Genomic DNA, 72089 nt, shown 5'->3' with positions numbered 1-72089 from the left:
TGAGTGGAGCTGAAAATATTGACACCAAGAGATATCTATTGCTACAGGCTGAATGATTATGATACTGATGTGGAAGCTTCAAAGCATCAAATGAATGTGAATGACATTGCCTCCTATGAGGGTATATGATTACTTATAACATTACACAACCATGGATGTGCAGGAGAAAGTATTGCAGCATGAGAAATCTTCAATAAGACTGACGACTGAAATAAATACTACCACTACAAATAGAAAACTGCTTGCCTTTAAGAGGGCCATAAAATATTTCAGTTTCAATATGTATTCTGCCAATCAGTCACAATCTGAAATCTCCTGGCGACTTAAAACTGTATGAATACTTTCATTAATACAAAAAAATGTATTTAAATTAAAAAGTGTAGCTTTTCAATTATGTTTTTAATACAATATTAGAAACCTTCCAAGAACTGTGCTAGTTTGAAATACGATGAAATCAACTATGACTTTTGGTACTGGTTCATTTGCTACGGCTCAGGATCTGTAGTGTTATGAACTCATTTGTCAAGTCATACCTGTTAAACAATGACTGCACACTAAAATTCAATGGAGATATTCATAACTATGCAACAAGGCAGCAATCTGACCTACACATGATTCAGTCCAGAACTACCTGCTACCAAAAAAGTGTTTTAAATGTTGGGATACAAATGTATAATAATTTACCCACTGAAATCAAAGCAACAAAGAACCCAAGAGCCTTCTCACATAAGTTAAAAAAATATCTCTTGGACCATTGTTTTTATGCAGTTGATCATTTTTTTGAAAGGGGTTAAAAATGTAAACAATATGAGAAATGTTCAACTAGGTCTGAAAATTATATACTGTGCATGTCTATAAAATATACTGGATTACTATATACTGTGCATGTCTATGAAATACACTAGACTACTTTACTATTACATTTGTATTGGCTGTTTGTATTTTACCATACAACATTTGTATTTACTGTTTTGTTAAAGATAGCTAACTTCCTCATTGCAAAATAATGTAAAATCAATTTATTAAATATTACTTGTAAAGATGTTCCCTTGACGTGTCCAGTATCATATGTACAACCTTACAGTTCTATGATTTGTATTAACTGCTTTGTTTAAGATAGATAATTTCCTTGCTACAAAATAATGTAAACATCAATTTGTAAAAATTTGTATTAACTGTTTTGTTTAAGATAGACAATTTCCTTGCTACAAAATAATGTAAAAATCAATTTGTAAAAATTACTTGTAAATAGCTCTCTTGACCTATCCAATATCATATGTACAGCTGTACAATACTATGATTGCCTGGATCAATAAAAATACAATACAATACAATACAACTTGTACCATTATCATATCCAGGGACTGATAGAGGATAAAAATGTCAGAATATGAAAGAAGGAACAGTCATCAAATGGAGCATATGTAATTTGGTGATAACATTCTTACCACACCCAAATAAGTCTGAAAATAAATTAGTGGATGCATCAAGTTAAAAGTAGTACACAGATGCTACTAGAATTTGAGAAATCAATGAGCAGAACCAATAACAGTAGTAAAAATTTTTCTACAACAACAGTCCAGGTTAAAACCTAGGCCTGCTGTTGCTTGTCATGACAACAAATGGCATGAAATTATTACTAGTTTGGCTTTAACAGCATTGGAGATTAACACCAGTTGGCAACAGAGGCACTGTGAGGTACAGTGTTCATCATTTCAGAATGGCATTAGAAAAAAGCAGTCATCTACAATGTTATGTTGTGGTTTGATGTACTAAATTACTCAAGTACATCATGATATGGATAGCAAACTTCAAAGCTTCCACTTTCAGACACTAGGGCACTTTGTGTAGCATTACTGACCACAGAAGGTGAGCGTTTACACTCACAACTTACCAGAAAACAGCACCGAGAAGAGGTGCAGTGTGCTAACTTTATGCAAACATCCACAGTCTAATAAGAAAACTAAGAACACAATTTTCATTCATTCATCATATATTCACAGAATTTGCTACTATAACAATGACGGCAAGAGTGTAGTGTTCACCACAATAAGCTAATAATTACTTGATACTTGACATCTTTCACTTGCCACCATGGTGTTGCCACATCAGCTGCTGGCTACTGCTCAGTTATAGGTAATGCACAAACACATCAAGTCACTTCACAAATGCTGTTAATATGTAACACAGAGCAATGTTGGAAGAGGCCACCACTAGTTATGTTGGAAATGTGAGATTATTTGTCAACAGCTGGGGACCAAAGACTGTGGCAGGAGGTGCATTATGAGGCCCTGAATTTAAATTTGTGTCATAAGCTAACCACAATCTCATGATGTGTAATGTATCCAAGAAAGTGGTAGTAGCCAGCAATCTCTAGCAGAACTAAAATGATTATTACTTTGTTCATATCTATTGAAGCTAACCTGTATGAGCAAACTCACAACAGAAAAAGTTCATTTTGAGTGAAAAAGCGAATTGTAATTTCTCGCTATCCCTGGTTAGCCGAAATTATCCTATCACTGGCTACATGAGCTTCCATGTTACCAGACAATGAGCAACCCTAGGCACTTGGCTGCAGATTATAGGTGACAGACAGAGATTGCAGATGAAAAAAGAATGGTACGTAGAAAAGAGAGAGCAAATAAAAAAAGTCAATATGATGATGACAATTACTGGCAAGGAATTAGAAATAAAAAACGTTTAAACAAGTTAACTGGATAAAAATGATAATCATACTGTTTAGATTAGAATTAGATGTAAAAAATATCTCCATATTTAATGAGATTCATCCAGCAGATTATTACACTAACCAATACACTATAATGCAAGACTGAGTGATGGTGTTATAGTTTTCACTGTCATCACCCAGTCACAATGATAAATTGCTTCCCTCAAAAACTTGGTTTCACACAATGTTGTGAGGATCATATGTAAAGTAAGCTGAGCTCTGTGACTGTGAGAACTGCATATCTGATGTACAAATGTGTGTTGACTGGAAGTATCCAGACATGTTTACTTATTTCTGTTTATAAAAAGTGTGTATTTCATTAGCATCATTACGTGTGTGTGTGTGTGTGTGTGTGTGTGTGTTATTTTTAGTGCAGTTATCATGAATGATGAAATATATAATAAAAGTGCCAGACCAATTATTCAGGATAGAAAGACATCAGAAAGACTGCCAGACAAGGAACTGGTAGTGAAGTTGACCAACTGTTGTGGTAGTTTGGCAACAGTGAATGGTCTGGGTGTGACATGGAGTGCTTTGGTTAGAGGAAACCAGCCCCAACATGTTAAGTGCCTACTATCAAGTACTTTTAATCAGACTATAGTTCGTGGAAGCACATTCAGTAGTTAGTCACAGGTGTACTGGGACCTGTAATCTAACTGAGACAGCAACTACAGATGTTACCAATTACAGCCTGTACTGACATTGTCGCACAACTAGTAGTACAATGACATACAGTAACCATCACGGTGCTAATATTGCTCTGCAAGAAAACAGAAAACATTGGCACCACAGTCACAAACTGACCTGGTGTAGATGACTGCTTTGACTGTTATTGGTAATAATGGGTCTACCAGGAACAACTGCATGTGTGGCTGTAACATCACTGCCAACTATTCATTTTGCTTGCATGTTCTGGTAGGTAGATACAGCGTCTAAGTACAAGGAAACCAATATGCTTGCCTGAGTGAACTAAGAAACTAGTCATCCAGGTTGTGGAAGCACCTATTTCAGACAAGGTCACAATGTGTTCCTCCAAAATGATGCGACGTCACTGAACCACCACAACCACCACCACCCCTCAAAAAGTTCAGACTCTGCCAACAGAAAGTGTAGCTATTCTTTGGATTTTGCTGCCATTTGATTTATATTATGAATACTTGTTTCTGTTCTGTATTATTACTTTACCATTATAGAAGTGTATCGCCAAAGTGAAGTTAAATTTGGAAGCTAATGTCATCAACTGTGCACAACCCACAATTACCTAAAATTAAACCTGAAACTATTTATTGTTGTACCTAGAAATTAAGGAGACTCATGGGCTAGAATACCCCTCAAACATGGGTATTAAAAAGAAGTGTAGAATTATTTGTAAATTATTGATGGACAATAAAAATATACATATTAATTCTTTAAATCCAGGTAAATATAAATTGAATATGCTTAAAACATGGTTCCTGTTTTTAGCAACTGAACTGATCAACTTCTGAAAAGCAGATTTAGGGCTATGTTAGCTAAGCAAATATGGGGCAGCAAGGCAATAAAGCTTTTAAAATTACAGGCTACATTCCATAGACTATTCTCTCTCTAAATCATCTACAGCAGGCATTGTATGGGTAAATTATGATTCATTTCTTGAGAAACATGCAGTAGGATAGTTGACTCGAGAAGCACAGTGTGGCAAATTAAATGGTGAATTTTTGGAGTAGAAGCAATTCATCTAGTAATGGCACATGTATATGTTATTTTATGTTTGTATGATTGCAGATGAAACACAGTTTCTGAAATTATCATGTAAGGACCAGTATTAAGAAACGGAAATAGTATTTCACTACATTATCTGCTCCTGTTGTGGCTCCAGAAACACCAGTAAATTGGTAGGTATACAGTGAACTTTATTTTGGTCTTTTGATGAGAAAGATCTTTTTGGCATCTGGAGGGGTTGAGGGAGGGGGAGGGAGGGAGGAGGGGAAGGTATTGACAGGAAATGGAAAATTTTAGAATCTTCAATTATTGTCAATTTTTTTAAGTGTTGGTGACAATGTTGTCATAATTTACCTTGCACTCAGTACATGGCACTTTAATTTTATGCACCTCATGAGAACATAGTACTTGAAATATTTTACTTATTTAATGAATTTTAATAGGTCAGTACATATAGTATTTCTCCATTTTTGTCATTATACTGTTTAATGTGGGACATATATACATAATGTTTATCACTAAACACTATAAATGAACAGTATACAATACTGACAGTACCACAGCATGGAAAGTTATACTGCTCATGAGCACATGCAAACAGAATCCAGGGAAAAACAAATCTTTACAATGTAAGGAATAAATTAGGAATTTTACAAAGATTGTTTTCATTTTATGTTTGAATTTCTCCATAGACAGATAATACAAGGAATATGTACAAAATAGAGACTGGGGCTGCACGTGTTATAGCATTCATGTTTCAGGCACATATTACAAGCACTCCAGACACTCTTATTTGGGAATTAAGTTTTATTAATACCTTCATCTCTAATGATCTTGATGTCAAAGGAACATTAAATGCCACCACACAACTTTCATGAATAAACTCCAATGTTAAAGTGTATTGCACCACTGGCAGTAGTCAGATACTTCACCTACTATATTACACATGCAGGTGAAAGGCAGCTGTCCATGTATGAAGAAAATTCAGGGGAACAAGAAGGAATTAGACAAGTTCATGGCATGGTGGAAATTTTCTGAGGGAACCAACAAGTAATCAGATACCAGTATGTTGCTACATGTTGATGTATTTTGTGTGTGCAAGTGATTTAGTCATCATGATTATATATTAAGAGATTCAATAAGTGATAGGCCTATATTTGAGGCTCCTTGTGATGCTAGCTGCTTTGTCTCTGGCTATAATGTAAACATTTAGTTCACTAGTTATGGTATTTGTTGCACCATAAATCAGTTTGTAGCAATACCAGGCCTTCGTTAAGTACGGCTATTTATCATTTTCACCACAGTAACACCTGTGATAAGTAACACAGTACATGTCACTGTGCGAGTATAGTTACATGGTACATGCGACCTTACTATCGTAATGCAGATTCCAAATTGCCGCTTAATGTTTAATTGCTCCCTCACACCCAAACTAAATATGGTCACTTAACGCCAATACACTGAATGCTCTTTGAATGTGGGTACCACCTTATAGTCCACATCTCACTGTAAGGGAGGTAATGAGCAAAAGAGTATACTAGGTGCTTAAAAATAAATCTACTGTTATCACTACAAGGTATGTTGATCCAGTGTCTTTATCAAATCAGTTTTGTTCCTCTTTTCCATTTTATTCATGATACTGACAGTATTGTTTTACCCACATTTTCGAAACTGTTTTAAAATATCTTTGATTTCTCCTAATATCAAACGTCTACATATACTGCAGCAGTATTTACTACAATACATTAATTGCACTTCAAAAGCAATGAGAAGGCTACACAGAAATCAATACTAACATCAGATCTAAATACTTTCTCATGCCCCAGTGCCTAATGTACACATATCAAGGAACTTACACGTCAAGGGAAAATGTAAAATTAGGAGAAGAGGGATACAGAGAAGGAATTACAAGTGTGCTGAAGAAAGAGAGAGAAGTAAAATATATTCTGAAAGAACACAGTAAAATATGTTGGGAAAAGGCCTTTCATAATGTATAGACTCCTGTTGTCTGTTATCATTATTAAGTTGTTCTTTAATTTCTGACTATGGCTGTTCTTCATTCCATCTGCTAAGGTTCAATAATATACCTTGATACCCAAAATTTTGTATTGGTACCATACTGCTTTTCACTCTACTTTTGGTTTTGTGCCTGTTACTTGATATTAACATCAAAATTTGCAAACTACTTATAAATCTGCGCACTTCTTTGTTCATATTGCGAAAATTATGTAAAAGAAATAACCCCAACTGAAGGACCTCTACAGGAACTGTTACGAAATTTGATTGGCAGCCATGATGTTTTCATTCTTTCACAGATGGAGACTCAATTAAACTTCTTTCGAAAGTTAAAAACAGCGATAATATGTTGAGCACATTACGTCGTTTCTCATATAGGCAAGACTTATATGATATAATGATACCAGTTGTTTAACATATTACAGAATTATGTACCTAGTACCAGTACCATAGTCCTTTAAAAAAAATCAAAAAATTTGATTTTGGCATTTACAGTTTCCTGTATCAGTAAACACTACTATTGTTCCTAATGAAGTTATACCGATGCGAAACAAAAAGCTGTGTAAACTGTACAGATTACCAATCCCATGAATTATGGTTCTAAGTATAGGTGTAATAACAAAATGTCGCTTAAAAATTTATAACGAACACACATACCGATAGCTTTGAGACTGAGCAGGAACATATTTCACTTCAAGTAACTGACTTAGATCAAATAATTTCTAAGTTATTAATTTACACCTTTCATTGTTGATTACATATCTCAGTGAACAATATTTCGTAATTTCTTGTTGATTTCATTCTGTATCAGTTCTTTAGCGGAGAGAATCCTGAAATTATTCTTCGAAGGTATTTCTAGCAGGCTTTGTATGATTCAGTATTACTACTACTTAAGTAAAAAAAGGGCATCCTTTAATCTCGTACTAATAGAAAAATACTTACGAGTTACTCAGATACAGTAAATCATAGTAATCAATTATAGTGATAAAAATTCCTTATAAAGGTACTAATGATTACCTTTCTCATGGGAATACAAGTCTGATTAGATGCCCATTATTTTCAGACTTCAGTAACAATGGCAACAGCATGCAGAAATCGCGCCAAAATGATCCTTTTCCAAAGAACTTGATGTTTTAACGTCGTGTTCAACTCGTTGGTAGTGGCAGTTTTTTTGTGTCACTGTGGTAACACAACAGTCTCCTTGGGCTGTGCCAGTGGCAAAGATTGACTTTACTTACAGTCAATCGGGGTAACTTCGTACCTTTTCCTTCAATTTTTTGAAAATACTGGACAAACAGTGAATTACACATCGTAACAGACAATATGAAATTTTACGTTTATATTTACTGAGCACCTGCAAAAGTGAAAACGTATAGGTCTACTGACTGTATCCTATTACAGTAAAACTTCAATTCTAACGGTGTTAAAAAGTAGCACTGTCATTCAGGATAACTTTATATCTGTCTTAAAAAACAAAGAATTTTTGTTTTTAAACTTCTGAGACAATTTAGATGGTAACAGAAGGAAGTCAACTGGCCTGAAGTTAGCTTTTCCCGCATCGTGCATTGTAACCAGCAGGCGCAAAACGGCTCAGGGCCAAGTATTGAAACTTATCGAATCTCAAGCGTAAATTACACAGCGCTTTAAATCGAGAGAATTACTTAATAGAAGACACACAGTCGTTGCCACAAAGCGAACAAACGTAGGTGAGAAGGAAAAACTATTTTCAAATGAAACTTACGAAACTCAAAAGATGCTAGACGTCCAGATACGGGTTACGCAGATATTACATTCGGAAAGCTGTAACTACAAAATTAAAACGCTACAAACCAAATCCGGTGTCCATAGAACACCCCTTTTTCAGTGTTGTGTGAAAAAAGGTACTATATTAAAGAGCCAGTTAGGATGTACCAGTAACAAAATATTGCAGAAAATAAGAGATGCGCTCCGTCGGCCTCTAAATTCGGAAGTAAATAACTCAATAAACATTCATCCTCGTAGTATCCCACTTGCAGCACCCAGAGAACATTCCTTCTTTAGTTCAGTAACAAAACATGAAGTCATATTAATGGTCCGGTTAGGAGAACTGGGTAGATGAATATGACAGAAAACTGGGTAGCTGAATATGGCCAAAAGTGCGTGCTTTTCGTCGCCGGCTGCTATGCTAACTTTGGAGGTCAGCAACTCAATAAGTGTTCGCTGAGGCAATATCCCACTTGCAGCATCCAGAGAACACTCGTTCTCCAGTTCTATAACAAAATAAGAACTCATGTTAATGGTCCAGTTACAAGATATTGGCAACTGAGTAGTGGAGATAATACACACTTGTCACCCTGTGTGATAACTTTTGAGATCAATAACACAATAAATATACGCCTTGTCAATATGCAATTAGTAACGTCCAGAGAGCTCCTGTTCTGTTCAATATCGAAATATGAATGCAAATTAACTGTCCAAGTATGAGGTACTTGCAACTAAATATGACAGAAAATACGAGATGTGATCTCTCTGCCTCTAATTTGTACGTGCTCGAAAGGTTGATCCTCATAGAGTGAGGCAGTGGGTATATATGGTATATATATTACTGTGGAATGATGAATTTAAACGAAACGGGGAAAGATGCCCTCAGCAGAACTAATGAATTAGTATTTAGCATTTAAATCTGCAATGACTTGAATAAACATTTCACTTGCTCAATAGATAATGCAAAAACGTTTTTAGCTTTGTGCAATGGATGATGACAGAAAAGCATATACAGGGTGAACATTAATATAACCAAGAAACTGCAGGAGAAGCAGGACAAAGAGACAGTCACCCGACTTTGCATTGGTGCCAAATTTATTCAAGATGGAGGATCCAAGATGGCGGCGATAGATGTGGCAATGTCACAATGACCTCATGGTGGGAAGTTCAAATTTTGGTGGGGAAATAGGTCAATTTGGCCACTTCCACTAACCTACCCCCTGCCCTTCCTACCCACACCCACTCCCAAAGAAAATGGTAGGAAGTTCAAATATTGGTGGGAAAAATGGTCACTTGAGCTACCTACACTAACCTAAGAAAATGTTGGGAAAAAAGGTCACTTGGGCTACCTCCACTAACCTAAGTCATCCTACCACCACATCTTCCTTGGAATTGGATGGAAGAGGACTCAGCCTTTGCTGGGCTTCTGGATAGGATAGATGTAAGTCTTTATTTTGCATGCAGTCTTTATTTTAAAAATGTGAGTTGTCATAGGTTATCTGACATGTTCTACATCCTGGAGGACCTCCTCACTATGGATCAATTGGAATGAAAGTAAATCTAATATAATGTAACAGGCAGTTGCTCCATCCAGCGTGTTCACCAGGAGGTCCAGAGTCCAAGTCACTAAGTACACAGTACTGCCACCAGAAGATGCTGTCGTTCTATGGTGGTCTGGGAATAATGGCGGGAAAAGGACTTAGCCTGTGTCCAGCTGCTGGAGAGAGGAAGGGATGTACTTCATTATTTTCAGTGGGAAGTTGGAACAATTTATGTAGGGATAGATTTCAGGGTAGTTAATTACGCTGATAGAAAACACTCGCCCTGACGTGTTTGGGGTCACAGTAAATAGCCTACAGACCTGCAAACTACTCGTAACTCACCGAGGTAATGTATTACATTGATGTACCGACACGAAAAGAACTCATAAATTGTCAAAATAATGCATGTATAATGCTCTGCAAACACGCTTACTAATTGTAAACTGTTGAAATAATGCATTGCACAGACTGCAGACCTGCAAACTACACGTAATTTAGCGAAAAATGCGGGACACTGATGTACAGACATGAAAACAACACGTAAATTGTCAAAAGAAAAGCATGTAAAATGCTCTGCAGACACGCTCACTAATAATAAACTGTAGAAATAATGCATTGCACAGCCTAGAGACCTTTTCCCAAAATAATGCAGTACACTGATGTACAGATGCGTTCACTACACGTAAAACTGTCAAAAAGTAATGCATGTATAGCACTTACTAAGCATAAACAGCCGAAAATAATGCAGTGCACAAGCAATCATTGCACGTAAAAAAGCTTTCGAGCTATCGTTATTGAAATTAGACCGCAAAATTTCAATGAACTGTTCCCTACAGCGTTCCCAATCTGGCCACACCGGGGTGGAGCGCTCATGTTGGTCCAATCCGTTGCACACGCAACACCCCTCTGGCAGCATGTACGTGTTTACATAGGCTCCTTTGCTGCCGTGAGATGTTTCCCTAGGAACTCATCTGTGCAAGGGCAGCTAAAAGGGTGTCAGTATTATGCTGACTTCTCATGTCTATGTAAATAACAGCCAAGTCACCCTCTGGACGCGCTACAGAAGTCTTTTACAATGCTTCCCATAATAACACAGGTGCATCCTTCCTAGCCATTCTAATGGGACAGCCCGTCCCACATGCGAGACACCTCTGGCCGCGCATATGTTTACCTAGCCGCTGTGGCAGGCTCACCTTTGCAGGCGCAGATAAAAGGTTGTCAGTGTTATACTGGCACCAAATGTCTATGGAAATAAGAGCCAAGTCTCCCTCTCCGAAATTGTGAAGTGTTGCAGAAATAGTTAAGAGTCACTTTTATTGTTGCAGGAGCTTTCGTGATGTCTCAGCTTGTCTGCATGGAAATTCTTGTCCTAACAGGACTTGTTCACAAAAATACCCCAGAATAACACCGAATGCATTCTTCCTAATGGTCCTAACAAGGCATCCTGTCCATCACACTTTACCCTTCCAGGAAATCGCGACAGCTTGTTTTAAACAAACATCTCTGTAACGATAAACATTCACACCACTATTTAGAGGCTCCTATGATTCAGCACAAAGGATATCGTCTGAAAGAATGGAGCGTTTTGATTAGCTCCTACTGCATTTACTTTCCAAATTACTCATGCTGCCAGTATGGATGCACTGTCCACCTTTGTTTCTACAGACGAAACTTTCAGTGGCAAAACTGGTTTGTACAGTTTGCCATATTGCACTAACAGAACTCTGTAAAAAGGGTCTATGGATCGTCAAGTACGGAAAGACACTTCCTCAATTACACTGCTCTGCCGCTGACGACGGCACCTTGAGTATTTCAGCATGAAACCGATCTCCAACCTGGCTATATATCACCACATACCGTTTCGATGTAGTAAACACACCAGACTCTGGGATTACAAGAACATATGTATAGTCAAATGGTTTACCAGAATATCATACAATTTTCGAGATACTTCTCGAAATCAAGCACATCGCAATATTGCTTGTACAGTATAATTCCGAAGGTATAGACTGCGAATTATTTCTCTAGAAACCTGAAACTTTAGCGAGGTGCCAGCCGGAGTGGCCAAGCGCTTCTAGATACTACAGTCTGGAAGCACCCGACCGCTGCAGTCGCAGGTTCGAATCCTGCCTCGGGCATTGATGTGTGTGATGTACTTAGGTTAGTTAGGTTTAAGTAGTTCTAAGTTCTAGGGGACTGATGACCTCATAAGTTAAGTCCCATAGTGCTCAGAGCCATTTGAACCATTAAGCGAGGTGGCACGTGACGTAAACCACTGAGTAACTAGAAACTTATATCGTCTACGAAGATCTTTGTGTGAAAACTTGAAAAAATTATAAGAAAATGTTCTTTTTACTTGCGAATAGCGACGTCGGTGATATATCAGATTCCAAATCATCCTTATAATTTCCAAAGTCAACTAAGGTGTTTCTCATGTCTAGAAAACCATCTATCATTCACCTGCTAGATACATACAACATGCACCACAATCGATGTTTTCTCAACCAAATAAAGATGGGAAATGTGCAGTAGCCATCAGCCAGACAATACACATGGGAGGGAATAATGCTTCAGTGCAAACACATGTCCATACTGAAACTCCTCAAATTTCCATGGGGAACACACGTGATCACAGATGCTGTCCAACTCATACTGAGTATTAGTTCGCTATTCAGCCACCTAGAGGATGACATGGTTAGGTCAGCTACATTCTTGTACCCCAAAAGGACAGATCCTGCTGTTAGCTGGAAACGTGAATTATTCCACACCACAGGCAATCGCTGCCAAGCGCCATGCACCCCAGACAGAATCATCCTAGGAAACCTGACACATATATATTTGATCACTACACTTACAATTATATATTACAATTGCGGTCTCAATTGGATGACCTTCGACGGTGAGTGAAGTATCTGAAATACCCCCGCTGACGGCTGTGGCTCTGGAAATAGAAATATCTGTACCATTCTTATGACTTGACATACTTTTCGAAGTAAAAAAAAAAAATCTTCCATTCCCTTTGCTGTCGCAGTAATCTACGTCAAATCCATACCTCCATTATGACTGGACGTAGTAATTTTGTATTCACATGTCAACACACACACACACACACACAAACATACACACACACACACACACACACACACACACACACACACACATCATGAGGTTGTGGTTAGCTTAGGACACGAGTTTAAATTTAGGATTTAATAATGCATCTCCTGCCGCAGTTCAGTCATTGATCACTTAAAATCAGCTGTTGACAGGTAATCTCACATTTTCAATATACCTAGTGGTGGCCACTTCCAACATTACTCTGTGTTACATACTAACAGCATTTGTGAAATGACTTGCTGTGTTTGTGTGTTACCTATAACTGAGAGGCAGCCAGCAGTTTATTTGGCAACACCATAGTGCCAAGTGAAAGATGGAAATGTCATGTGGCTAGGGCCTCCCGTCAGGTAGACTGGTCGCATGGTGCAAGTCTTTCTAGTTGACACCATTTTGGTGACTTGCGTGTCGATGGGGATGAAATGATGATGTTACGAACAACACAACACCCAGTTCCTGAGTGGAGAAAATCTCCAACTCAGAAGGGAATTGAACCCTGGCCGATAGGCATGACAGTCTGTCGTGGTGACCACTCAGCTACCAGAGACGGACAAATGGAATATGTCAAGTATCAAGTAATTTTAAATGGACTATACATGTCTAACTGTTAGCTTATCCTGCTGAACACTGCACCCTTGCCTTCATTGTTATAGTAGCAAATACAGTGAATATGTGATGAATGAATGAAGACTGTAAAGTTAGTTTTCTTATTTGACTATGGATGTTTGAACAAAGTTAGCACACTGCAAATCTTCATGGTGCTGTTTTCTGGTAGTTGTGAGTGTGAATGCTCATCTTCTGTGCTGTAGTAGGTCTACACAAAGTCCCTTAGGGTCTGAAAATGTAAGTTCTGAAGTTTGCTGTCCATATCGTGATGTGCTTGAGTAATTTAGTATGTCAAAACACAACATAACATTGTAGATGACTGCTTTTTGCTAATTTTATTCCGAAATGGTTACCACTGTACCTCACAGTGCCTCTGTTACCGACTGGTGTTAATTTACAATGCTGTAAAAGCAAAGTTAGTATTAATTTCATGTCGTTTGTTATCATGACATGTAACAGAAGGCCTGGGTTTCAACCTGGACTCTCGTTGTAAAAACACCTTTACTACTGTTATTGGTCGTTCTCATTAATTTCTCATGTTCTTGTAGCTTTCGTGACACATGCACAGACACAGACATACAGAAAACTCAGGAAGTGCACTGTAGAGTATGTGGGTGTAGGTGACTGGATGCAATCGAGCACAGTGCCATACACGCCGATCGACCAGAAAAATAGTGCATTTACACTAGGTGTTGGCAGCTGTACAACATTTACAAGCAATTTTAGAACACGGAACGAGATGTGATATCACGATCGCATGGATAGAAGTGACATAAAATCGGTAAACTTGCAAAAATGACGGAAAACGCGTATAAATTGAGGGAAAAGACACCGAAATGAAGGTAAATTTGGGAAGTACTTGCTTGTCTACAGGTTGGTGCAAAAGAATTCTTGTACTTGGGAACGAGTATGCAACAGCAAGAGGAAAACGATAAAATGGTTCAAATGGCTCTGAGCACTATGGGATTCAACTTCTGAGGTCATTAGTCCCGTAGAACTTAGAACTAGTTAAACCTAACTAACCTAAGGACATCACACACATCCATGCCGGAGGCAGGATTCTAACCTGCGACCGTAGCGGGCTCGCGGTTCCAGACTGCAGCACCTAGAACTGCACGGCCACTTCGGCCGGCAAGGAAAACGATAAAATGTAGACATGGAAGCATCAGGAAACAGGGAAAGGGTAATTTTTTCCATTGAGGCAGCATTCTACTGTATGTCTATTGTAATAATAATACACATGAGTTGACTGCTGTCTTTCATACTTTCCTGGAAGAACAGAGAACAATCAGACTCTAAATTTACTTGCATCTGCGTTAAAGGATGACAGAGATTGGATGGAATGATTGGTTGAGACACAGTACTAACAAGGTATGATTTAATGGTAGACTGATGATGCATTCTAGAGACAAAGGGAAATGTTGCTGCAGATCATTTGAGTATTGGGGCAAGGCAATTGTGGCCCCACTTTACATTGTTGCCAGATGAATCCAAGATAGCGGCGACAACGTCATCCAAGATGGTGGGGTGTAGACTTGGCAACAGTGCATGAGTTCATCCAAGATGGTGGCTGTGACATCATCCAATATTGTTGATTTTTGAGGGAAGTTTGAATTTTTGTGGGAAGAAGGTCAATTGGGCTACCTCCACTAACCTAACCCCCCTCCCCACCCCCAGAAAATGGCAGGAAGTACAAATTCCAACAGGATAATGCATTACACCTCTACTAATCTAAGAAAAATCGCAGGAAGATAGGATCACTTGGCCTATCTCCACTAACATAAGTCACTCAACCGCCACCTCTTCCTAGGAACTGGGGTCAAGTTTGAATTTTAGATAGGTCAATTTGCGAATCTCTACTAACCTCATTCACCCAACCGCCATGTCCTCCTAAGGATTCATGGAAAAAGGACTCGACCAGTACTTGACATAAGTCTTTATTTTGCATGCAACTGTCTTTATTTAAACAATTTCATGCAGCACAGCCATCCAGTCTGTTCACTAAGAGATCTGGACTCCAACTGACTTAGTACACAGTGCTAACACCAGAGAGTGCTCTCATTTGTGATGTAATCCAAGATGGAGGGAAACAATGTGTTCGCCACGAGGCCCGGACTCAAACTGACCTAGTACACAAGCGCCACCATCAAAAGGCGCTGTCGTCCAAGATGGAGGCCATGATGTAAGGTGATAACAAAAGTACCATTAGACCTGTGACGTTACAGACACACTGATAGGGTTCCCACCCTAAATCCAAGATGGCGGCGGTGGCAAATTTAAAAAGTGCCATGACACACTTCCAGGGGAAAATTCAAACTTTGTCAGATTTTTGCAAGTGCCACGCCGAACTGGACTTGGAAGGAAATAGTTAAAGTCTCCACAAAGATCCTCAACCGACTGCCAGGGAAGTTCAAATTCCAACAGGATAATGCATCACACCTCTACTAATCTAAGAAAATCGAGGGAAAATATGTCACTTGCTCGACACTCACTAACCTAAGTCATCCAACTGCCACCTTTTTCTAGGAACTGGCCCCGTGTTTGAATTTTGGTGGTAAAAAAAGGTTAATTCGAGCATCTCTACTAAGCTAAGAAAATGGCGTGAAAGGAAGGACACTTGCGCTCCCTCCACTAACCTAAGTCATCCGACCGCAACCTCATCCTAGGAACTGGCGCCAACTTTGAAGTTTGGCGGGTTGATAGGTCAATTGGGCTACCTCTGCTACCTTAAAAAAGAAAGGACACTTGGACTACCTCCACTAACCTAAGTCACCAGACCACCACCTCCTCCTAGGTATTTGTGGGAGAAGAACTCAGCCTGCACTGGGCTGGTGCAGAGAGGAAGGTGTGTACTTTATTTATTTTGGAACAATTTAGTTAGGGATGGAGTATATTAATTACACTAATACAAAAGCTCTGACATGCTTGGAGTCACGTCACACAGCCTACAGACATGTGAACTACTAAAAGACTCTGCAAACATGCTTGCTAATTCTCAACTTTCGAAATCATGCGTTAGTCTTTATTTAAACAACTTGAGGCACGACCGCCATCCGGTGTGCTCGCCACAAGGTCCAGAGCCCAATCGGCCTAGTACACAGCACCACCACCACCAGAGTGCACTCTCATCCCTCTCATCTGTTCGATCACTTTCTCTCTATTGCCATTCCAACGGGACACCTCTGATGCACGGATACCGACACTACAGATCATGCTGTTCCACTGCTTTTGACTTGTGTATGACGCCCATAATGACATATCGTGCTGTTTCACTGCACACGATGTGTGTGTGTGTATGTGTGTGTGTGACTCAGACAAGTGCTGTTAGTCAATATTATGTGGTAATCAATAGCACAGCAATACTTGGATGAGATGGAAGAGACACTGCCGGTGTACTGTAATAACAAGCATCAGAGTGGAATTCTCACAGGAACCACAGTACACGCCAGTTAGTGTTCGAATGTGGATCCGTCATGCGTTATATCCAGAGTGATGTTGAGATTTAGATCCACGATATGCCATGTGCAGGATACGGTTTGAAGGTGGATCCGCCATGCTTAATATACGGATTGGTGTTGGGATGCAGGTTCACAATATGCAGCACATGGGGTAGGGTTTGAAGGTGTGTCCACCACGTGCAATGTACAAAGCAGTGTTGGGATGCAGATCCACAATATACCACATCTGAGTTAGCATTCAAGTGTGGATCTGCTGTGGACTATATATCTGGACCTATGTTCAGAGCTGGATCCACCACACGTCACATCTGCAATAGGGTTCGCGGGTGGACCACCACATGCTACGTTCGCACATGTATTCTATGTTCGAAATTTGGTCCACCAACAGTGGGGACTGGGTCCTGGGAGCCGTCTGCAGGCATGCAAATACACAGACATACAGAAAACAGAGCAAACGCTCTCCAAATGTGGAGATGACTGGATACAGTAGAGTACAGTGCGATATTACGCTTCCTGATCAGTGCATTTGGGCTTGGTGTTGGTGGCTGTACTACATTTACAAGCAATTTTAGAACACAGAATGAGAGGTTATGTCATGATTGCATGGATAGATCTGACATAAAATCGATATAATTGCGAAAAATGACGAGGGAATAGGTATAAATTGATCAAACAGTAAATATTATGCAGTAACCAACAGTGCGTCATTACATGGATGGGATGGAAGAGATACCGCCAGTGTACTGTAATAATGTGCATCAAAGTGGAATTATCCCAGGACCCACAGTACACACAAGTTAGCGTTCGAATGCGGATCCATCGTGCGTTATGTCTGGAGTGATGTTGGGATGCGGATCCATGATATGTTGTGCACATGATAGGGTTTTAAGGTGGATTCGCCATATGCAATGTACGAAACGGTGTTGGGATGCAGATCCACAATCTACCACATCTGAGTTAGCATTCAAGTGTAGATCTGCCATGAATTATATATCCGGGCCTATGTTCGGAGGTGGATCCACCACATGTCACATCTGTGATAGGGTTTGCAGGTGGACCAACCATGCGTTACTTTTGGACATGCATTCTATGTTCGAAATTAGGTCCACCAGCAGAGGGGACTGGGTTCTGGGAGCCATCTGCAGGCATGCATATACACAGACATACAGAAAACAGAGCAAACGCTCTCCAAAAGTGGAGATGACTGGATACAGTAGAGTACAGAGCGATATTATGTCTATTGATGTACGAGCGATACATGTGAGTTGACTACTGTGTTTGATGCTTTTCAGGAGGACTTAGAACCATTTACCTCTAAACTACCTGCATCTGCGTTGAGGGACAACAGAGAGTGGACGATGTGATCGATTGAGATGGAGCTGTAACGAGGTACGATTTAATGCTTGACTGATGTATTCTAGAGAATGAGAAGATGCTGCAGGTCAATTTTTCCACTGTTCTGATTGGATGCATCAGTCGTGTGACATAGTTTGCGTTCTACTTGTATATAGCCAAGTATTCTGTATGTGGTTTAAAGCACTGTCTAGTTGCGATTATCATCAGAGGTCATCAGAGGACTTGCATCTCATGTGTGATGAAACTTGGCACATTCCTATAAACGAGCTTTGATTTATGCGATGTACTCCATTCCCCATGTCGCATCTTGGATGTAAAATTGGGCTTCAGCGTCATAACTAAGTTAGCGATAGGTGCTTGTGAGGCGGTGCAATCTCCATGTACACATTTGCCTGACAGATGTGCTGTTTACAGAGCTAATGACGGAATTACTTGTAATTTTCACATGTCGGAATCTGCTGCTTTGCGTTTATCTATTTCCTTGTAGGAAGTATCCCCTGCTACTAACAATCATTCTATATATATCTGATGCAGGCACCGTATAATTTCTGGACCATGGTCGGATGTGAACATTGGACACTATATGTCTCCGGAAAGCTATATTGTGCTCATATCACACAGAGTAAATGTTTTACGGAAGTAGTTTTTTCGTTTTCTGTTCGATAACATAGTTTATCGTGGAGAAACCGGGAAGAAGGATGTATGTCATGCGCTTGAAATATATTTCTTACATTGGAATATTAATAGCGGTATATTCCATACAACTGATAGGTTGGAAAAGCAGACGATCTAACATTATAGCCCGTTATAAGTGCAGAACGTTGTAGCCTCAGGAGTGAATGTGTTTTTGTTCTCTCTTGCCGATAACTTCCAGGTACCGATCCTAGACTCTAGAATAATACTTTAGAGTTGATAGCTTCGTTCATCTACGTAGAAATACGTCGAACTCCAGCCTTCTGGATCTCCGTCACGCATAAAAAATCAGTCGTTTATTGTTCTTCTTAACCGTCTACTATTACATCACAGCACTTTGAAATCTGTTACTATACATCGATAAGGAGTTCTAAGCTCCTCGACATTGGCGCATCTCGACAAATCTCATGCACTTGGATGGGTGAGGACTCGGAAAGCTCCATTCATTCACGAGACGTGGAGTGTAGCGGTCTTCTTTGGGAAGGTTGCAGATTAATTCGGTAACGGTGCAGCATGGCGGGTTGGTCAATGACATTGTGAGAAGGGTCTCTCACTCTCTAATTTTACCCTAAGACAGCAAGAATGCTCTGTGTCTCCCATACGCATAGAGACAGATCGTAAATAAATCACTATGCTCGAGGTGTTAGAAGTATGTGGAGCACTGTCTGGTATACTTTGATGATTTATGTGTTCGACAATTAACACTGAATGGGCATACTGCACAGTCATCTATCCATGTTGGCAATGATACTCGCAAAGTGGACAACGGGTGGTTTAACTATGATACTGAAATTGGAGAAACATGTTGCCACATCATTGGCCGATGTTGAAGTTACCGTAAAACTCCTAAAATTGTTTGCGCTATCAAATGTGATGCTTATTATTACAGTACACTGGCGGTGTCTTTTCCATCCCATCCATGTATTGGTGCGCTGTTGGTTACCACATAATTATAAGTCGTCTGTCATTTGTTTATTTCTTTCAAATAGTGTTTATACGTTACTGACTGTACAGTTAGCCTGCCGCCTTCTGTCAGCAGTGCACAAGTAGCAGCATTACGGCATTTACTAGGCAGTCTTGTATTTTAGTAACCGTTTAAATTTTGTGTCGAATTGTTTGTGCTCTCTGTAGATTAGTTCAGACGTTCTTTGTACAACAGTATTTAGCATTGATAGGGACTGCGATTGCTGTGTTCGGGTGTGCGCTGAGTTGGCATCCCTTCGCTCCCAGCTTCAGGCAGTGTTGGCTTCAGTCTCACAGTTTGAGACTGTTCCCAATGGGCATCACTGTGGGGGTCCGGACAGGGGTTTGTCGGGGACGGCCAGCTCGTCGCACGCATCCCACGATCGGACTACGGCTGTGGCTGCCCGGGATACTGCTCACATTGAGGCTGACCCCCCTCACCTGTGGTAGAGTGGGAGGTCGTCTCGAGGTGTGGCAGGGGGCGAAACACATTCTGGAGGACTGAACGGAAGGCGTCTCCAGTTTGTATGACGAACCAGTTTCTGGCTCTGTGTCCGGCTGATACTGATCTTCGGCCGGACATGGCTGTTTGTCCCGTTCCAGAAGTTGCCCCTCAGTCTGCAAGATCCGGGAGGTCGCAGAGGGTAGGCTTACTGGTAGTTGGGAGCTCCAACATCAGGCGCATAATGGGGCCCCTTACGGATATAGCTGCAAGGGAGGGGAAGAAAACCAATGTGCACTCCCTGTGGATACCGGGGGGAATCATTCCAGATGTGGAAAGGGTCCTTCCGGATGCTATGAAGAGAACAGGGTGCACCCATCTGCAAATGGTCGCTCATGTCGGCACCCATGATGTGTGTCGCTATGGATCAGAGGAAATCGTCTCTGGCTTCCGGCGGCTATCTGATTTGGTGCAGACTGCCAGTCTCGCTAGCAGGATGAAAGCAGAGCTCACCATCTGCAGCATCGTCGACAGGACTGACTGCGGACCTTTGGTACAGAGCCGAGTGGAGGGTCTGAATCAGAGGCTGAGACGGTTCTACGACCGTGTGGGCTGCAGATTCCTCGATTTGCGCCATAGGGTGGTGGGGTTTCGGGTTCCGCTGGATAGGTCAGGAGTCCACTACACACAGCAGGCGGCTACACGGGTAGCAGGGGTTGTGTGGCGTGGACTGGGCGGTTTTTTAGGTTAGATGGCCTCGGGCAAGTACAGAAAGGGCAACAGCCTCAAAGAGTGCGGAGCAAAGTCAGGACATGCGGGGACCAAGCAGCAATCGGTATTGTAATTGTAAACTGTAGAAGCTGCGTTGGTAAAGTACCGGAAATTCAAGCGCTGATAGAAAGCACCGAGGCTGAAATCGTTATAGGTACTGAAAGCTGGCTGAAGACAGAGATAAATTCTGCCGAAATTTTTACAAAGGCACAGACGGTGTTTAGAAAGGACAGACTGCATGCAACCGGTGGTGGCGTGTTTGTCGCTGTTAGTAGTAGTTTATCCTGTAGTGAAATAGAAGTGGATAGTTCCTGTGAATTATTATGGGTGAAGGTTATACTCAACAACCGAGCTAGGTTAATAATTGGCTCCTTTTACCGACCTCCCGACTCAGCAGTATTAGTGGCAGAACAACTGAGAGAAAATCTGGAATACATTTCACATAAATTTTCTCACCATGTTATAGTCGTAGGTGGAGATTTCAATTTACCAGATATAGACTGGGACACTCAGATGTTTGGGACGGGTGGTAGGGACAGAGCATCGAGTGACATTATACTGAGTGCACTATCTGAAAATTACCTCGAGCAATTAAACAGAGAACCGACTCGTGGATATAACATCTTGGACCTACGGATAACAAACAGACCCGAACTTTTCGGCCGGCTGGAGTGGCCGAGCGGTTCTAGGCGCTTCAGTCTGGAACCGCGCGACCGCTACGGTCGCAGGTTCGAATCCTGCCTCGGGCATGGATGTGTGTGATGTCCTTAGGTTAGGTAGGTTTGAGTAGTTCTAAGTTCTAGGGGACTGATGACCTCAGATGTTGAGTCCCATAGTGCTCAGAGCCATTTGAACCATTTTGAACCCGAACTTTTCGACTCTGTAAGGGCAGAACAGGGAATCAGTGATCATAAGGCCGTTGCAGCATCCTTGAATATGGAAGAAAATAGGAATATAAAAAAGGGAGTAAGGTTTATCTATTTAGCAAGGGTAATAGGAGGCAGATTTCAGACAGAGCGACACGAAAATTTCTGTTTCGACACTGACAATGTTGAGTGTTTATGGAAAAAGTATAAGGCAATCGTAAAATGCGTTTTAGACAGGTACGTGCCGAGTAAAACTGTGAGGGACGGGAAAAACCCACCACGGTTCAACATCAAAGTTAGGAAGCAAAGAGAGCTTCACCGCAAATTTAAAAGCAGCCGAAACCCCTCAGACAAACAGAAGCTAAACGATATCAAAGTTAGCGTATGCGTGAAGCGTTCAGTGAATTCGAAAGTAAAATTCCATATACCGACTTGACAGAAAATCCTAGGAAGTTCTGGTCTTATGTTAAAGCAGTAAGTGGATCGAAACAGCATATCAAGACACTCTGGGATGATAATGGCATTGCAACAGAGGATGACACGCGTAAAGCTGAAATACTAAACACCTTTTTCCATAGCTGTTTCACAGAGGAAGACCGCACTGCAGTTCCTTCTCTAAATCCTCTATTCCAAGGAATAGAAAAGCAACTGAAATCACTCAACAGAGGAAAGTCCACTGGACCTGACGGGATACAAATTCGATTCTACACAGAGTACGTGAAAGAACTTGCCCCCCTTCTAACAGCCGTGTACCGCAAGTCTCTAGAGGAACGGAAGGTTCCAAATGATTGGTAAAGAGCACAGGTAGTCCCAGTCTTCAAGAAGGGTAGTCGAGCAGATGCGCAAAACTGTAGGCCTATATCTCTGACATCGATCTGTTGTAGAATTTTAGAACATGTTTTTTGCTCGCGTATCATGTCATTTCTGGAAACCCAGAATCTATTCTGTAGGAATCAACATGGATTCCGGAAACAGTGACCGTGTGAGACCCAACTCGCTTTATTTGTTCATGAGACCCAGAAAATATTAGATACAGGCTCCCAGGTAGATGCCATTTTCCTTGAATTCCGGAAGGCGTTCGATACACTTCCGCACTGTCGCCTGATAAACAAAGTAAGAGCCTACGGAATATCAGACCAGCTGTGCGCCTGGATTGAAGAGTTTTTAGCAAACAGAACACAGCATGTTGTTCTCAATGGAAAGACGTTTACAGACGTTAAAGTAACCTCTGGCGTGCTACAGGGGAGTGTTATGGGACCATTGCTTTTCACAAATATACATAAATGACCTAGTAGATAGTGTCGAAGTTCCATGCGGCTTTTCACGGATGATGCTGTACTGTACAGAGAAGTTGCAGCATTAGAAAATTGCAGCGAAATGCAGGAAGACAACCAGTCCACGCCGAAAGTTTAAAAACTGTACACTGCCCACAGTCAGAATTATTTGTCCCAAATTTTCGAGCGGAGTCGATTGCTGTGACTAAAATCTTGCAGGTGTGCTTTTTTCTCCTTATAATATGAAGTCAAATAGGCAATGTTCAATTTAAATTAATTTGGGGAAGCAGAAACAATATCCCCCTCCCTTATAAACATTGAAGTGGGAAGGGTGGACGAATGCCCCATCCATTCCCAACCGCTTGATACGGCGTTGCAGCCAGGTAAATGTGCTCGTTCACTAGCGGACCATACCAGCTGCAGACATTGAATCCGTTAACGACTCGTGGCACCAATGACAAAAGATACAAGACAGAAGTAAAAGCCGTTTGATGAATAAATAATAATAATAATAATAACAAAATAATAAATATTTCGCAAATGTAGGCGGAACGATTGAAATAAATGGCATTCTCCCCCCCCCCCCCCCCCCAATCCGTTTTTCAGAGGCCGTTAAAACGTTCTAATAACCATAGAAAGAAGGCTAGTGAACAGAAGTCACAATCTTAGGTCGAAGTAAATTAAAGATAATGGTGAGTGCGCCTTTCGATTTTATATTGTGTAAATCATGGTTTTGTCAAAATGGTTCTATTATGTTGCTATGCTAGCTCTGAAATCAACTCCATGACACATGTTACTTCTCAGATTTTCGGACAAATGCAATTCAGGCCAAGCATTTCTTCGATTCGCTATTACTTATAAATTACGCTAAACCGATACAGTCGGCACTGATTTTAGCAAATTATTTTCAGAATCGATTTTTACTCTACAGCGATATTTTATGTATCATGGTATTAATCTTATTAAAATCAAAGACATCTGTTGTACAATTAAATTTGATGTGCATTAAAAGTTGATTTGCGCCTGTTGAGGAATTGAATCGTGGTCTTTCGCTAGCTGATCCATTCTCTGAACCCACTCCACCTGTGCAACACACACTAAGTCGAACGTGAAACGAAGTTAGAGAGGTGAACATACATGATGCGCTGTACGTAACGAACAGTAAAATACAGACTAAGGGCGGTCATTTGTGACGTGAAGGATCGTAATCTATGATGTTCAACGTCATTAGCAAGTCCTTCTTAGAAACTTCAAATCATTAGGAGCTGAAACAAAACAGGATTGTCATTAACACCGAAATTACTTTTGTACGTGCTCATAGTGCTACTAAAGCATAACCCACTATCGCAGCAATAATTAATCTCCCAAGCTCCCTTTCAGTTTTGATTCTTTGTAATGTTTCTCGATCGCGCTATACAAACTTATTTACGTATTAAGATTTCCAGTAGAACACTAAAAAGCCCATCGCTGGACAGACTTAAATATTCAGCATATATGCCACTAGTTAACCATAGTACGCTAGCAACAATTCTTGGAAAGCGACACTCTGGCTGCTATGTATTGCATTTTGCCGGCCTTTGTGACCGAGCGGTTCTAGGCGCTTCAGTCCGGAACCGTGCTGCTGCTACTGTCGCAGGTTCGAATCCTGCCTCGGGCATGGATGTGTGTGATGTCCTTAGGTTAGTTACGTTTAAGTAGTCCTAATTCTAGGAGACTAAATAAATGTCGTGTGACTAGGTCCTCCCGTTAGGTAGACCGTTCGCCGTGTGCAAGTCTTTCGATTTGAAGCGACTTCGGCAACTTGCGCGGACTGATGATCTCAGATGTTAAGTCCCATAGTGCTTGGAGCCATGTGAAACATTTCCTGCATTTTGTCCTGTAAGCTATTTCTGATAAGGTGACGATCGTTATATTTGTCTACAGCGTAAGCATAATACACGGCAAGTGAAATCAAGGACTAGCAAAAATCTCTGGCACATACACTGTCGTGTGTTGGCAACAGTGCGTAAACCACAGAAATCGTGTTAGTTGCTGCGCATCTGTTGGAAGAGCGTCTCGTTCTTTCTGTTTTATGTGAAGCTTCAAGAATGGCGCAGTTTGCGTTCTGTCTCACGTTATTCGCTGCGTTATGTGAGTGAAATCAAATAAAAGAAAGGATACGGATTTTTCGCGATAATGGATGACTAATAGTTTCTTAAATTTTAATAACCTAACGCGTTTGCATTATTGGTGTACGGAACATAAGCTGTGAAACAAAATTACTGTATGTTACGATTCACAATGTAAATAACGGTATTGTTTCAGCTGCTTATTTTTCGGGAAAAATATTTATTATCTATTATCGTATGCGACTTTTAAGAACAAATTTTACCCTGAGAGATTTCATATTCTGTTACACGTGTTAGTCTGTACATTTGTGGATTACGCATAATATGAAAGTTGGTACTGTTCATCCACAAGTGCTTTGTGGAAAGACAGATGTGGAAAGGGTGTATGCGGATTCGTAAGTCACCTTCTTTCCTATATGCTAAGCTGATCCGAGAAACCAGAAATTCAGAAATAAAGATCGCGCGAGACATGGGTGATACAGTGTATCTGGAATATATACTAGTGAAATATATTAGAACCCTCATTCTTACGTATCTTAGAGGTGTACGTAGAAATATAACTCCACTCGTTTAATTTTAGTTATTTTACGATCAATTTGAAACTGTGACAGGCTTGTTTGCGATGTTGATAGCAAAACTTTTCTTTCAACTCCACATCGCAGTCTATATTGAATTACCAGAATGTTATTTAAGACAGTAAAACCATCATAACTGCCATTATTCCAGAATGTTATGAGTGAATTGTTACCAATTCTAGCACAATAACGGTGAGCAAGTTTTAAAACACAGCTACAAAGTGGATTCAGCTATGGCGAACCTTAACAGCGCTATTAAATTTTAGTAGCGAGGAGTAGATTTGTCAGTAGCAGTGCTTCTAACAAAGACAAAGTAATCTGTAGGAATTCTTACAATAATTTATGATAGTGCTCTGTAAGCGCAGTTGTACATGACATTCTTTTCTATTAGCTTCCTTCTTTGATATTTCCAATAACAGTATAACAGGCAAAACCCAGAAATGTTCATGACTGTCATTGCTTTTACACATCACAGAAATCAGAACTTGTTGGTATCACAGCCTTAGAATTTCAATTTCAGAGATGAACATGATTGTAGCAGGTATTAATATAACACCTAAAATAATCAAATAACAAAAGACACCATTTCTCAGGAAGCAGATAGAATATTCCATTCACCTTTTCATTTGCATCAAGTACTCCAACCTCATTTGTTAATGACAGAATTAAAATACAGTTTCCAAATGCTTTAGTAGACGTCTTTGCAAATGCCTCACAATCCTCGATACTGAGGTGATAATAAAGCATACTGGTATATTGGTATGTGAAACACCACATTGTATTCAGAGATTTGGTTTACTTTATATAAAGACGTATGCCCTAAATTTTTTATCAGAATACTGTACGTAATGTGAGACTGCTTGCAATACAAATTTCTTTACAGCCACTATTCACATACTCATTGAAGCTACAAGTGAAGAAATCCCAAACCTAGAAACATCAGATGACGATAACTCAAGCAATATCATCCAACTTTTTATGTGAGTATTTTGAATTATTAGTATCTGTAGACTGTGAGGCCACTTTCTTAGATAAATTCCAACAAAACATTCTTCCTTGGTGTGTTTCGTTTCAGGTATCCAAAGATCCCCAATGAACCTTGCGATTCTGAGTTAAAAATATGTGGAATATACATGTGTGTAAGTGAAGCAAAAGAGAACTTGGAGGAAGCTGAGATTGGTTCACAGTCACCAATTATAGGTAAATGTTATTATAACTGTAACATGTTTTTATTTTCATTCATTAGGCCTGGTGGGTCAGAATTATGCTTAACTTAACACGTAAACTTCTGCTTCTATTGAACCAACTACAACTGTCCAATCAAATAAAGTTATCCTGTATTTCTCCATATTTAAATCGTTAATGCTCTTGACATCTACTTCGAACTATGTAGTTAAGTTCTTAACACACTGGACTTAATTAAAGGAGCAACAGGCTTCAAATTTACTTCCACTCATTCATATTTACAATGTCTATAGTGTCATCAAATATCGCAATGGATATGCAGGAAATGCTCCCTTGAAAAGGAGTGCCTAACCATACCTGTCTAATCCATTTATCTTCCACCCATGATGTCTTCAAGTTAATGAGGATGCTACATAGTAATCTTTCTATCTTTCTCTTTCACTTTTTTACATTTTTATTCACCCCTGAGGCCCCAACAGCGTACGAAGAACATGTAGTTGAATCTAAAGTTTTTTTCTGAAGATTAATAATGAAATGTTTGCATCACATATATTGACTACTAATATGACTCTGCTCTTGGTCATCAGTTTTTACTTTTTAAGAATTTTTTTTCCTACTGTTGAACTAATTTTCACTGTTGACATTGTTTTCTATGCCAAAACAATAACATTTATTTACGCAAGAAACTTAAGTGTCTTGCATTAGATTTTCATGTTTTCTCATTTCTGATGTCGTCCACTTTCTCCTACTGCATAGGTCTACATGCTAAACTGAGACTGGAGTACCAAATCCCTTTGACAGGAAGAAACAACTTTTCTAGAGCGCATCTGAAGTACATGTCTTCCATAAGACTGGACTGCTGAAATTATTTTAATTTCAAAGTTTCTTTTCTCAATCGTACTGTATTATGACAATCAATAATTTATACCATCGTCATAACAGTACTTAAATATTCTCTTCTCCCCTAATGACCAGCACCAACCCAACATAGCATGAATTTGGGGTTACCTAAAGCTAGGAAATGTCTGCTGGTCTTGTTTTACTTTTTAACCCTACTACAGGATTTTCTGGTTGTTAAATATAGTGTCTTGAACGATGCTACTACTATGTAGGAAAAATTGAAACATACCAGCCAGACCACAATACCAGATAAGCACGATCTGCATTATATTATAAAATGAACAGTTTTTGAAGAATATTCTGTGAAACATGAATGGCAGAATGGGAGTCTGCTGAATTATGGGAAACATCTGTGTCAGATAAATGGTTATCAAGGTCACATTGTTGTACTTATAATTCTTGTAGGAGGTTATCTATTGCTTCAGTGGTGTAGCCAACTGTTTGCACCTGCTGTAGATCGTAGCACTTATCTCAGTTTACAGTCAGCTTTATTGTTAAACAGTACTGGTTTGCATTTTGACATGTGATAAATGCTGTGCACATACATAGAAAATTAGACATATTTGTGATGTGATCATTTTCATGTATTAGTTTATATATGTGGAGTGGAAACAAAAAAAATTATTGGAACTTGGGGTACAGCCGGCCAATGTGGCCGAGTGGTTCTAGGCACTTCAGTCTGGAATCGCGCGAACGCTACGGTCGCAGGTTCAAATCCTGTTTCGGGCATTAATGTGTGTGATGTCCTTAGGTTAGTTAGGTATAAGTAGTTCTAAGTTATAGGGGACCTATGACCTCAGATGTTAAGTCTCATAGTGCTCAGAGCCATTTGAACCTTTTTTTTTTTTTTTTTTTTTTTTTTTTTTTTTTTTTTTTTTTTTTTTTTTTTTTTTTTTTTTTGGTGAAACAGATAGTTCCACCTTAGTTGTGTCTGTCAACAAGAAGTCTTTCCTACAACTCAAGCAATAATTATTCAGCAATCTCTAATACACTTGTGCCATGATATAAATCATTCTTGTAATGTGTATCAATTATTTTACAGAGCAACTCTCTTAAGTGTTTTGTCTTCAGCTGTAAAAAATATACTTTGTTCAACACTTACTAGGAACATTTCTTTTCATGATTCTTTTAGTCGCTGTTGCCAAAACTGAAATGTGAATTTATACTATGGTTTTTAAAAATTTCACATACATTAGATACTAAGTTAAGAATAATACAGTACTACTTCAAACAGAATGCAGTCTGAGGAAGGAATTGTTTGAGTAAATTCCATTGATAAAAAATTATCCTGAGCGTGAGGGTAATCAGTAAAATCTCATAAGACAGGTAGACTCAAGTGAGATATGATTATTTGTGGCAACTGCATCTCAGGAATGAGTCCAGTTCTTCACAGCAATTGCTGGTTACCCTTACTTCTATAAAATGAGTATAGATTTAAGGAATAGATGTAAATAATTTTATTCATACATTAAACTTTCTATCAAAATCAGTTTACCTTGTTACACACGATATAAGCATTTGATATAGCCAAGTTCTTAAAAAATGAGTGCTACTCTTGAAAATACACTAAAATTTTGTGACTTAAGTATTAATTTTATAATTTGACTTACAATTACACATGGTAATGTAATACAGAGGTCAATTTGTTGCAGACACTACTGTGAAGCAAGTGTCTAATGAAGATAAGAAGTGCTTTTGTAGCAGTAAAGCAGAAGAGCTATTCGTTAAACAAGAGGTAATGAAAGTGGGAGATCTGCATTTTGTAGATTACAGGTAAATTGATAATTATTAACTACATAACACATAATTGTTTACGTTTCTTTAGTGACTGATGATTTTTGTTTTCATAGGATACAAGAAGATTTTGAAAATGGCTACAACTATGTAATACATGAATGGAACTTAACAGTATTCACAGAAATTCCAGATGAGGTAAGCCTCTTTGTGTATATAACTATAATTGAATGATCTGCTATTGAAACTTTCATATTAATCTCATGAAGCCATGGACATGACTCTGGAAATATTATTAGTTTTATTAATAACAAGTAAGACTAATACTGGCACTGAAGGTAGTAGGATGCAGGAAGTATATGATAAATATACCACAGCTTGTCATTATTTAAATCTTCATCTAAAGAATAAATAACACTAGAACTGCTGGATTTTTAGAACCCCTTAGAACCACAGTTGGGACAAAAATGTCCAATCCATAGTTCATATGTTTACAGCTTGTTCCTAGCCTTTTCTGTTTTGTTGGATCAGTTTTTCTGTAACAGATAGTTGATTCAATGGCCATTATTATGTTTTCCCTCTAAGCATTGAATATTTTCATTTTATTGTCCAAATCAACTTAAAAATGCAATTAGTGGAGACATGTTCATGATATCATAAAGAATTATTGTGTTCTTATAGACATGCAAACCAGTTTGCAAACAAAATTATATTTTTTACAAGTAAACAAGAACATTTAATATAGAGTCAGTATGTTACCACAATCTAACAGAAGTGTGCACTTTGATACACATTATCTTAAGTTAAACATTAGTTTGTCTGTGAAATATGTTCCTGCTAGATACTAACAGATCATCATTGTCTGTAGGCTGGACTCTGTAATGTATACAGACATAGGGAAATGTCATAAAACATTCCTTGTAGACTGGTCTTGGTTTCTGCTACACCATGAGCATGAGAAGAAATCTTGTCATGTTGTTTTGAGCTTTGTTACATCTCTATAGATGACCCAGCCATTGATGCCTACTAAATAGAGAATATTGTAAAAATATCAATGGGCCACATTCTTCCAACATCTTTCACTTAGTAGTTGTGAGCAACCTGGTCAACAACATTTACTCTGTATATGGTTTCATTGTAATATGTCACTGTTAGGCTTTGGGTTCACATCAGTTCAGATTTGTAAATCTGGATGCAAGGAACGGAATTATCACAAACATGCCTGGCTTTCCCTGGTCATTATTTAAGTAGATCATAAGTCTTACTAACAATTATGGTCCACAGGATAACTGATTAGCTTGAAAATTCTTTATCACATCACTATATGTGCTGACCAACTTACTGGTGAATTTTATGAATTTTACTTCGGGGAGAGGTTTGTTTCTTTTGTAACTGCACATAAACTGATAAGGTTCATATCACCTTTTTTTTAAAGTTGCAGTTTTGAATAGTTTCTTGTGAGCTTTCTTCATGCATTCTGGCATGCCCATTCTAATTCTGTTTATTGTACCAAAGAAGGTTGTCTGGTTGGTTTTCAGATATCACACAAGAGAAAGTGGCACAAAGAAGTTATCACACAGAAAATTTCTTCCTTTATTTAGGTATAGGGTAGAAGTTTCTTCAATGCAAAATTACTATGATGTTCACCATCAGGACAAGTTTAATCTTTGCCATGCCATGGGAAAGCATTTATCACATATTTGTAATCTTTATTGACATCTATCCAGTATCTCTGCCCGTACGAGTTAGATTTTGAAGACATGAAATGAGAACCCAATATCTACACTTGGGCAGAAACTACTGCTGATCAGCACAAATTACAGACAGGAAACATAAATGTTTTGACAGTGTGTTATGAATAACTTCCATACATTTTACATGATAGAATACTTATCATTAGTTAGCCTCTCCAAATGTGTCAACACAAACCAAACCCAAGACACCTCATGATTTCCTTGAAGTGATTACAAGTCATTATAAACTTGCAAAGTTGTATTTTCCATTTTGTGACAACAGAAGTTCCTCTTCTGTGCCTTTGGATTCAGCAGCATCTCCATTATACAGAATGACTATCAAGCTGTACGAGCTGTAATGGCGGTTCAACATCTGCCATTGCTTTATGTGCCTCTGTTCCAGTGCATTTCTGAATATATTTCAGAACACATTCATCAGTAAACAGAAATGTACAATCTCAGAAAACATTTTGTTTCTTACCTTTTACACTACTACGTACACATGGAGAGTCATCAGAATTTTTTCACTGACGTATCCAAGCTCCGTCCTGTACATTGTTTTACATCACAATGAAAATCAGTCAAAATAATGTCTATATCCTCTCCTTTGGATTCAACTTCTTTGATATTATTTATAAAAGCTAACATCTGGTGATCCATGAAAACTTGTAGCTGCCTTGACAACATAAATTTGTTGTAGTTGGATGGATCCTAAATTGTTGTACTGGATTGGGGACTATTGTTCCTTGAGAATAGTGTACCTGGAACAAATGATGCTTCTTGGTCAGTGTTTCAATGTTATGACCTATTTTAGAATCTCATAAAGGAAAACATATGAGAGACCACCATTTGTACTATTTTGTTTATGTCATGTGACTTGAGTTAGTGATGGTGGAACATTCGTAAATATTTGTAGTTATGCGCACTTAAGTGCTGTACTGTTATTAAAGCTTTTTGGAAAATATTGTTAATTTTTCAGGTAAAGAATTTTATGATGAGTAAAATGCAAGTTATTTTGAGAACTAGTTATATAATATGTGGGCAGTTAAGCCGTACTTTGTGAGTCATGCACCATCTTGTACCTTGAAACAAACAGAGGTCTTCTAACCTGGGACCTTAAAAATTTTCCCTCCCTTTCAGTTGGAAATTTGTGTTAGTTTTCAATAACAGTTATTTAAAAATGTTTTTACTTCTAATTTGATTTTTGATTACACTTCTACTTAATTTTATTTCATTGCTGACTGTTGTTATGTTATACAGTAATAGATATAAAATTAAATACAGTACTGACAAGATTTTCTCATTTGCAACACTTTCTGCCTATTCAAAAAGCACATATGTTGTTGTGTCATGTACTTGTGAAATTATACTTGAAGTGTTTTACATTTTATGACTAGGCATTTCATTTTGCAGCATTATGAAAACCCCAGTGTAATTCACTGTATAAGCAAGAATACATGTATGGTAAGTAAGGAAACATTCTGCATATTCTGTTACATAAATTTTTTTGTCTGCTTACATACTTCACTCCTGGATGGCTGGACCCCATCCATTAATGTAGCAGTCACTGTGCAGTGTCTGACTATTTCATGATTCCTTTGTGCTTGTTGATAATAATATGCTTTAATGCAGATAGGTATTTATTTTATTATGACTAGAATATGTTGTCAACAGTGATTTGTAACAGGAATTATAACGTGATTGTACTGAGCAAATGAGGATACAGTTACATATTATAAACTTACTTTCTATCCAGGAATGAAAATGAACTCTGTGGTAAACGTCAGTTTTAAGTGAATGAATATTTAAGTAGGTCATAAGTCTTACTAACAATTATGGTCCACAGGATAACTGCTTAGCTTGAAAATTCTTTATCACATCACTATAGGTGCTGACCAACTTACTGGTGAATTTTATGAATTTTACTTCGGGGAGAGGTTTGTTTCTTTTGTAACTGCACATAAACCTTCACATTGTTCCTAGACTATGTTAGGCAAGTTGTTTGTGGCAGTATATTGTTGATCATTGTTGTAAGTCTATACACAGAAATTTACCATAAAATGCATTAAACTTGGCCAAAGATTATTGAATTTTTGGCTCATTAATTCTATTGTTTCATTCAAAATTATATGTTTATTCACTCTGTTATGGATGAATATTTCCATTTTCATTTCCTCTATGGTGTATATGCTTTCCTTTTTTTTCAGTTGTCTGCTAAATTTCCAGGTTGTTAACAATTTTCAAAGAATGGCCTTTGTCTTTAATATGTGCTGGAATAGGTGTCCTGTTGTGCTTCTCTAATGCATACCAGCTTAAGTGTGCTGTAATCCAAATTTCAGTATTTCCAACTGTCTTTCCTGTGCATCCTGAAGATGCCAGAATTACCTAGAATTGCATTTTTGTATTTTACATTGAATACAGATCTTTACTAGTAGACTTCCTCAAAATATCAAAATGCAGTTGCTAGTTCTCTTTAGAGATCTACATTTCAAAGAGGACTATGGTGTTATTCACTTCATGCCCATGGGTGATTGTTATGCAGATGGCAGCGCTTATGACAATTATTGTCATTTCATCACCTGTTCAGCTGAACATAATGGGAATGTCATCTACATACAAATTGATATTATTTGTGATACCTTTATTCAGTTTCTTTAATTTTTCTACATTGTTGACAAACATTTCTGCTATGTAGCCATTAATTGGGTTGCCCACAGAAAGTCAGAAGTCCTGCATGTAAATGTCATTGTTGAAAGAGAAATCGCTATGTAAGGTTACAAAACTAAGCATGTCTATAAGTACAATAACTTCTAGACAGTTCATCATTTCATTTTTCATAAAATTACTTCTGATGTGGCGCAGTCATTAGCAGACTGGACTCATAATTTGGGGAATGGTGATTAAAATCCTTGTCCAGTCATCCAGATTTAGGTTTTTCGTGATTTCCCTAAGTTGCTTTAGGCAGGTACCATTATGACTCCTTTCAAAAGAGCATGCTCAATTTCCTCTGCATCCTTTCCCAATCCAAGCTTCTACCATTTCTCTAATGGCCTCATTGTTGATAGACAGTTAGACTCTTGTCTTCCCTTGCTTCTGCCTAACTTCCACAGATACTAGTATACAGGTTTACTAGACTGAGATGACAGATGTCATGGGACAGCGATATGCACATATGCAGGTGGCAGTGTATCACATACATAAGGTATAAAATGCAGCGCATTATGAGAGCAGTTATTTGTACTCAGGTATTTCATGTAAAAAGGTTTCCAATGTAATTATGGCCACATGATGGCAATTGACAGGTACTGAATATAGAATAGTAGTTGGAGCTAGATGCATGCAACATTCCATGTCAGAAATCTTTAGAAAATTCAGTATTTTGAGATTGACAGAGTTTATGAGACAATCAAATTTCAGGTGTTACCTCTCTTCACAGACAAAACAGTGGCCAACGGTCTTCACTTAGTGACCAAGTGCAGCAATGTTTGCCTAGAGTTTCAGTGCTAACAGACAAACAACACTGTATGAAATAACTGCATAAATCAGTGTGAGATGTAAGACAAATGTGTCCATTAGGAAAGTGCAGCATTATTTGGCATTAATGGGCTATGGAAGCAAATGATCAACGCAAGTACTTTCTTAACAGTACGACATTACCTGCAGCACCTCTGCTGGTTTGTTACCATTCCTGTTGGAGCATAGATGACTGGAAAACCGTGGGCTGATCAGATTTGTCCTGCTTTCAGCTGGTAAGAGTTGATTGCAGGGTTTGAGTGTGGTGCAGACCCCATGAAGCCATGCACCCAATTTATCAACAAGGCCTGGTGCAAACTGGTGGTGGCTACATAATGGTGTTGCCTGTGTTTACACATTGTGGACATGGTCCTCTGGTCCAGCTGAACTTATCATTTATTGGAAATAGCTATGTTCAACAAGTTGGACACCATTTACGGCCACTCATGTATTTCATGTTCCCAAGCAACAATGCTGGGCCACAATTGTTCGCAATTGGTTTGAATAAGAGTCTCGATTAATTGGTTTGAATAACAGTCTGGACTATTTGATCAAACGATTTGGTCACCCTGAATGCCTGACATCAACCCATTGAACATTTTATAGGACACAATCAAAAGGTCATTTCATGCACAGAATCCTGCACTGGCTACAGAGACTTCAGGTGGCTTGTAGATTCCAAGCTATGTCGAGTAGCTGCACTGCACCAGGCCAATGTATGTGCAACACAACATTGGGAGGTATCCCATGAATTTTTTCACCTCAGTGTGTATCAAGTGACAGAAATGTGACTTGAGTTAGAATATTTTATGACAGGATTAGTAAGCCTGACTATGTTATTTGTACTGTTGGTATGTTCATAGCACTTGTCTGTGGAATACGATTTTTCGTATGTATATTTATCTACTAATGTATCATTAACTAGTTAGCTGTCTGTAATTTTTCTGGCAATAATTAGATGTATTGTTCTTATAAATATTTTGCTGCACTGTGAGTGTAGGAGCAGCAGGATTCTTTCACAAATGCAGTGTGCTTCAGATTTGTTGAAAGAAACTTTGTTTGTTGGTCAAGTCAGATTTCCAGTATGTATCTTGTGTTTATTTCTCTGCAGAATCCAGTTGACCTCATGCTTTATTTGCCAGTAACCATTAATTACTTTCAATAGAAGAGTACTTGTGCACATTTTAAGGTAGATTAGGATCTAGGTTAAGCAGCATTTCACATTGACTTTCTTTGTTTCACAAATTATTATAGACTGCTTACATTGTCTTGGTCTCTCACATCTTCTTGTGTCCTAGAAACAATGATGCAAAAATTATGAAAGAAACTGGGGTCAGTGTTTCTGCCCAAACCCTGTCAAAATCAGTGGCTTTATTCACTACTAGCTCTTTTATTTGCCCATAACACTTTTGCAACACACTGTCATTCTTTGACTCCATTCCCTTCCTCTAACTTCATTTTCAGATTATGTATGACTCACAGTATATCAACTGTCCTTACTCTTGCAGCAATAATATCAATAGCTTTATCACATTCCGCATATATTCTGAAAGTACCTAGGATTTCTAACACCAAACTTGTACCCTAATTCTGTTTTCAATTTGCTCAATGTCATACTAAATTTGTGGGTCTACTGGGAGCTTCCTGTTACATTCTGGAGTCTTATTTTATATTTTATTGTTATGTAGGTCACATAGTAATAGAATCCATTACATAGGGTTCTATATATGGGAAGAGTTACTATTTACAATGCAATATTGTAGAATATATGACATACTCGTGATAATGCTTGTCGCATTCCCTTCAGTCATCACAATTTCCTTCCTAGAAATTATCTATGTCTCTTAAATTTTCATTGTTTACTAAAATGAGATACACAGTAAAAGTTGCACTGGATGATCAGCAGAAATGTAGCTTCCAGGTGAATTAAATTCATTATCTCTGTGAAATCATTCAAAAGACACATCAAAGCAGCAGTTTTCATGTTCCAGACACTCATTTCCCCTTATCTACAGATAACATATCTGTAACTGCTGATGTAGTTTCACAACTGTTTAGCCTTGATTTCTAGGTTCTAAGTTGAACGTCTTACAGACTGATGACGCATGTGTACTGTAAAACTAAAACATTTTAGCAAAAAGTGACTGGTGCCCAATTAAATGTATATCATAATTCAACATATATTGTTTAGCCAAAAGTTATACACATTTGTTATATGTTATCAGATAATGATTCCACTTACTCTGCACATTTTTATTTGCCTGTATTTAAATGCAATTTTATATCACACATTTTTTTATGTAAATGTTGTAGCTTTAATCTGATTCCAAACCATTTGAAACATTTCTTCCAAGCACATAAACATCTTGCAGCAATTAGGGCACAACTGAATGCATCCTTGATATCTTCAAGCATCTTGGCATTACATAATACTCAAAGCAGCTTTGACAACTTCAAGCAGCTTTCCATCAAATACTGCAATTTGTATATCTGTGGTTGGTCTATGTGCTTGTACAACAGATACAGTGGCAGGAGATATCCTAAAGCACCATAACCATTCCCCCACACAACCAACAATTATAGACTCAAGTGACAAATATCACTGGACAGATCCTAGTATCATGTGAGACATTATTTTGTCCAGTGTAGTGCAGTAAGTAGATGTGGCATGGACTCAACAAGTTTTTGGAAGCCTCCTGCAGCCTCTACAGTCATCCATAATCACCGAAGTGTTGCTGGTGCAAGAGTTTGTGCAGCAAATGACCTCTTGAGTGTTGTTGTTGTTGTGGTTGTTCTTGTTGTTGTAGACTTCAGTCCAAAGACTGGTTTGATGCAGCTCTCCATGCTACTCTATCTTGTGCAAACCTCTTCCCTCTAAGATTTATACCCTCCAAGCTTCACTCCAATACTAAATTGGTGATCTCTTGATGCCTCAGAACGTGTCCTACCCTTCTTCTAGTCAAGCTGCGCCACAAATCCTTCTCCCCAATTATATTCAGCATTTCCTCATTAGTTACATTAGCTACCATTTAATCTTCAGCATTCTTCTATAACACCACATTTCAAAAGCTTCTATTCTCTTCTTGTCTAAACTCTTTATCATACATGTTTCACTTCCATAAATGGCTATACTCCATAAAAGACTTCCTGACACTTACGTCTATACTCGATGTTAACAAAATTCTCTTCTTCTGAAATGCTTTCCTTTCCATCACCAGTCTACATTTTATATCCTCACTACTCTGACCATTATCAGCGAAACTTATCTACTACTTTTGCTTGGCTCTGAGCACTATGGGACTTAACTCATGAGGTCATCAGTCCCCTAGAACTTAGAACTACTTAAACCTAACTAACCTAAGGACATCACACACGTCCATGCCCGAGGCAGGATTCGAACCTGCGACCGTAGCAGTCGCACGGTTCCGGACTGCGCGCATAGAACCGCTCGGCCACTCCGGCCAGCTGATTTACTACTTTAAGTGTCTCATTTCCTTATCTAACTCTCTCAGAATCACCTGATTTAATTCGACTGCATTCCAGTATCATCACTTTTCTTTTGCTGATCTTCATCTTATATCCTCTTTTCAAGACACTGTCCATTATGTTCAACTGCTCCTCCAAGTCTTTTGCTGACTCTGACAGAATTACAGTGTCATCAGCAAACCTCAAAAGTTTTTATTTCTTCTTCCTGGACTTTAATTCCTACTCCAAATATTTCTCTTGTTTCCTTTACTGCTTGCTCAATATACAGATTGAATAATATCAAGGGTAGGCTACCTCTTATCGACCACTACTTTTCTTTCATGCCCCTCAACACTTATAACTGCCATCTGGTTTCTGTACAAATTGTAAATAGCCTTTCGCTCCCTGTATTTTACCGCTGTAGCTTCAGAATTTGAAACAGAGTATTACAGTCAACATTGTGAAAAACTTTCTCTAAGTCTACAAATGATATAACCGTAGGTTTGCCTTTCCTTAACCTATCTTCTAAGGTAGGTCATATGGTCAGTATTGCCTCACATGTTCCTACATTTCTACGGAATCCAAAATGATGTTCCCCATTTTTGGAATTGTAACTCATTAAACTGGTATCTTGGTAATTTCCACACCTCTCAGACCAGCTTTCTTTGGAATTGGATTTATTATATTCTTCTGAGAGCATTTCACCTGTCTCATACTTCTTGCTCACCAGATGGAAGAGTTTTGTCATGGCTGGATCTCTCAAGGCTATCAGTAGCCCTAACGGAATGTTGTGTGCTCCTGGGGCCTTGTTTCAACTTAGATCTTTCAGTGCTATGTCACACTCTTAATTCAGTATCATATCTCACAATTCATTTTCATCTACTTCCTCTTTCATTTCCATAATATTACCCTCAAGTACATTGCCCTTGTATAAACCCTCTATCTACTCCTTCAACCATTTTACTTTCCCTTCTTTGCTTAGGACTTTTACCATCTGAGCTGTTGATATTCATACTGGAGGTTCTCTTTTCTCCAAAGATCTCTTTAATTTTCATGTAGGTGGCATCAATCTTATCCCTAGTAATATATGCTGCTACATCCTTGTATCTGTTCTCTAGCCAACCCTGCTACCCATTTTGTACTTCTAGTCGATCTCATTTATGAGACATTTGTACTCTTTTTAACCCAATTCATTTACTGCATTTTTATATTTTCTCCTGTCATCAATTATGTCCAGTATCTCCTACATTACTGAAGGATTTTTACAAGCACTTGTCTTTTTACCTACTTGATCCTCTGCTGCCTTCACTATTTGATCTCTCTAACCTCCCCATTCTCATGCACCTGTATTATTTTCCCCTGTTCTTGTCAATCGTTCCTAATGCTCTCTCTGAAACACTCTAAAACCTCTTTCTCTTTCAGTTTACCCAGGTTCCATCACCTTAAATACCTACCTTTTTGCAGTTTTTTCAGTTTTTATCTACAGTTCATAGCCAATAAATTGCGGTCAGAGCCCACATATGTCCCTGAAAATGTCTTACAGATTAAGATCTGGTTCCTAAATCTCTGTCTTACCATTATATAATCTATCTGAAACCTTCTGGTGTCTCCAGGCCTCTTCCATGTATACAACATTCTTTCATGATTCTTAAATGAAGTGTTAGCTCTCAATTTTGGTCCATAAATGATTGATGGGGGTAATGTCTGGTTACCTGAGTGGCCAAATCATTGGTTCAAATTGTCTGAGGTGTGCATTGTCATCTGTAAAAATTACTTCATTTTTTAGGGAACATGAAGTCTATGAATGGCTTCAAATGGTCCCCAAGTAAGTGAACATAAGCATTTGAAGCCAATACCATTATGGAGCCATGACCAGCTTGCACAGTGGCTTGTAGACAACTTGAATCCATGGCTTAGTTGGGTCTGCACCATACTCTAACCTTACCATAAGCTCTTACCAGCTGAAATCTGGACTCATCTGACAAGGCCAACGTGTTCCAGTCATCTGGGGTTCGACTAATGTGATCACAAGCCCAGGAGAGCTGTTGCAGGCGATGTTGTGTTGTTATCAAACCCACTCACATCAATCGTCTGTTGCCATAGCCCATTAACACCAAATTTCACTGCACTTTCCTAATTGATACATTCATTATATGTGACACATTGGTTTCTGTGTTTATTTCCCACTGTGTTGCTTGTCTCTTAACACTGACAACTCTACACAAATGCATTGATGCATGCCTGTATTTGTCATGGTATACTATCCACAAGTTCATCAAGGCACTGTTGGTCCCCAATGGTGATTCGGCGTAAATCCCTCAGAGTGGTTGCTGGGTCATGTCGTCCATAAACAGTCCTTTTCCATCTATACCTGCCATGTTCAATAGGATTAATTTCTGGAGAACATGCTGGACACTCTAGCCAAGCGATGTCATTATACTGAAGGAAGTCATTCACAAGATGTGCATGATGGGGGCGCGAATTGTCATCCATGAAGATGAATGCCTCTTACGGCACTTTCCATGACCACCAGCAGCGTACATTGGCCCCACATAATGCCACCCAAAAACAGCAGGGGACCTCCACCTTTCTGCACTCACTAGACAGTGTGTCTAAGGCATTCAGCCTGACCTGGTTGCCTCTAAACATGTCTCCAATGATTGTCTGGTTGAAGGCATAGGCGACAATCACTGGTGAAGATAACGTGATGCCAGTCCTGAGCGGTCCATTTGGCATGTTTTTGGGCCCATATTTGCCATGCTGCATGGTGTTGTGGTTGCAAAGCTGAATTTCGCCATGGAGGTCGGGGGTGAAGTTGCATATCATGCATCCTATTGCACATAGTTTAAGTTGTAACACAACGACCTGTGGCTGCACAAAAAGTATTATTCAACATGATGGTGTTGCTGTCATGGTTCCTCCGAGCCATAATCCATAGACAGTGGTAATCCACTGCAGTAGAAGCCCTTGGGCAGCCTGAATAGGGCATGTCATCGACAGTTCCTGTTTCTCTGTATCTCATCCATGTCTAAACAACATCACTTTGGCTTACTCCGAGACACCTGGACACTTGCATTGTTGAAAACTTTTCCTGGCACAAAGTAAGAATGCAGACAGGTTCGAACTGCATTACTGACCGTCTAGACATGGTTGAACTACAGACAACACGAGCCATGTACCTCCCTTCCTGGTGGAATGACTGGAACTGATTGGCTGTCAGTCCCCTCTGTCTAATAGGCGCTGCTCATGCATGGTTGTTTACATCTTTGGGTGGGTTTAGTAACATCTCTGAACAGTCAAAGGGACTTTGTTTGTGAAACAATATCCATAGTCAACGTCTATCTTCAGAAGTTCTGGGAACCGTGGTGATGCAAAACTCTTTTTTTTATGTTTGTATAACCTTCCACTCCTTGTATTGCATCCCTGGTACCTACAGAATATCGCAGAGTGTTATGCCATTAATACTGTCAAAATCCTACAGACATACAAATGCTGTAAATGTAGGATTACCTTTACTTAAACTTTCTTGCATGCCCTTACTTTTCTCCAAAAGCCCAGGACTGAATTTCCCTGAGGTCAGCTTATACTAGCTGTACCATTCTTCTGTAAATAAGTTGTGTCAGTACTTTGTGACAATGATTATTTAAACTGTTGGTTTCTTAGTACTCACACCTGTATAAGCCTGCCTTCTTTTTGTACTCATGCTGAAGTTCAGGATATTTCATCTACCCCATTTATCTTTAGCTGCAAGTGAAATAGTTTCTTCATGACTGGCTTTCCAATTGATATCAACCTTTCTTAGGGAATGAAATTAAAGTGAAATCAGATCTTTAGCTGCTTACAGTCATTGATAAATATCAATGGGGACAGTTGAAAATGTGTGGCCCCGACTGGGACTTGAACCCACGATTCCGGCTTACAAGGCAGATACTCTATCCATCTGAGCCACCAAGGATACAGAGGATAGTGCAACTGCAGATACCTATATCTGCCACATTCCCCGAAAGACACACATTCCCAGCGTAATGTCCACATACAACATTTGTAGTGTCCCTACCCACTATACTCATTACTAAGGGCAGTCAATCTTCTGATTCCCGTAAGAGTTCGGGCAATGTGAGTGCATCCACACCGAAGACGGGATACCAATTCGATTCTACACAGAGTACGCGAAAGAACTTGCCCCCCTTCTAACAGCCGTGTACCGCAAGTCTCTAGAGGAACAGAAGGTTCCAAATGATTGGAAAAGAGCACAGGTAGTCCCAGTCTTCAAGAAGGGTCGTCGAGCAGATGCGCAAAACTATAGACCTATCTCTCTGACGTCGATCTGTTGTAGAATTTTAGAACATGTCTTTTGCTCGAGTATCATGTCGTTTTTGGAAACTCAGAATCTACTATGTAGGAATCAACATGGATTCCGGAAACAGCGATCGTGTGAAACCCAACTCGCATTATTTGTTCATGAAACCCAGAAAATATTAGATACAGGCTCCCAGGTAGATGCCATTTTCCTTGACTTCCGGAAGGCGTTCGATACAGTTCCGCACTGTCGTCTGATAAACAAAGTAAGAGCCTACGGAATATCAGACCAGCTGTGTGGCTGGATTGAAGAGTTTTTAGCAAACAGAACACAGCATGTTGTTCTCAATGGAGAGACATCTACAGACGTTAAAGTAACCTCTGGCGTGCCACAGGGGAGTGTTATGGGACCATTGCTTTTCACAATATATATAAATGACCTAGTAGATAGTGTCGGAAGTTCCATGCGGCTTTTCGCGGATGATGCTGTAGTATACAGAGAAGTTGCAGCATTAGAAAATTGTAGCGAAATGCAGGAAGATCTGCAGCGGATAGGCACTTGGTGCAGGGAGTGGCAACTGACCCTTAACATAGACAAATGTAATGTATTGCGAATACATAGAAAGAAGGATCCTTTATTGTATGATTATATGATAGCGGAACAAACACTGGTAGCAGTTACTTCTGTAAAATATCTGGGAGTATGCGTGCGGAACGATTTGAAGTGGAATGATCATATAAAATTAATTGTTGGTAAGGCGGGTACCAGGTTGAGATTCATTGGGAGAGTCCTTAGAAAATGTAGTCCATCAACAAAGGAGGTGGCTTACAAAACACTCGTTCGACCTATACTTGAGTATTGCTCATCAGTGTGGGATCCGTACCAGATCGGGTTGACGGAGGAGATAGAGAAGATCCAAAGAAGAGCGGCGCGTTTCGTCACAGGGTTATTTGATAACCGTGATAGCGTTACGGAGATGTTTAACAAACTCAAGTGGCAGACTCTGCAAGAGAGGCGCTCTGCATCGCGGTGTAGCTTGCTCGCCAGGTTTCGAGAGGGTGCGTTTCTGGATGAGGTATCGAATATATTGCTTCCCCCTACTTATACCTCCCGAGGAGATCACGAATGTAAAATTAGAGAGATTAGAGCGCGCACAGAGGCTTTCAGACAGTCGTTCTTCCCGCGAACCATACGCGACTGGAACAGGAAAGGGAGATAATGACAGTGGCACGTAAAGTGCCCTCCGCCACACACCGTTGGGTGGCTTGCGGAGTATAAATGTAGATGTAGATGTAGATGTAGAAGATCATTGGCTATTAAGCCTTATCTACATGAAGATGGTATCTGTTCTTTCAGACATGTCCAAAAGAAAGTTCATAACCAATAAATTGTGGTCAGTGTCCACATCTGCCCCTGCGAATGTCTTGCAATGTAAAACCTGGTTCCTAAATCTCTGTCTTAACATTATATAATCTATCTGAAACCTTCTGGTGTCTCAAGGCCTCTTCCACATATACAATCTTCTTTCAAGAGACTTAAACACAGTGTTAGCTATGATTAAGTTGTGCTCTGTGCAAAATTCTACCAGGTGGCTTCCCCTTTCATTCCTTATGCCCAGTCCATATTCACCCACTACTTTTCCTTCTCTTCCTTTTCCTACTATTGAATTCCAGTCCCACATGACTATTAATTTTCATCTCCCTTCATTGTCTGAATAATGTCTTTTATCTCATCATACATTCCTTCAATCTCTTCATCATCTGCAGAGCTAGTTGGCATTTTAACTTTTACTACTGTTGTAGGTGTGGGCTACAATAATGCAATCACTATGATGTTGATAGTGGCTAATACACATTCCTATTTTTTTTATTCATTATTAAACCTACTCCTGCATTACCAATATTTGATTTTATATTTATAACCCTGTATTCACGTGACCAGAAGTCTTGTTCCTCCTGCCACCAAACTTCACTAATTCCCACTATATCTAACTTTAACATATCCATTTACATTTTTAAATTTTCTAGCCTACCTGCCTGATTAAAGGATCTGACTTTCCATGCTGTGATTCACAGAACATCACTGTTGATTTTACTGATAACAATCTCGTCCTGAGTAGTCCCGGCATGGAGATTTGAATGGGGGACTATTTTACCTCCGGTATATTTTACCCAAGAGGACGTCATCATCATTTAACCACACAGTAAAGTTACATGCCCTCAGGTAAAATTATGGCTTTAATTTCTCCTTGCTTTCAGCCATTTGCAGTAACAGCGTAGCAATGCTGTTTAGGTTGATGTTGCAAGGCCAGTTCAGTCACTCATCCAGACTGTCGCCTTTGCAACTACTTCACCAAGCCTTCCCCTTCATTGAAGGTAGTAGGAACTTCGCTGTTGGATGCTCACCACTAACTTTTTCATGATTTGTCTGTAAGGTTGTACCTTCGGAAATTGTGAGATAAACTTGTAAATTCTGTTTGTTGAATGCTAGAGAAAGCTGTTTTGTAGCAGCTTCACAACTGCAAGTGAACTTGCATGTGAGGGGTGTTTGTGGCAACTTCAGCTGGTATTATCTGCATTGATGACTCCTGTATCTGAAGAATGTTTTCACCACTGCACTGCAAAAGTAACTATGCTCTTTGAAGTCATTACTGCCCTGGTTTCAGGACAAAAAGTAAATTCAGGATATCAAATTCACAAGGAGAATTGCCTATTAGTGGGTAGTTATATATATGATGGTTTGTAACTGATCTGATCTGGTAATGCACCTTTGATGGTCTCGTAATCTATGGTCTTGAATCAGTCATGTGCTATTAATGGGTTGGAATGACATATATTAAAAGACATATACTACACTGTAGCTCATAGTAATCAATTCCTTCAAATTTATTAAAATGCAATTTTCTGTTCTGATAATTATCTTTTTAGCCATCTATAATCTAAATATTTTATTCCAACTGGTAATGTACATTAATTAATCAACAGTCTCACATGTTATTGGCGACAAATTAGGTCAAAGATGCACAAATATTCTACTTATATACAGTTTCCTAACCACTGATGTTAATTTTTGATACCTCCAGACTATACATATTGTTGTGAACCTGCAACTGATTATGATATGATGTGTACTTTTTGACAACTAAACCAGGACTTGCTGATACTAACTTCTAAAATACAGATCTTGACAATTTATGTAGTAGACACTGACTGAAAGAAGGATTGTCCTGCACAACTGTTTACAGATTTGTGTCCATGAATAATAGTTACAATTTGTTGTTGTATTCTACTATTTAACAGTAAAGGTAGCAAAATATGAGGTTACAAATTTATAATAGCAAAACAACAAGTCTTTTTAACATGATCTGGGTAATGAGACTATTAATAAAATTATTGGCACTGCTTCCTCAAGTATTTCCACAGAATGCTAAAAATGATTTTTTAATGAGCTCTAATGAAAGTAGGCAGTTTTGAAATCAGAAAAATCTGGGCTAAAAAATCAGTAATTGTGAAGTTATTTCATGAATAATACATTTTTATGATTTTCTGCTTGAACAAGAAATTAGCTAATTTATATAACAGCAGTATATGTGAGACCTTAGTTTCTCCTGGCATATGCAATGTTCAACTAACTTACAGGAATCCAACCATGTAACATCATCAGGATGACAGGAGCACAACCTTTGATTTTCCAAGGAATTTTGCCCTGAAAAGGGAAAGGCAAGGATGTACCCCTGTCTAAATATAGATGATGTCAGTCAGCTTCATTCCCATAAGCTATTTGAACAGTTGGATATGTGTCATTCATAAAATGAGAATAAAGAAAAAATTGTATTGATATCAGGACTGTTCCAAGGGCAAGTAGTATGGTCCCATCTTGATTTGTTACAGATTCTCTTTGGTAACTCTATCCTCTGAATTTTCTTTTCACACAGAAAAAATTGGAGCCATAACTGCCAGTTTTTCCTGGACAGTAAAGTAGGAGATCAGTTTCACAAGGGAAATATTCTATTTCAATGCAAATATTGTGAACTTCATCTCCTGTCTTTTTTATTCATCCCAGAAACTTTGTGGTCATTGCTGCAGAGAGCATAGTTGCCTTTGTGGTTGACACAGAACATATAATGCGGGTTTTGTCCACTTTTTTGCAAGTTGTCCATCATTTGAGTGCTGTAGTGATGTGTCTGTAGTGCTGTTTTGCTCTCAGAAGTACACCCATCCCTTTTGGACTTTTTTTTTTAAATTTCATTAGACATAGTGTTCCCAAGAGAATTTCAAGCTCCTCCCACAGAGTCCTGCCTGCCTCAGTAAACTGTTTGTAACTTAGGTTCAGTAGGTTCTCCAGAACTTGTCACCTGATGACTATTTCACAACAACAGCCATCCACTGTTCACCACATAGCACACCTTAAGACTGAGCTTTTCTTGAAATAGAAGTTTGTACTACCCCTATGTTCCAGGCAGTTTAAGCCAAGATTCCCACCACCTCTTAACAGACTTCATTCTACTGCCAAATTGTGTGGTGCTTGCCAAAATATGTTCAAATGGTTACACAAAGCTGGTAACACTCACCTGACTCCACCTCAGGAAGAACATGTTTGTCAAAGTCATACTCCACCAACAAAGACTTGACGTGGAATCACCTAAGTGACTCAAGATGACATGGCACATCAAATGTGTGTTATAGTATCCAAGTAATAAATGAAGAATATGGTTACTAGTATGAATTTCAACAACAGTAGTTACGTGAGCTTTTTTAGACATGGTACCAGAAGTGTCATGGATACGTTTCCCTGATGATGCTGTTGTTCTTAGACTTTCACTGAAATACTATTTGTATCTTTAGTTGCACTCTCTAATTCTTTACAGAAGACACAGTAATCTGTAGGAGTTGTTAATGATAAAAATGGAACAAAATGTACCAAGTCTGATTCAATATCTATCTGCTGCAATGGCATTATGAGATCTATCTGCTGCAATGACTTGTAAATAACTCCTGGTCTAGAGGAATGTAAAAATGCTGCAAATAATGACAATAGCACTAATGTTACACAAGTAGAGTCAATCACATGATACAGATGCCTTATAGTAACAGTGTGTTAAGTAGACTGAACTGAATCAGTCAGTTGTTGATCAAGCAAAGTTATTTAGTTAGTTAGTTACTTTCATGTTCCATGGATCATGTTGCACGATAATTCATCATGATGTGGAACAAGTCATTTAACATTCATATTGCAAATTAATTTGTACATCTATTTGTACTCTAAATATCACCATATTATTATTATTACTATTATTACTATTATTCCCCAAAATGAAAACAAGATATACAGATTGATTCAGCAACTCCTACCCATCACCTCTTACACAATAGAAACACATAAATTCTTCTACAGAATAGAAGAAGTTGTCAAGGAGAAATTTTTTCAGTTTATTTTCAAAATTTACCTTGCCGTCTGTTAGACATTTTATATCACTTGGTAAGTGGTCAAAAATTTTTGTTGCAGTGTTGTGCACCCCTTTCTGTGCTAAGGACAATCGTAATGTTGAGTAATGAATGTCATTTTTTCTTCTAATATTGTAATTATGTACCTCATTGTTCCTTTTGAACTATAGTGGATTATTTACAACAGACTTCACAAGGAAATAAATATACTGTGAAACATTAGTCAGAACACTCAACTCCTTAAACAGATGTCTACAAGATGGTCATGGGTGAGCTTGACATATTATTTTTACAGCACGTTTTTGGGCAATGAAGACCTTCTTTCTCAAAGATGAGTTACCCCAGAACATTTTTCCATGTGACATTACTGAATGAAAATAAGCAAAATATGTCAAATTACTGATTTCTCTCCCCTCAAAATTTGCTATGACTCTAAGTGCAAATGTGGCTTAACCAAGTTGAGTTATGAGTTCTAAAATGTGTTTTTCCAATTTAAATTCTCATCAGTATGTACACCTAACAATTTTTAAGTTTCCACCTTATGTATTATTTCCTCACCATGTGTTAGACGTATCACTGGTACAGTATCCTTAGAGGGGCAGAACTCAATATGATGTGTCTTTGTGAAATTCAGGGTGAGACCATTTGCAGAAAACCAATCATCGATACTTCTGAGAACTTTGTTCAACATTTCTTCCATTTCTGTATATATACTGTGAATGATTGCAATACTGGTGTCATCTGCAAAAAGAACTAATTCTGCTTGTTGTACGTTAGACAGTAGATCATTTACATATATGAGAAACAGTCGTGCATCTAAGATTGAGCCTTGAGGAGCCCCATACATGATTTTTTTCCCAGTCTGACTTTTCTTTTGGTTAGATATGACATGATCCATTGGTTGGCTATACCATCAGTCCCATAAAATTTCAAGTTATCTTTGAGGATACTATGATTCACACAATCAAATGCCTTGTATAGGTCACAGAAAATACCTGCTGGTGCTATTTTGTTGTTTAATGCTTGTAATATGTGGTGTGTGAACATCTAAATGGCGTTCTCAGTAGAGCAGTCCTTCTGAAACCTAGACTGTGATTTGCTAAGGATATTATTATTACAATGGTGAGATACTATTCTTAAATACATCACCTTCTCCAAAATTTTGGAAAATGATTTCAGCAGTGAAACTGCTTGGTAGTTACTGACACCTCTCTTATCACCTTTCTTCGAGAGGGGTTTAACAATGGCATATTTTAGTTTCTCTGGAAAAATGCCTTGAGTTAGTGATGCATTGTATATTTCAGACAATACCTGATTTATTATACGTGAACAAATCTTTAGTACTCAATTGAAAACACCATTAAAACTAGAAGAGCTTTTATTCTCAAGAGAATTTATGACCCTCTTAATTTCAGATGTAGACATTGGTGGTACATTAATATGACGTATTTTTGTGGAAGTTACTTCTTCAGCAAATTGTTGTGGTCTTTCTATTGAACTGTTAGTTTCTATGCTTTCTGCTATGTTTAAGAAATTATTATTAAATACATTTGCTAACAGTGACTTGTCATTTATAGCACTCCCATTCAATTCAGTAGTACTGTTATCATCTTCTGTGGTTGGTTGTCTTGTCTCTTGCTTCACTATATTCCATATTGCCCTAACTCTGTTGTCTGACATACTGATATCTGACATTATGTGCATGTTTTTTGATTTTTTAATAGCCTTTCTTAGTAATTTTGAGTAGTTTTTGTAGTGTGGAACTACTGCATGGTCTCTATTTGTTCTTGCCAAAAGATACATTTCCCTTTTCCTTTCACAAGATAATTTAATCCCATTAGTGATCCATGGATTTTTTTTTTACATTGCTGTTTAATGTCCCTTCTGATTAGCTTACGCAGAAAGCTATTTTTAAATACTGATATGAATTTATCTTGGAATAGATTAAATTCTTTATTGGCATTTGTTCTTTATAAATTTCATCCAAGGTTGTTTCTTGTAAACTACTCTTAAAAACATTTGCCCTGTAGTAATTAATCACAAAGGTGTATCCACACTGTAAGGGACTATGTCATTTGCCCTGACTAAATGTGCATCATGATCAGAGAGAGCATTTGTTACTGGTTAAACAGTTATTTTGTTGCTTTATGCATCATCAAAGAAAACTTTATCAATTGGGACCTACTGTCTTCCTTTAGGAAATCTACGTTGAAGTAACCACAGACCACTAACTGCTTGCTGATGTCTGACAGATAGCACAGTACAAAATCCAGGTTCCTAATAAATAATTCAAAATTTCCCAGTGGGGATCTATATACTGTTACAATGAAAAGTGAACTGTTTTTCAGCATTCACAAGCACACACTTCTATGTGCTGATCAGTGCCAAATCTGCTTGTGTCAATGCTTTTGAACTTGTGTTCTGTCTCAATATATGTAACAACTACTCCTTCACCTATATTAGTTCTGCATGAGTAAGCTACTAGACTACAATCTTTTATATGTAATTTATCTAACCCTGTGGTTATGTGGTGCTCAGAAAGGCACAGAATGTCTATCTTTTCCTCTAAATTTTGCAAACAGGCAAGAAGCTCTTCTACCTTATTACTCAATCCTCTAACTTTTGGTGGAATAAGCTAACCTTACTTTCCCGTGTATTATTGTGCAGCTCTTCGGTTATAGTGACTTCTTTCAGAACGGGGTGCCTGAGACTTGATTCTACCCTAAGAAAGCTGCCCCTCTGGCTCCAGTAACCACTGGGATCTTGCATTATGTCCCTGTAATTATGTGGAGGTTGTTCAAACCATGTTGCTTGATGCTGACAAAGAAGGTTGCTTCAAAACACCTATTAATTTCGTAGCGGAATTTTGCTAGGGTGTGTGGAGTCATGTTCACTTGTGGTGGACACTGAGTGTACATCAAGAAGGAAAGTGTAAGCAGTCAAATTCCTGTCTGTGTCATGGAAGAGTGTACCAGTAATGGAAATGTTGAGAAATGTCAGCTGGAAGACACTGAAAGACATAAATCAGTAAACAGCTTAGTATAGAATGTGCTCTATACATACACACATCAAAAAAAGTTTTGCGTCACACCGTTTCCCAGAACTCCTAAAGATAGACATTGACTGTGGACATTGTATCACAGACACAGTCCCTTTGACTGTTCAGAGATGTCACTAAACCCACCCAAAGATGCAAATAACCATGCATGAGCAGCGACTATTAGACGGAGGGGGCCTGACAGCCGATCAGTTCCATTCATTGCACCAGGAAGGAGGTACACACCATGTGTTGTCTGTAGTTCAACCATGCCTAGACGGTCAATACCTTGGTTTGGACATCTCTACAGTGTTACTTTGTTACAGCAAGGGCTCTCAACAAAGGAAGTGTCCAGGTATCTTGGAGTGAACCATACTGATGTTGTTCAGACGTGGAGGAGATACAGAGAGACAGGAACTGCCAATGACATGCCTTGATCAGGCCACCCAAGGGCTACTACTGCAGTGGATGACCCCTACCTATGGATTATGGCTCGGAGGAATCATGACAGCAACACCACCATGTTGAATAATGCTTTATGTGCAGCCACAGGACCTTATGTTATGAATCAAACCGTGCGCATTAGGTTGCATGATGTACAACTTTACACCCAACATCCATGGCGAGGTCCATCTTTGCAACCGTGACACCATGCAGCACAGATGCAGTACAGATGGACCCAACAACATGCTGAATGGACTGCTCAGGATTGGCATCATGAAGAGTGTCACATATGCCTTCAACCAGACAATTGTCAGAGACGTGTTTGGAGGCAACCCGGTCAGGCTGAATGCCTTAGACACACTTTCCAGTGAGTGCAGCCAAGTGGAGGTTCCCTGCTGTTTTGGGGTGGCATTATGTAGGGGTAATGTATGCTGCTAGTGGTCATGGAAGGTGACATAACAGCTGTACGATTCGTGAATGCCATCCTCTGACCGATAGGGAAACCATATCGGCAGCATTTGGCGAGGCATTCGTCTTCATGGACAACAATTCGCGCCCATGTCATGCACATCTTGTGAATGACTTCCTCCAGGATAATGACATTGCTGACCAGAGATGCCAGCATGTTCTCCGGACGTGAACCTTATCAAATATGCCTGGGATTGATTGAAAAGTGCTGTTTATGGACGATGTGACCCACCATCCACTCTGAGGGATCTACGCCAAATTACCATTGAGGAGTGGGACAATCTGGACCAACACTGCTTTGATGAACTAGTGGATAGTATACCACGATGAATACAGGCATGGAGCAATGCAAGATGATGTGCTACTGGGTACTAGAAGTGCTGGTGTGTACAGCAATCTGGACCACCACCTCTGAAGGTCTTGCTGTATGGTGGTACAACATGCAATGTGTGGTTTTCATGAACAATAAAAAGGGCGGAAATGATGTTTATGTTGATCTCTGTTCCCATTTACTGTACAGGTTCTGGAACTCTCAGAACTGAGGTGATGCAAACCTTTCTTTATGTGTGTGTTATAGTGATTTACTGAGTATATATGTAGACATAGAAGTATTGTGAATATTGGAGTCCACTTATTCAAACAGTATATATCTGAGTGGTGTCTGATCTGTCAGACATCTCCGACAGAACAGACATCACTTGTGATGATGCGGCTGGTACATACATGTAACCATGAAATGTAGGGAGGGTAAGGAAAGGGAAAGAATGGGTAGAGATTGTGAGGGCTTGCCAGACAGTGCACCATAGTTATGTAGTGAGAAAAGTTGAAAATTTGTACCAGACCAGGACTCGACCCAAATTTACCACTTCTCATAAGCAGTTGTCTTACCTGCTATAGCCATCAGGATGCAGTATCTGACTGACTAAATTTCTAACTTATCACATGCTGCAATGTAGTGTCCCTCATCCATTCAGCTCTCTACTCACTGATCCCAATTCATGTAGTAGTTGCAGTGATATTTGTGCATTCACACTGAAACAAATGGCAAGGAACATTTATCCTCTTTTTCAGAAATGTATATATATATCTGAGTGTTGATGTGGCTGATTTATGCATGTGAACATAAAATGTTTGGGAGGGGGGGGGGGGAGGTGGGATATAAGGAAAGGGAAAGAATGGGTGGGAAGTCAAGAGAATTAGCAGTACAGGAATTGTGGTAATGCAATGATGAAAGCTGAAAATTTGTGTAGCTTCAGGACTCAAACCTAGTGTAGCATTTCTCATGAGCAATTGTCTTAACCACTCACGACATGTCCAACAGAACAGACACAATTTGTGTATATACATTTATGAAAAAGAGGGTAATGGGTCCTCAATGTTTGTTCCAGTGGGTATGCACAAAAGCATCAGAACTCCTGCACAAATCAGGATTTGCAAGTAGAGAGTTAAAGGGACAAGGGATACTGCATTGTAGTGTGGGATAAGTTGGAAATTTGAGTCCGTCATGGACCATGACTGGATGGGCTGAGCAGTTAAGACAACTGCTCATGGCAAGTGGTAAATCTAGTTTTGAGTCCTGAGTGGACGTGTGACAGAACAGACATGACAGATATATACATTTCTGAAAAAGAAGGTAATGGCTTCTTAATGTATGTTTCTGTGTGAATGTGCAAATATCATTGGAACGCCTGTGGGAATCAGGATTTTTGAGTAGAGAATTAAATGGACAAGGGACATAGCAGTACAGTGTGTGATAAGTCGGAAATTTGAGTCCAGATACCCAAAGCAGTTAACCATCCACTCATAAGAAGCAGTAAATTTCAGTTTGAGTCCCGGTCTGCAACTAATCTTTGACTTTTGTCTTTACATTATCACCCATCCTTTCCCTTACCTTACCCTCCCTACATGTATTCAAACAATGCTGTGTAGGTACTCTGGCACCACATTTCACCTTTGTCATAGCCATCAGCAAGATGTGGACTATCCTTGCGTTGTTGTTTCTGTTATTTCCATTCAGTGTAACATTATTTGTGAATAGGAGTATTATGAACAATGTTATTGTTGTTTTTCCTTACCATCATAAACACTAGCACACAGTAATGTATCAGAAAATATGTGCAGTGAACTATGTATGTCATACTGGTAGGAATACAAACACTTCTTTTTCTTCTATGGATATATTCGTGTACACAGGTATGGAAAACATAACAAAGGCAGAGGAAACTTGTGATATCTTGGAAAACCTGTTTACTGGTAAGAATAAAATTAAGTGGGTTAATCTCTGGGATGCTCTGTTGGACACCATATTACAAAATTTGGAGACAGTATTCAAACTTACATAATTCATACTCTGGATGTGGCCAAAAAACTGTAGAGATAGGGCCGGCCGCTGGTGGCTGAGCGGTTCTACGCGCTTCAGTCTGGAACCGCGCTACTGCTGTGGTCACGGGTTCGAAACCTGCTTTGGGCATGGATGTGTAAGATGTCCCCTTAGGTTAGTTAGGTTTAAGTAGTTCTAAGTTCTAGGGGACTGATGACCTGAGATGTTAAGTCCCATAGTGCTCAGAGCCATTTGAACCATTTTTTGTAGAGAAAGGACAAATGATGTGATTATTGATTAATTGTACACATTAGGCTGAGAGGTTTATAAACATTTATTTTTCATATTGAATGGGTATAAAGTCCAGTGCAATGGATGAAAATTTCAAATTGGAAAACAGCAAAGAAAAGTTGTGAAATTGAAATATTGAAGAATACCTCAAGTTGGACGAAGGTGGCAGTGATGGATTCCCAAAACATTGTAAGAAATTAAAGCAGGGTTTGCCCAAAGACAAATAGGAAAAGAAGATGAAGAAGTATTCCAGTTGTTTGAGGTATGGTCACCTCAAGTCCAACCATTCCAAGATGCAAGAGTAATCAAACAAAGGAGGGTTCTAAAGGAGGAGACAAGACATTGTTTTGTATACTTGCTGTGTCAGATTTCAAGCAGTTCATTCTAAAATGTACAATTATTTTACTTGGCTACTTATAGGTAACTGAAATTTGTAGGATCACCAATCACAGTATAAAATATTTGTAATTTTCTGTATGTGCCATCATCAAGCAGCTCCAGCTGCTCACTACACAAAGACCTGGCATCTGTTCAAGGACTGAAAATTGTGAATTTCGAAAAACTTTGCTTAGTAACTGTGCTTTAGTGGCACTGTCATCAGTGAGATGCTCATTGTCACGTAGTGAAGATATTGATTGTGTATTGCCATGGCGTACTTTACAAATAACCAGAACCTGCTTGGATTTTCATCCAGATTTCAAGACAGACTTTTGTGTAGGAAATTATTAAAAGCATCTTGCATTAAAGTACATACTAAGCTTTGAGCTTCAATAAAACTAAGCTGATCTTGGAGATTTTATGGTCTTTTAAATTTGACAGGCTTTTATTGTTGATCCACAACAGTGTTTTGACTTGTGTCCTACAGTTGCCTTGTGGTGGACTTCCTTCTTCCCACACATGCTGTATTTACATGAGTATAAGATGACCTAAAACATTAATGTTACACATACACACATGCATACTCAACTTTGCCATTTATTGTTGCCTATATTTTGATAATACGAGGAGAAATGAACAAAAAGAAATTGTTTACATTTATTTTTATCTTCACTGACTTTTTTCTCAAGTTAGCCTCTAGTCTGTGGTATCACTATTTTAAATCATCATCATCATCTTAACAGTACAGCTGTTCTTCATTGTGACAAATATTTGGCTGTTTCTTCCAGATATATTGCAATTTCTAAGGCTGTAGTTACAATGGGACCTGAGAACACAGCTGTTTTTTTTCTGACTAAATAGTGGACTTCACTTTTATACTGATGTGAGAATATTACAATTTCTGTTGCTTCCAAACATATCTGCTTGACTGTCTTTCACTGGTTTTGTAGAACTAGCAGCTGACACACCCCTATTGTTCCTGTCACACCCCATGATGAAGCGTCGACAGTACTGCAGTGCTAAGTGTGCCACTAGCTCCAGTCTAGACTTTTACCATCTCCTGAAGAAATGTGTGCTATTGTTGAGTATTTGTCCCATTTTAAAGTCAGTTTGATTCTGAGTACAAATGGATTCAGGCAAACTACAGCTTAAACGTGGTAGATGTTCATAAAAAAGCCAAAGTACACAGTGTATATTCCCATGGTTGGCAGCACAGAAATTTGCTGCCTGTACTATGCCCTCCCTTGTTACACTTGTGGTAGTTCAACTTCTCAGCCAAGCTGGTGTCACTGATCCCTCTCCAACCATTTTGTAGAGCTGCATCAGCAGCAGTGAAACCTGGATGGCAATATCTTCTAGGGTGCATGTCATATGTAACAACAGCAATTGGTGTGTATATAAAAGATTTCCATCTCAATTCAGTACACTTCTCGAACTTTCATTTATCCCACAGTCTATTGACATATCTCTGTACTATCTCCACAATATGTCTTTCCAACATAGTTTATCATTGAAATAAAAATTGCTTTTGGTTTAATGTGATTTTTGTTGATTATGCATTTAATTCTGGATTAATTTTTTTTTTCTTATTTCATTTGAATGACACCATCTTGTTCTAAACCTGTTAATGTTTCTCCTTGGTATTCTAAGATATGAAGAGTGACCGACTTTTCTCATTTGCAGCCCACGTGGTAAATGATTATAGTTTCTCATAACCAAACAAAATATTGACTGAGGTTCATAATAAAGTAATGGATTTTGAGGGACAGCATTTTCATCTTTGAATGTTACCTTGACTTGAAAAGCAGCATAAATGTATGTATACAATACCCATAGATCTATGAAAACTTTTATTGCAGACTTGTCCACATACAACAAAAGTTTGTAAGTGGATAGAATTTAATGCTATTTCCTTCTGTGTTTCACAAAATTGTCCATTTTAAAGCAGAGCATTAGACAGTTTTAGTGGCTACTCCATAGTTTCCCAACAACTCCTTGCACTAGTGCCCTGAGTCAAATGCCATGTGATTGTTCAAGAAAGGTCAGTACTGTTTTGAGCACTTTGGTGTATCAAGGAGTCTTAAACCTATTTGAAAACAACTGTTGTTTGCTAAGACCTACTCTTCAGAATTCTTCAAAATAAAGTTGTGCGAAATCTCAATGACTAAAGCTTCATCTGTGTATGTAAGATGACCGCTATAATCATCCATTAAACAATGTTAAAATGTTGACCTCAGCAGCAGTAGTTTTATTTATGAATATAAGATGACCCCATATTTTTCAAATGATGAATTTGGGAAAAATCCTCATCTTATAATTGAGTAAACACAGTATATTATGTACAGCAAGTTCTCATTTGCACTTTGCATTCACCTTTGAAGATGCATCTCTCAACTGTTTTGCCTCTGCACAGAGGACTGCCAACTTCTTCTTGGTTGCTGTTTACATGTTGCCTCTACAGTTTATTGTGGCACTCACCATCCAACATCTCAGTCTAATATCTGTTGCCAGTGCTTTCCACATGCTCCCACCCCCTTTTTGGTATTTCACTGATAGCCACTGAGTTCCCAGAGCCTCTATGGTTTCATGCACAAGCACTATATCAGATATTACTGTGGATGGAATTAATTTCTTGCACCAGGTGTTACCTAGACCTGTTGCACTTCAGCACGTAGGTAAACTTACCTTCTGCAAAGTCAGTGTACATAGCACTAAGGTCACACTCTCTTCTACTCTCTGAAGCTGGTTAATGTTTATAAGTAAAAAGCTTCATTAAATCTTTGCATAATGTTGAGAAAGCAAAAGTGGAGAATTGAGAAATGAGTTGGGCTATCAAAGTGATAAATCTGGCATAGTGTAGAAATTTAAAATTACAGATACTGCAAAAGTTCTAAGAAAATGCCATTTAAAGTTAAAATTCAGCAAATTAGATGTCAAAAAAGTATAAATGCGATTCCATTTAGAGTTCAAATTCACAACTCTTGCACAAAATCCATGAAAAGGTCACCCAAATATTTCAGTCCCTTTCAGCCATGACTGACATGTTGGTCATCAAACCATATGGCCATCCTCAGGCAACTCTCAAAGCCGATATGGCCACTGCCCTTAAATGGAAATGGTCTGTCATAGCAAAATTCTCGAATTTACATCTAACTTCTTGCCACTATCCATATTACACACAATTTAAGACTAGAATTACACTAGTTTTCCTGCAGTGCCATTAGCTGTCTGCTGGGATCTTTGGTTTTCATGTTATTTACATTTTAATCAGTGAGACCTTCAACTTACCTCTATTTGCTATTATTTATTATTGAACATAATGAAATGTACATCACTGCTGACAGTAGTATGTTGTCTCATAAAGCCACCAAATTAATGATGTGTTATTTATTTTGCATTGGAAATACATTTTTTTAAATCTCACAGTTAACATACTGGCTCATAATTCAAGATCTATTGCATTACTAAAAACTCTGTATTTTTATTTTGACACTGCTATTCAAGTGCTACCTACAGATGCTTGGTTATAGAAAATTGCTTAGGAGATTTAGAAGGACAATTTTTTCTGTCAAATTACTTAAAACATTTTGTAGTTCCTTATGTCAATAAGTAGTTTCACACCTTACATATTCAGTAACTTAAGTACTATTCTGTCTTCTGATTGGACATTTAGATACTTTTATCATATTATTTTTATCTCTCATTTGATGTAATTGCTTGTTTTCTTGTTATATTTGTTTGTATGGTATGTATTTTGTGGTCTTGAAATGGTCGTTTTGAGCTCTGGGTCTTCACCATGGGGAACCTCACCACATAGGTATTCAGCAATGGCCTCAATGTTTGTCACTTGCAGTAATTTTCCAGGCTACCTGCTCCCCTTCTATTAGCTGGCTTATTTTGTGGATTCTTTTTCACCAGTTTGGGAGGGTGAAGTGTAATCTTTTAGCTGGCAAACTAGTTCCACAGTATCAATTTGCAATGGATGCTCACCTGTGTCAGGCCTCACTCATACTGCATCTCTTGTCAAATGGATGCATGTTTAGCCACACCTGTCTGTAATATCTTATAACTTTTTCGTGAGTGAAGATTTACTTTGTAAGACACAAGAATACTAATATCAGAGGCCTGATGTTTTTATAATATTCTTGTAAAATTGAAAGAGAAGTCAAGAGGTATGCAGGAGAAAGAGCTGAGAGCTAACTCTACAAGAAAATGATGATTAAAAACAAGATTTGAAAACCTGACATGTTTCATGCCTTCCACTCAGTTTCATCACTTATGTACTTCCATTCAGTGTTTCCTTTATATACACCTTTTTACATTATATAATTTCACCAGTTTCCAAATTGCATTATTCATTAGAAGTTCAGATCAGATCTCCCTTTTATACTCTTTCGTTACACCCTTGTCATACAGCATTTGATAAAATTTTCTTTGACCCACAAATTATTATCCTCTTTTTGTATTGTATATAATGGTTTCAAAAATCTGTCTTCACTTATATTTGCTGTGGCTGCTAGTTGCATAATAGAACATTTGAGTGTAGCAATTTAGAGAAGCTTATGATGTACATCTGTGAAACCTGGATATGTTCTCAGTAACTTTATGTTATATGGCACTCTCTTGTTCTCACTGACTGATAAGTTACACTAAAATATTATATACTAGCTGTGGCAGTTAATGGACATAAATTGTGTCAACTGACAAATTTGATTCATTCGTTGTTAACCACTTTTATCTTCGACAATCATCAATATTGTTTTGATTTATAATAAATTTTTACATCCAAATATATCACAAAATATCTAGCAGTTTGACATTTCCTTCTTTTGCTCGTTCCTTTATTCTTTCATTGTTTCAGTGAAGTCTCTTATATCATTTATCTGAATTAATTTACATGTCTTATTGTATGAAAAGGTAAGTATCCTGTGTGGCCTCAAACTGCAGTTAACCTTTCACTGAGGATCCTTGTATTTACCACAGCGTGGTGCAGCAAGTAACTGTTATGCAATGGTAACTGTTTTCTTTATGTGCCACTTATTAAGTTAGTATTTATAATGGTGGCTTAGCTGCAGTGCATAGGATATGGTAAAAATTTGAAAAATATGTCACACATTGAATGTGACACATTTCAGCTCATACTGTTTCGCTTTTAGTGATCATTATGTTATTGGTTACACTACACAGCAACAGATTGCAGTCTGCATGGGATCACAAATTATGACTTTTTATAGATTTTTCTGTGCATACAATTTATCTGACTGTTTGTTAACTTCATTTTCACAACTTTAATGACCTGTCATATATTAAATGGTATTCTGAAATTGAAGAGCGGAAATTACGGTTCCATTATTTTTGGTATTGCAGAGGTTGAAAATACCGCTTCCGTTGTAAGCTTTTATTATTATTATTATTTTCCAATACTTATCTCATGACCAGTTTTGGGCTAATACATGTCCATCATCAGGTGTGATAATTTTGTGTTGTGACCCAGAGTGCCATGATGTAGAGTATAGGAGGCAGTGTACCACCAGTGAGCACAGAGGACACTTGATGATGGGCATGTAATAGCCCAAAACCAGTCATACTTTTAAGAATTGGGAGAAAAAAGAACTTACAACTGAAGCAGTATTCTCAGTCTCGACTGTACTGTGTGCATTGGGAATATTTCTCCAGCAGGTTTGTTTGTATTTCTGGTATTGTTATTTTGCAGGTTGTGTGCCATGTGAGGAAGTCTAAACTATTAAAGGACACGAAATCGTATATCATAATTCTAGCTACACTGACAGTTCTTCTCTGTTTTATTTTTTCGTACATTCTCTGAACACATAATTGATAACAATGAAGACAACATTAGAACTGTCAGAGAAAGTATACCAACAGGTGAAAATACAACTGAAATGCATAAGAAAATCCTTCAGAGAGCTTTGTTATCGGATGACGTGTTTACTGATGCATACAGAGCCTACCAAAAATACTTGAAGTAGCATTATGGATTTCCAGGAATGAAACCAGATGACAACACAGCTGAAGAGACTACAGAGGAGATGTAAAACTGAATAACTCAGAACAAGAAATAAGGTCTGGGATAAAGGGTGTGACAGAGAGGCAACTGTAAGAAATATCACCATAAAAGTCTAGCATTAGGTAGTATTTGTAATTTGACTAATATTATCTTTTCAAATTTGTAATAAAATTTTGATGTAACTGATAAATTAAAAAAATATTTCCTATTTTTTATTTTATTTTATTTTTTCCCTGTATCTGTCACAGTTGCAATAATGGTCATTTCTCTGTGGCAATTAGCATTTTCAATTCATAGTCCAAAACAAGTCACCACAAAGAAATGACTATTATTGCTGCTATGATGGAATTAGGGAAAAATACAAATATTTCATACCAATGTTGCTGGTCCTATGCTCTATTACAAATTAAGAACTTACACCTTCAGTAAAAAGTCTTTTGCATTCTGAGATCAATGTCTAAACACAGCAAACCTGAAAATCCTAGCATACTCAAATGTAATTCAGAAAATCTGAACATGTTAACTGTGCAGCAAATTATGAAGAATTTTAAGTGATTTAACACTTCAGAGAGAGCAACATAAATAAACAGTAATGAAGCTAGGGTCATCAAATAGAAGACAATAGTAGCATCTATGGGGATGTGGAGTACAGAAACAAGGATACATGAAGAGATGTTATTTAAGAAACAAAAATGAGGCAGAAGGACATAAAAGTAACCAAAATTAGAAAACATGAAATGAAAAAGAAGAAATTAAAATGGAATAAAACAAAGAGAGGATCCTATATTAAAGGAGATTTTGAATAGTGAAACTGTAGTCAAGAATTGTAACTGTACAATGGCATTACTACCTATGGAGGCAGAGCAGTTTAAGAGACTGGCTTCTGCTTTACTCACATATTCAGTTCAGACAATTCTAGCAGGCAAGGATTCATAAGTTTTTGTGCTTATTGTTGTACTGGTTAGTTTGTATGAAAATTTTTATTTTCACATATTCAGCCATGTTTGAAGTGTTAAAAAGATTCATCACATTGCCAAACTGGAAAAGTAAGGGAATATCCATCTTTTATTTGTATTTCCTATGTCACTGGTAACATACATATAACTCATGAATTGATTATGTAGCAGCTTGTGGCAGTAATGTTCAGAAACAGTTATTGTGATAGACATGCATCAGATCCTTGGAGGTACATTTTATGCATGAACAGGACAGAATACAATCTTCTTTGTTGAGTGACATGACAAATATTGGCGACATGTCAATGAATACAGTTGTATGGGCACATAGGTATATATGAAAAGAACACATACACTTCTTCCACACTATGATAACATTTGTGTTTTAAATACTTTTCACTGTTTGCCTGTATAGCTTTTAGTTGGTAGTACTGGTACTTAGACCATATTTTATTGCTAAGTTTTATTGCCATAAAAATGTACTATTTTGAAGCAAGCTATTTCTGTAGCAGGGCAGCAGGTACCAGCAGTCTGAAAAAGATGTCTCACAAACAAACGCAAAAAAATTTTGTTTGAAATTTTTTCCACAAAGAAGAGTGTATTGTATACAAACCGACAAGGAACCACCATCAAGTAAAGGCTTTCATTCGAATAATGGTTTGCATAACTGCCTGTTTCTTGTTCCTATCACAACTCTGACTTTTTTATCCTTTTTCATAGCTTTAACACTCTGACGAGGTCTGCTTTTTAAATCCTACAAAAAATTATGTCATGTCAAGCAACTGATATAAAATGTGGGCAATAAACAATTATCTTAAAATTGTGAGCTGACCATTAACATAATATGTAGGAGAGCAATGTCGGGTACAATTTATTTCTATTGAAATTGTAATCAATATTACTATTCGACAACCATGATCGGTCACGGATTTCATATTATTTGATAACACTGATTTTATGTCACCTTGTAAGCACTGTAAATATTTTTATACCAGTTACAATTTTCTTTTTGCATAAACAAAACATTTTAATGCCTTCACTAAAGACTGTAAACATCATTTTACATCAGTGGAGAAGAAGCTCACATCCAGGTGATTAATCATAGTTATTGTTTCCATTGGGGGCATTATTGGTTTGTGTAATGGTTTTTGTGATGAGCTCCAAATAAACATCTTCTGATGTGAAACACTGAAAAATCAAGGATGGAACATGACACTACTATGAAAAGGATAGTTGCAACTCACCATATAGCAGAGATGTTGAGTCGCATGTTGTCAGGAAGCGAGTTTTCAGCTAACAAGGCCTCTGTTGAAAATAGACAAAACACACACATACACACACACACACACACACACACACATGCAACTCACACATACATGACAGTCTCTGGCTCCAGCTGCCAGAGACTGTGGTTATGTGTGTGTGAGTTGCATTTGCATCTGGAGCATAATAAGGGCATCAAAAAGATAATGACTATAGTTAGATTCTTCAAAACTTAATGAACATTTAGCATAGCATATAATTTTTCATAACATTATAAAATTCATTAATAGCGCTATTTTATTTGCCTGCCTTTTAAAATATGTAAAGGAAACTAGTCAAGAGCTGCTGATAAGTTCGGAGGACAATATGTAACTGTTTCCAGTTCCTTTCACCTTGGGCCCATGGAACATTATTAACTCTGGTATTGTATGGAATTACTTCCTCGCATCAAATTTTATGATGTAATTTCTGTATTACAATACAGACACAAAATGTAGAGTTAAACAAATGGTTATTACACTGGAGTATGTGAAGAAAGGAGGGCTTTGTTGCCCAAGGACATTATTATACATCATTTCATAATATTCTTGTGTTTTATAAATATTATTAATATGAGGATAATGTTCACGCTGGAGTAAACCATGTCAGATACAAGTATGTGACTGAAAATATGTCAAGAGTGTAGCTCTTGTTCGTAACTACATCTCTTATATTCCAGATGGCATAGCAGCTCTGTCAGATGTTTTAACACAGACAGTTGACATAGTCTGCCCCATTAAGCCCATGGTCAATAGGGTTCACTAATAATATTACTGATTTTATTTATATACCATGAGACTGACCTAATGGAAACTGTCAATGTTTTTTATGGGTTAAAAAGAAAGTCTGCTCACTGCAAAACAGTTCCATGCAGAGCCAAGTGATGTCTTCATTGTTTTATGAGGAGAATTCATGTTATGTTGTGAAGTTGATGGCATTATATTGTAAAGATCCTCCCTTTATTAATTATATTGGAATTATTAAAAGTTGATGACAGTGCAAGTGCACTTTGGTAGCAATGTTTGTTAACATAGTTCAAGAGAGGAATCCTCACACATATTGTTAATTATTTACTTAACTTGCAAATGGCATCAGTGTACAGGGTCTTCATAACCACATGGTATAAATATAATTCAGTAGGCCCTGGGACTCATAAATCACAAGCTTGAAGCATAACTATCAGTTAGCATAATCTCACATTTTATTACTATGTAACATTATTCAATCCACAGTAACAAACACTGTCTAAAATCACAAGAAAAATATGTTCAGTATTGACATAAAAGATAAGAAGAGATCTATTGTCTTTCTAACTGCAGAAATCAATGCCTTCACATCATGTTCACACTCTCAGATGCAAAATAAGTCTGCAGCAACTGGCCCCATACAAGCACAGTATATACCTTTCAGATTGTTCTGGGAGCTTCCAGAAAGTTCTGTTGACCAAATTACTATGTAAGTAACTTTCATTTTAAGTTTTATAAGATTTTGAATTTAAAGCTTCTGTTTACCAAATGTAAATTGTAGTTTTTTTATGAAAATAGCTGGGAATAACAGTAGTGTAAAGTTAGAGTAAATATTACTAAAGTTACGTTAAGTTGATACCTTAAACAGATATAAATTGTAAATCAGTAAAAATATGTAGGCATTTGTCTCTAACAATATCAAAATGACTTTGCAAAATAAGAATAAGTGACAATATTCTGTTTTATAGTCTTTTACTGTAATTTATTGGAAAACGGATTTTTTCGGTATAATATCATGGCATAAGTAACTATCAATATACAAAAGGAAAAATAAAAACCAGGAAAAGTTTCACCCAAGTACTAGAAAACTTTATCAATCTCCAAAATCATGAATGAACTGCTTTAAAATAAAAAATAAGTATAAATACAGCCAAAAACCAGGTAGCATCATAAAGGGGAGGGGCTGGGGTGGCTGGGGGAGAAATTCCTCCAGGGCTTGATGTTTTACAGTGCTGGTATCTTCAGCATCACAGATGAATGCTGAGTAACAGAGTAAGTCACAGACACACTGAAATGGAAGATTATAAGAACAGTTAATTGCATTAAATTCAGTAGCATACTTATTTCTACTAGAAAATGAGTATTCATGAATGAGATACATTTTCTTTTGATCCTATAACTAAAAGGATACAATTACCACTACAAAATTTTATGATTCATAACTGTTTATTTCACTGATATTCAGTTTACTCTACATACAGCATGTTCCACCATACCAGTCAGGTTTTATCCATCATCACCTGAGACCATTAATATCTGCATAGTACGTTTATTGAACTGCAGAATACTGTGTGCCACACTGGTTTCTGTATCATGGGTCCCCAGTAAATATCCGTGTTGATGTATGAGCACAGTTGTCAACTTTGGAGAATATTATAAACCAGCAACAGAACTCCTTGGATGACCAGCATTCCTACGTAATTTAACACACTATGCTTTTCTTCACTTGGATAAATGCCAAAAGTTTTAAGCATGTTACTCCTGTGGTCACCATAGTTTAGGTGACTGCAGAAATAACTGATGTAATCATGACATGAATCAGAATGCTGCTATGCTCAGCAGAGCAGAATTGTCATTTCTGCTAAGGTGCCTTGCATGTAGCAAAGTAATGAGATTCAGACAAAATCATGTTGCAGTTTACCGAAACATTTCTTGCATAATTTGTGCACATTTCTTGTTATTCCCCCTTGAAATCTTATTGGCCTCTTATGCACTTAACACATGAACAACTGATAATAAACAATATGTTCATCATCATAAAATAAAGCTTTTTGTGGCAGTTAAAAGACTGTCATTTGATCCTGAAAAACTGTGATACATTTGCAGAAGGGAACTGTGAAGATGCATAACAACTGCTTCATTGTGTGATTTGGTTTATGTTAATTTATTAGCGTTCTCTTTCTCGTACCCTATCTATACTGTCTTTGTGTTCCTTTTCCCATCTGAGATACAAAAGTTACATAAGTGTTTCATGTTCACCTCTCTATTATGCTTGCATCTAATTCCTAGCTCAAGACCTTTTTTTTATATAAAACCATCTGGAGGCTACTGATCACAAATGCTCATGGGTTTTTTAGTTAATATTACCGGCATGGCAGAAGAAAAGTTAGAGATTAATCTCCATTTACTACAGCCTTGGTGATGTGTCCTGTGCTGTGATTTACTGACAAGGTCACATGTCTCGTACTGACTGGCTGACAGAAGCAAACCAAGCAACTGTCATGTTGACTTAGTGTTTGCAAGGCTAAAATGTCATATTTGGTGGTTTTCTTGCTTACATTTGTGTATTATGAAAATATGCAATTTCATCGAAACATTACATTAAATATCTCTCAAAACACATAATTTTATTACAATTTTTTGTGATAAAGTGTCAACAAATGTAACATCAACATATGAAACTGTTACTATCTTAAGCTCTGCCTACTGCAAGTGTTACTGTAAGTAGTGCAAATGCCGTGGGATCTCGTTTAGCAGTCACCAGTTAAAACTGAATCAAGCAACAGTACCACTTATAGCACTTTTCAAGTGGCACTTTTCAAATGCATCAGAGTGTACCACTGGTAGACAAGAAAATAAATTTAAAAATACACACACAAAATATTTATTGCTTACATTCTTAACAAAAGCACATAATGAAACCATTGAGCTCAAGAACATTTATTTTTAAACATCTGTTTGTGTTGAAAATGTTGCATGACATGGCATCCACTGCTTGTCAAAAATTTAATTCTAGAATTTGTTCTGACAGTATGACTTTCACCCTGGCAGTTCATTATATTTAGTGCCCCATCTAGGTATTAATCCGATATACAAGTTAGACACTTTGATAATTGTAGCACCAACAGCTCTGGCCATGGCCCCGGAACAAGACCTAGACTGAATTTATATTTTGTTTTATCAAAGAAAGAATGGACAAAAAGATCAGTACAGTAATAAGGTATTACAATAAATTATCAACAGAAATGAAAGAAATTACTAAAGTTGACTTTTAGGCTGTTACAAGGAACCTGTTAAACAACACTTTCAGTAAAGTGAAGAATTACTTAGATGATACATTGCTGTTGTCTATTAAAAAATTAACCTAAGTATGTGCATTTTAGACAGACACATTCACACTTTATACAAATCTGTTGAATCAGTATCAATACCACCTTATCCTCTCTCTGAGCTCAATGCCTCACACATTATGGAAGGATTTTGATCAGTTTTTCAGGCAGGCAAATGGGAAATTTCCGAAATAAAATGGAAGCTAAATACTGTTGACATTGTCATGATGCCAGTTGACAGTGTGCATACAGAGTGTGCTAAATGAATAAACAGAGCAGCACTAGACTTTTCATTACAAAATAATTTATTTTCAATAAGGTACAAATGATGTATGGATGACAGGTGGAGGCTTTAATCAATGTCTGATCATCCTGATTTAATTTTTCTACAATTCCTTCAGTTGCTTCATAGAAATGTTTGGATAGCTCCTACTAGAAGGCCTGCCCATTTAGGGTCACACTAACCCTGAAAGTAACGTAATATTCACGAAAAAGAATTATTTTTTTGTGATCTTTAACTGTAACAAGATAACATGTCCAATAGTCTAATATATTACAGTAATGTAACTACGTCAAGTTGCAGCAGATTTATATGGACTGTGTTCAGACAGACTCTTATGAGACGTATGTTTGTTCTACATTTCCTTGGGTAATAGTTGAGGAAAATGTATCTTTGATCCCTTGATGTACACTTTTTCCTTCTGTAAATATAACTGCAATAGCTGAAACCCATAGAGAATAAACATACCATTGTAGAGCTGATGGCACAAATATGCTTTTGTTCCAAATATTTAACAGCTGTAGACAATCACTTATAAAATGTGTTGTAAATGTTCCTTCCAAAATGAGCCGATTGTAGTATAGTTTGGTGCACAAAAGTTAATGACAAATGTAACATCAGCATATAAAACTGGTTCCACTTTTTGACTGAAGGATGATTAGAAGTACTGCTACTACAATTACTACTACTACTACTACAACTATTACTACATGTATGTTATCCTACAGAGGGGTGTGACTAGGCTAGGCATCGAGGGTGCCTAATGACATGAGGCTTCTGTCACCAAAAAACGAGTGGTAAATTAAAAAACGAAAGGAAAACTAGAAAATCAGAAAACAGGCACATATCTAGGTATGTTAGTAAGTATCTATGCAGGCTAAATGAATTTTGGTTTATTAAGACTGTGCCAATAGCTCATAGCCAATTGACTTCCACAGTATTATGGGGGGGAGGGGGGGGAGAAGTAGAGAACTGTGTGAATGAATGGAAAAAAATGACACACATTTATTTGACATGAAACAGAAGTAATTTAATTCATTGGTTACTAGCTCGTTCCGATATACTTGCTGCATTTTCAACATATTCTGTCCCTATGGACTGTTCCTGCTGCACTTGTAGCAGTGCCAACACTAGTTTACATACACAGTGCAAATCCTGCCACTCACATTGTTACATCCACAGGTAATGGTTAATTTTAAATTGTACTGGTACAGATTGCACTGTGTTAACACTAAACAGCAATGAAGCCGGCCCAGTTAGCCATGCGGTCTAAAACACTGCTTTCGTGGTGGGAAGGCATGCCGGTCCCTGGCACAAATACACCTGGTGGATTAGTCTCAAGGCCCGGTGTGTCAATCAGTCTGTGGATGGGTTTTTAAGATGATTTTCCATCTGCCTCAGCGAATGCAGACTGGTTCCCCTTATTCCGCCTCAGTTACACTATGTCGGCAATCGCTGCACAAACACTGTCTCCACATATGCGTACACCATAATTACTCTACCTTGCAAACTTTTGGGGTTACACTTGTCTGGTGTGAGATGTTCCCGGGAGGTTCACTAGGGGCAAACTGCACAATAACCCGGGGTTCGGTGTGGGGTGGCAGTGGGGTGAGTGGACTGCTGTAGCCTGTTGTGGGGTTGTGAACAACTGAGAGCTATGGCAGGGACGAAGCCTCTCCATCGTTTCTAGGTTCCCAGTTCTATACAATACAATACAATACAATACAAAACAGAAATGAAAATAACAATGTACTTTCGCTGAATTTAAGAGAAACGATTTCAATTAAATTCCACATGCTAATGGGAAGTATATATTTAAGTAAGTCTTGTGAGAAATTTGGGGCCTTTTATGTTCAAACCATGGACCTACTATGATTTCAGATCCTCTATAGTTCATATACTACACATTTAGGAGAGTGTGTGTAATGCAGTAAGTTTCCTGGGCATGGTAAACCCAATGTCATTGACTAGATTCATGCGCTATGTGTTTCAGCTCCAATTCCTACGCTACAATCCTGACATGTCAAAATTACGACAACAATAATGGGAAAAAGTAGTGAAATGTAAATAAATTTAGCTAGTGTGTTTGTGAACATTATATAATTTGTTATGATCATTTATCACACAAAATTTGACAGTATAATGATCAGGACCAGCAGTATTCCTACGTGCTTCTTTTAAGTTGGTATAACTGACTCTGCTGGTGGTTTGTCTGATCTGATCATTGGTGTGAGTGATTGAGATTAAATGGTGAACCAGTGAACCCTACAGATATTTTGAGGCTTCTGTTGATTTTATGTACTCTAAACTGTATGGTCAAAGTTCAAATGTTATATTAGTAATTAATTAAACAACCATGGGAAGAGGTTCTGCCTTCTTTTTTCAATTACAGTTATTTCCTCAATTCCTTCACCAAAAACGTTCCAGCACATCTTTGCAGTTTGACATATATTTAAATATATATTATCAGAGTGACTTTAGAAACCTATTTAAACCCTTCTATTGTTACAAATGTAATTTTTAAAGTTATTTACTACAGTATACAGTTTGTAGCACATCCATTCATTTTTGCTGGGCAGTCTGTCAACTGCAGAAACATAACTGTTTAGGAAGTTTGGCGGAAATGACTGAAAATCATGTACAATAAAAATATTTAAAATTTGTCAAGCAATTAAGAGGTGGTCCCATGGATGGTCTTGAACAGCTCAAAGCTTTGTCTCATCTGTGGAGGACATCTTAAGGATTACGATTCAGGTTTACATGGACCCATGGATGGTCTTGTTAAGCTCAAAGCTTTGTCTCATCTGTGGAGGACATCTTAAGGATTATGATTCAGGTTTACATCTGATTTATACCACGAATCGGCAATGTATAAGGTTAATATTTGCTGCCACACAACTCGGTGCAGAGACCTGAAGTTATCGGTAGCCAGTACTTGAAGTCTTATACTGTGTAGGTAGAACAGTAAGTTTATGATTACTTGCGCTGGTAGTAACGTAGAGTTAGGCGCAGTGAAATAGATGGTTCTGGAAGTAAATAACAGCCTAGTTCATGAAGTGAATGGATAAAAAGAACAAGTTCAGGGCACAGTAAAGTCGTCTATACAACAATCCAGGGAGCAATTCAAACCACAAACATAAATGAGACAAGGTCCAGACTCTACTGAATATTCAATGGCGCGTGAACAAAGGCTTCAGTGATGAGCAAAAGACTCGCAGCACTTCATAGCACACACTCATCAGGGGGTGGTGCGAACTCATGTATTCACAGCAGCTGTAATGCCTCATGTGTGCACTAGCTGTAACCATCATATATAGCCTGAGTGTCTCTGACGTATTGCCCCTATCGATTATTTGGGCTAGGCTGGGAATCTGAATCACTGTCAGATACCAAGAAATTGGATTTCTTGATTGGCTGATGCTCATGACAGCGGTCTCCCACTCCAACCAATCTGCATCGCTGTTACTTTTTGAAACACATCTATCTGAACCAAGTCATTCTTTCCTGATACCTTGTCTGTTACATGTGTACGCCTACAGTGTGGAATTCCGAGCAGATCACGGATCATGGGCTTGAATTCTGGGTAGGCCAGGAAACTTACTGGATTTCCTATTTCTTCTATTTTAATTTACACATACCCAGCGTTTCTAAAGACAACCACTACTACTAACACTGTTACTAGTTGTCAGTTGACAATGATGATGACTGCCACTATTACTACTACTACTGCCAATAGCAGTACAACTATATAATAGTGACTCACACACTTTTATTTACAAACGAACTGGTTGATTGGAGGGTTTCTTACTTGTAAAGCAAGGATAACTCGATGATCATTCTTCTTTCCCATTTGTTCAACGAGATCATCATACTACATGTCTTGGCTTTCAACTACACTATGTGATCCAAAGTATCCAGACGCCTGGCTGAAAATGACTTACAAGTTCGTGGCAACCTCCATCGGTAATGCTGGAATTCGATATGGTGTTGGCCCACCCTTAGCCTTGATGACAGCTTCCATTCTCACAGGCCTATGTTCAGTCAGGTGCTGGAAGGTTTCTTGGGGAATGGCAGCCCATTCTTCATGGAGTGCTGCACTGAGGAGAGGTATTGATGTCAGCCGGTGAAGCCTGGCATGTAGTCGGCGTTCCAAACCATCCCAAAGCTATTCAATATGAGTCAGGTCAGGACTCTGTGCAGGCCAGTCCATTACAGGGATGTTATTGTCATATAACAACTCCCTACATGCCATGCATTGTGAACAGGTTGTCGATCGTGTTGAAAGAT

The 72089-nt window shown here is 38.2% G+C and overlaps 1 protein-coding gene across 1 annotated transcript; it reads left to right on the top strand.

Moving 5' to 3' along the window:
• The first annotated feature begins 29459 nt into the window (after positions 1 to 29459).
• On the top strand, positions 29460 to 61011 carry LOC126184237 (uncharacterized). Its single transcript, XM_049926606.1, has 5 exons — positions 29460 to 29484; positions 29690 to 29810; positions 29888 to 29969; positions 32918 to 32968; positions 60878 to 61011. The coding sequence occupies exons 1-5, from the start codon at positions 29460 to 29462 to the stop codon at positions 60986 to 60988; spliced, it is 390 nt and encodes a 129-aa protein (XP_049782563.1). The 3' UTR covers positions 60989 to 61011.
• Positions 61012 to 72089: the final 11078 nt, after the last annotated feature.

This window comes from Schistocerca cancellata, chromosome 4, assembly GCF_023864275.1.
Source record: "Schistocerca cancellata isolate TAMUIC-IGC-003103 chromosome 4, iqSchCanc2.1, whole genome shotgun sequence".
Lineage (NCBI taxonomy): Eukaryota > Metazoa > Arthropoda > Insecta > Orthoptera > Acrididae > Schistocerca > Schistocerca cancellata.
Note: the sequence above shows the minus strand (reverse complement) of the source record. Positions and strands in the feature narration are given on the sequence as shown.

Coding starts and splice junctions, on each gene's coding strand:
- LOC126184237 (XM_049926606.1), top strand. CDS start 29,460: ATGAGTATAGATTTAAGGAATAGAT. Junction 29,970..32,917: donor TCACAGAAATTCCAGATGAG/GTAAGCCTCTTT, acceptor TTCATTTTGCAG/CATTATGAAAACCCCAGTGT. Junction 32,969..60,877: donor TAAGCAAGAATACATGTATG/GTAAGTAAGGAA, acceptor GTTATTTTGCAG/GTTGTGTGCCATGTGAGGAA.